The sequence below is a fragment of the Astyanax mexicanus genome, chromosome 9, assembly GCF_023375975.1.
Source record: "Astyanax mexicanus isolate ESR-SI-001 chromosome 9, AstMex3_surface, whole genome shotgun sequence".
Classification (NCBI taxonomy): Eukaryota; Metazoa; Chordata; class Actinopteri; order Characiformes; family Acestrorhamphidae; genus Astyanax; species Astyanax mexicanus.
In genome coordinates this window covers 45,083,769-45,155,857 of record NC_064416.1, presented here as the reverse complement: position 1 = coordinate 45,155,857, position 72,089 = coordinate 45,083,769, and the positions used below count along the sequence as shown (strand labels likewise).

General features: G+C 39.1%; 3 protein-coding genes across 6 annotated transcripts in view; 2 read left to right on the top strand and 1 right to left on the bottom strand.

The window, feature by feature from the left end:
• The window catches only part of homer2 (homer scaffold protein 2), a 60,069-nt gene extending 44,349 nt beyond the window's left edge, over positions 1 to 15,720 (top strand). For both annotated transcript variants that reach the window (XM_022687029.2, XM_022687028.2), the window contains exons 3-9: positions 1,130 to 1,261; positions 3,007 to 3,099; positions 4,369 to 4,511; positions 5,914 to 6,070; positions 8,052 to 8,162; positions 8,713 to 8,793; positions 14,407 to 15,720. In XM_022687029.2, the coding sequence (XP_022542750.2) occupies positions 1,130 to 1,261; positions 3,007 to 3,099; positions 4,369 to 4,511; positions 5,914 to 6,070; positions 8,052 to 8,162; positions 8,713 to 8,793; positions 14,407 to 14,595 (906 nt within the window). In that variant the 3' untranslated portion in view covers positions 14,596 to 15,720. The remainder of the gene's footprint in view (positions 1 to 1,129; positions 1,262 to 3,006; positions 3,100 to 4,368; positions 4,512 to 5,913; positions 6,071 to 8,051; positions 8,163 to 8,712; positions 8,794 to 14,406) is intronic.
• Positions 15,721 to 25,444: 9,724 nt separating this feature from the next.
• LOC111197563 (WASP homolog associated with actin, golgi membranes and microtubules) lies at positions 25,445 to 47,988 on the bottom strand. 2 transcript variants are annotated; one of them, XM_022687027.2, is made up of 12 exons: positions 47,821 to 47,988; positions 46,346 to 46,694; positions 43,475 to 43,678; positions 42,331 to 42,504; positions 40,727 to 40,877; positions 40,422 to 40,591; positions 37,629 to 37,785; positions 36,791 to 36,975; positions 33,535 to 33,621; positions 33,333 to 33,428; positions 30,026 to 30,422; positions 25,445 to 28,875 (listed from the first exon to the last, which is right to left on the bottom strand). In XM_022687027.2, exons 2-12 carry the CDS (start codon positions 46,691 to 46,693, stop codon positions 28,568 to 28,570), a joined length of 2,277 nt encoding a protein of 758 aa, XP_022542748.2. In that variant the 5' UTR covers position 46,694; positions 47,821 to 47,988; the 3' UTR covers positions 25,445 to 28,567. The 2 variants fall into 2 exon arrangements, with proteins under 2 accessions (XP_022542748.2, XP_049339449.1); XM_049483492.1 differs by having other exon boundaries at positions 43,475 to 43,675.
• A 1,788-nt stretch (positions 47,989 to 49,776) lies between these two features.
• LOC103035923 (fibronectin type III and SPRY domain-containing protein 2) lies at positions 49,777 to 71,674 on the top strand. 2 transcript variants are annotated; one of them, XM_049483381.1, is made up of 13 exons: positions 49,777 to 49,879; positions 51,333 to 51,537; positions 53,165 to 53,260; positions 54,312 to 54,545; positions 55,742 to 55,764; positions 55,898 to 56,019; positions 60,921 to 61,079; positions 65,301 to 65,435; positions 66,442 to 66,586; positions 66,961 to 67,094; positions 68,196 to 68,328; positions 68,441 to 68,617; positions 71,187 to 71,674. In XM_049483381.1, exons 2-13 carry the CDS (start codon positions 51,334 to 51,336, stop codon positions 71,437 to 71,439), a joined length of 1,815 nt encoding a protein of 604 aa, XP_049339338.1. In that variant the 5' UTR covers positions 49,777 to 49,879; position 51,333; the 3' UTR covers positions 71,440 to 71,674. The 2 variants fall into 2 exon arrangements, with proteins under 2 accessions (XP_049339338.1, XP_022542757.2); XM_022687036.2 differs by having other exon boundaries at positions 51,333 to 51,573.
• The last annotated feature ends 415 nt before the right edge of the window (positions 71,675 to 72,089 follow it).

Below are 72,089 nucleotides of genomic sequence, written 5' to 3'. Positions count from 1 at the left end.
TGAAAAAAAGTGTTTAGGTGATCTGGTATAACCTTGCTTTAGTCACGTGGAGAAGCGGTGGGGGGTTAACGATAGGATTTCCGATCTTGCTCATAAATATTCATACATGCAAACATATTGCCTTTGATTAGCTAACAGGACTGTGACACCAGGAGATATTTTTACACTAATAACACTCTTTGCAATGTCATATATCATTATTTTACAACATATTTAATGTCCTCTCAAGTGCAGTTCAGCCACTGACCTAATCTTAGAGTCTCTGTAATACGCCAAATCCACCGGAGATCCTATTTAAACCTATAGTTACACACAGAGTCTGGTAGTCCAGGTCCAGAAAGTAAAAATCCAACCCGGGTTTTTGTTGGCTGAGCCGCAGCAGAGTCACTTAGGGAGTTTGAACAAAACCCCCAGGTGGAGTTTTTTTTCTTTGAACTAGTTTTAACTGAACTATTCTGAACATACACCTTTAGTATCTCAACTGTACTGTGCTGGTGGTGTTTCATAAACAAATTCTAACCATTTGTTTCTTAGCTCTGAATTACTGGGCAAATCATATAACACTGATGTGATATTTGCACAAATAACACAGGAATGAACTGCTATGCTGTTCCTAATGCTGTCAGCTCCTATCTGACAAGATGTGTCGCTGCCTGGCTTCAGCTCTGCCTGTGGGCGGTCCCGAGCCGAGGTGGGCGTGGCCATTAATACTATTTCACGAGTTGACGTAGACAGTGCTTTTTTTAACGATTGAATGGTTTTTCTAAACGTTTTATTTTACTAGCTACTGCAGACAATGAAGGCTGAGAACAGTTTCATGTGCAGCATCATATACAACTCCGAGAGACCTGTAGTATTTCACAAAGAACTAGAAAAAAATGGATTTTAGCGTACCTTTATAGTTTCACAGGTGGTCTCTTTCAGCCATGGCTGGCAGTCATTTTATCCCTTTTGTAACCCCACCTTTTGGGAATAGGCAGATCTACAAATCATGCGGCAACCAGCTGGCAAAGCTGCTACACCTGTGGTGTCTTCACTTGATGTTACACTGTGTGTGTACACTGTGTCTGACTGTGCTTTCTCTACAGTCCCTGGTTTTTAAAGTGTGGATGTATTTTTGTGTCTGTAGGTCATCATTAACAGCACAATCACCCCCAACATGACGTTTACTAAAACTTCACAGAAGTTCGGGCAGTGGGCCGACAGCCGAGCCAACACGGTGTTCGGACTGGGCTTTGCTTCAGAGCAACAGTTATCAAAGGTAACTTACCCTCCTCTGCAGGCTATCTTACACTCCTACACACACACTTACATGCTCCCATACACACACACACACGCACATTTTAACACTGTTTTTACACACACTCACGCTTCCATGCTTCTATACTTACATCCCCAGTTCCAGTGAAGTTGGGATAATATGTCAAACATAACTAAGAGCAGAATGCCGTGATTTGCAATTACTTTTAAACCAATATTCTATTAAATATACTACAAAGACAAGATATTTAATGTTCAAACAGATAAACTTAGTTTTTTTTGCAAATATTCACTTATTTGAATTTGATGCCGCAACACTCAGTAAGTGTTCAGTTGCTCAGCAGTCCGGGGTCTTCATTGTTGATTTTTTCTCGTCATAAAGCTCCACAAATTTTAAATAAGAGACAGGTCTGGACTGCAGACAGGCCAGTCTAGTCCCTGCAGTCTTTTACTACAAAGCTACGCTGTTGTAACACATGCAGAATGTGTGTACCTTTCAGCTTTAATAAAGCTTCACAGATAGACAAGTTACTCGTACCATGGGCACTAACACTCATTTCGGCAGTCCTGTTTCTCGTTGGTCTGAAATGTGGGCTTTTCCATTTGTGTCAATCCATCTCACATGAGCTTGGGCTCAGAGAAGCTGGTGGTGTTTTTGATATCTGGATTTCGCTTTGCATTTCAGAGTTTTAACTTTCACTTGTAGATGGAACAACAAACTGTGTTCACTGGCAAAGGATTTTCTGAAGTGTTCCTGAGCCCATATGGTAATTAATATCAGTTACAGAATTATATGGGGAGACTTTTCCAGATTCTCTGACTCTATTGATGATGATATGAACTGTAGACAATAAAATCCCTAAATTCTATGTAATTGCACATTTGAAAAATATTGTTCCTAAAATGTTGGCTAAAGTCCTAAAGTGGTGAACCTCGCCCCATCCTTGCTAGTGAACGACTGATCCTTTCCGGGATGCTCCCTTTATAGCCTTTATCATGACACTCAATTAACCTGTTTCCAATTAACCTGTTCACCTGTGGAGTGTTGCTCAACTTTCCCAGTCTTTTGTTGCTGCGGTCAGAACTTCTTTGGAACGTGTTGCAGCATCAAATTCTAAAAGAGAGAATATTTGCCAAAACCAATACAGTTTATCTGTTTGAACATTAAATATCTTGTCTTTGGAGTGTATTCAGCTTAATGTAGTCCAGCGGGCAAAGCTCTGCCACTATGATCAGGACATCGCCGGTTTGAATCCTGTTCATATAGTTTGGCCTTGCTCTCTCTGGGTGGGTACAGTAGATGGCACTCTTTCCCCTCATCACACCAAAATGGTGATGTTGATCAGCACAAGGCTGCGTCTGTGAGCTGATGTATCAGAACCGAGTCGCTGCGCTTTCCTCTGAGTGCGCTGTGATGCTACTCTGCAGTGCTACATAAGCAGCAGTTCAAAAAGAGGCGGAGTCGGACTTTACATGTATCGGAGGAAGATTGTGCTAGTCTTCACCCTCCTGGTGTGTTGGGGCATCAATAGTGATAGGGGGAGTCCTAGTGAGTGGGTTGGGTAATTGGCTGTGTAAATTGGGGAGAAAATGGGATGAAAATTAGAAATACCTTTATATAAAAACTTAATATAGGTTGTAAAGGATTGGCAAATCATTGTATTCTGTTTTTATTTATGCACTATTGCAAGCTCTCACACCAATGCTTGCACACTTGGTGAGGATGTTGTGTTTTTTCTGAAACAGTTTGCTGAGAAGTTCCAAGAGGTTAAGGAAGCTGCCAAACTTGCCAGAGACAAATCTCAGGAGACAACTGAGACTTCCAGCAATCACTCACAGGTAAATTCACATTTCTTCACACACTCAGGATTAGAGCAGTTAATCTTTATTCATAATCACTCTGAACTTTGAAGCTACATGAAGTTTGGAGGTGTGTAGTGATGATCTAATCTGAAGCTACATGAAGTTTGGAGGTGTGTAGTGATGAACTAATCTGAAGCTACATGAAGTTTGGAGGTGTGTAGTGATGAACTAATCTGAAGCTACATGAAGTTTGGAGGTGTGTAGTGATGAACTAATCTGAAGCTACATGAAGTTTGGAGGTGTGTAGTGATGAACTAATCTGAAGCTACATGAAGTTTGGAGGTGTGTAGTGATGAACTAACCTGAAGCTACATGAAGTTTGGAGGTGTATAGTGATGAACTCTGAAGCTACATGAAGTTTGGAGGTGTGTAATGATGAACTCTGAAGCTACATGAAGTTTGGAGGTGTGTAATGATGAACTCTGAAGCTACATGAAGTTTGGAGGTGTGTAATGATGAACTCTGAAGCTACATGAAGTTTGGAGGTGTGTAGTGATGAACTAATCTGAAGCTACATGAAGTTTGGAGGTGTGTAGTGATGAACTCTGAAGCTACATGAAGTTTGGAGGTGTGTAGTGATGAACTAACCTGAAGCTACATGAAGTTTGGAGGTGTGTAGTGATGAACTAATCTGAAGCTACATGAAGTTTGGAGGTGTGTAGTGATTAACTAATCTGAAGCTACATGAAGTTTGGAGGTGTGTAGTGATGAACTCTGCTGAAGCTACATGAAGTTTGGAGGTGTGTAGTGATGAACTAACCTGAAGCTACATGAAGTTTAGAGGTGTGTAGTGATGAACTCTGAAGCTACATGAAGTTTGGAGGTGTGTAGTGATGAACTCTGAAGCTACATGAAGTTTGGAGGTGTGTAGTGATGAATTAATCTGAAGCTACATGAAGTTTGGAGGTGTGTAGTGATGAACTCTGAAGCTACATGAAGTTTGGAGGTGTGTAGTGATGAACTAATCTGAAGCTACATGAAGTTTGGAGGTGTGTAGTGATGAATTAATCTGAAGCTACATGAAGTTTGGAGGTGTGTAGTGATGAACTCTGAAGCTACATGAAGTTTGGAGGTGTGTAGTGATGAATTAATCTGAAGCTACATGAAGTTTGGAGGTGTGTAGTGATGAACTCTGCTGAAGCTACATGAAGTTTGGAGGTGTGTAGTGATGAACTCAAAGGTAATTTAGTCATTTTGTGTGGGTGTTGTGATTTTGTGTTAACTGCACTCTTCTGTGTCCAATAGGGGTCAGGAAGGGAGACTCCTGTCCAATCATCCAATCAGGTGTCCAGTATGAATGGGACAGATGATGAGAAAATCTCACACACACCAGAAACCACAGCGCTGCAGACTGAAAACGATCGTCTTAAAACTGCTATAGAGCAAAGGTAACATATACACATCTCACATTTCTGTAATATATTGTAATATGTAATATATTTATTATATCTTTTTTATGGGACAACATTTGGATATACATTAGTAGTCAATGTGTGGCTTGTAAAGCAGTATAGATGAACTGTCCTCTTGAGGATGCCCCACAGGTGCTCAGTTGGGTTCAGGTCTGAAGACATATTTGGCCAGTCCATCACCTTTACCTGCAGCTTCTTCTTTAGCAATGCAGTTGTCGTTATTATGTTGGAAAACTGCTATGCAGCCCAGTTTCTGAAGGGAGCGTATCATGCTCTGCTTTAGAAAGGCACTGTACATGTTGGAACTCAACTTCCCAGTGCTGGCAGCACCTATTCAGCCCTAGACCATGATGCTACCACCACCATGCTTGACTGTAGGCAAGAGACTGTTGTCTTGGTACTCTTCAATAGGAAGCTGCTACACCATCTTAGCCAAACAAGTTTATCTTTGTCGCTTCAGACCACATGACATGACATCCAACAATTAATGCTCTTGGGCTGCTTGTCTTGAGTAGGCTTTTTTGTGTTCCAGCTTCAGAAGAGGCCTCCCTTTTGGGATGGTAGCCATGTGGACGAAGTTGATGTAAAGTGTAAAGTATAAGCTGAGAAGTGCAGGCTGACTTCCTACTTCTTTATCCTCTGCAGAAATGCTGGCAGCACTCTTTTTTTTTTAAAGCCAACCTCTGAATATTATGCTGATTCAACTGGATTCAACTTCTTTGCTGGACCCTGGGGAAAGCCAACTTGGAAAAACGCAGAATGACTTTGGCCATCGTGCTGTATCTCAGTTTCAGGGTGTTCGCAATCGTCCGATAGCCTAGGTCATCTTTGTTGAGAGCAATTCTGTTTCTCACATCCTCAGAGAGTTATTTGCCATGAAGTGCCATGTTAAATATACAGTGGCCAGTATGAGAGAATCGAACCCAAAACACCCAATTTAACAGGCCAATCCGTATTCACACCTGAAACACAATAGGGCAAAATTTGGATATGTTCACTGTGAGGTGTACTCACTTTTGTTGCTAGCTATTAATACGTTAATGGCTGTGTTGAGGAGTTAATTTTAGAAGACAGTAAATCTATACTTTTTTAAAAGTTGTACACTGACTGCTCGAAGTTATATCCACGTTTCATTTTTATAGTGTTGTCCCAGGAAAATATATCATATTTTTTGCAGAAATGTGAGGGATGTTCTCACTTTTGTTGAATACTGTTTGGTAATGGTGGTATAAAATATAGACAGAAGTAAAAAGAAAAAGAGGCAAACTGAACTCAAATACTGATAAAAACACACAGTGACTGGACAAAACACTCACTATAAAAACACCATTAATGAGTTCTTTCTGATGTTCATTTCTGTTGTTGTTTTGTGTTTCAGTAACTCAAACGCTAAGAAGTTTGAGACGGAGCTGCAGACTCTGAGGGAGAGTAATGCTCGGCTGCTAGACGCTCTGCAGGAGGCCAACAGCAGCGTGGAGAACTGGAAGACGCAGGCAGCAGCCTGTCAGGAGGAGAACAACATACTGAAGAACAAGGTCTCTCTCACACACAAACACAGAGCCACACTGCTGTTGATATTCACCCTAATCAGAGTCTGCTGCTCCTCCTTAGTTTATATCACAATACCTATATTTTGGGCACTATTGTACACCCTGCACAAGGTGCATAGCTTTGCTCGTTGCTATCTTACACCCCCTTAAGAGTCTATTTTCATGTCTTGCACCTGTGCTGTTAAGTGTCGGAGTTTAAAAATGGGCATGGTGGTCTGGAAGTGAATTGTGTTATAGTGAGAAATTTCTGGCATGTTTCTATATTGGCAGCAGAAAACACTGTGCGCCACAGACCGATTTAAACCCTGGCAGCAGTCAAAATTCACCCATTCGTCCATACCGTCCATGTCTTAGATACGCAGGTGCGCCGGGTGCAATGCACATGCTCAGCACACATACACCCCTGCTCCTTACACTCATATGAACTGGCTGTAGTGCCCGAACCCAGCTCTTACATCAACAATAATCTGAATACACAATAAAATATCATTCTGTTCTGCTGTTCTCTTAAATGAATTGCTTCACAGCATGAATGTGCAGGTCAGTATCCTCTGCTGAGACTAACAAAGCACCTCACTGTTAAGATGAGAACGCGCCAAAGTCAGAGCTCACCTGGCTCTTAAAGAGAAAGGCAACTGATTGGTGTATTTTATGTTATGCTGAAAACACACCCATGATTAAATAAGATAATTAATACGTGCCTTTTTGTGTTATAACCAGCAAAAGGCATAGTTTTTGTGTCCTTGTAATACTAATGACACACTGACATGCCTAAATCCAGCTGCGCTATGCGAAATTACGACTTACCTATAAACAGTGATGGGAGTAACGGTGTTGAAATAACTTACTTTTTTCAGTAAGGAGTAATGTAACTAATTACTCTGACTGTAAATATAAGGCCATTACCGTTTCTGAAACCCCATTACTGCACGTTACTTTAGCAGCTCAATTAACTTTTTTTTTTAAACCTCAAGCACACAGACAAAGGTACAAGTGTGCATGTGATTCACAAGGGAAGGAAGGATGGATTGATGGTGGGATGGTCGCTCTAACCCTATAAAAAGGGGTAATTGAAGGGGTTTAGGAAGTTGTTTGCCCTGGTTAACCCCTCCTCTTTCTGGTGAACTTGAGCTTCTGGCCGCTGTGCCTGTGGTTTGGCGTGGTGAAGTGAGGCACAATTGTGACGATTTGCTGCTCTAATCAATTCAGTGATTGCCGTGGACAACCCAAGTTCCGTTTTAAGGAGGTTAAGCTCTTTTTAGCTACTGTGGTTTCTCTTTTCCTCTTTGGTAAAGCTGTTTGATCCAGCTGTTAAGCTGTTACATTAATACCATTTTAACAGTCATTCGATTGTTGTTTTTTGTCCATTCTTTTGTTTTGTTTATATATACATTTTTCCTTTGAGTGTGGTTTGGTTTGTTTAATTTCAAAATCATTTTTTCAGTTTTTTTCAGTTTTTTTTCTTCAGTATTACAAGTCTTAGTAATTTTCTTTGGTTGTGTGGACAATTTTTTTTTTTATTCGTTAGATTATATTTTTGTCAACATTTTGGGTTTATTTTCGTTTGTTATTTTTTTTAATAATAATAATAATAGTAAATACATAATTGATTTTCTTTTGTTTGTTTTTTTACGGGCGAATAAAAAAAGTAACGCAATAGTTACTTTTACTGGAAACTAGTTACTTTTATAGTGGAGTAACTCAGTTAGTAACTCAGTTACTTTTTTGGAGAAGTAACGAGTAACTATATCTAATTACTTTTTCAAAGTAACGTGCCCAACACTGTCTATAAAGATTAAAATAGAATTCTAAGAGTGCTGTTAGTATATATTCACCCTAATGAGAAGCTGAAGCTCTGCATCATTTTATATCACAATATCTACACTTACAGTGTGTTATTTATTAGGCATTTGTATTATGTATGTATTTTGTCCTCATATAGAGATTTTGTGTGTGTTTTGTGTAGATCGCTGAGCTGGAACTGCAGTGTAAGGAGTTGAATCAGGAGAAGGAGAGGAACGCTCAGCTCACTCAGAGAGTTCAGGAACTGGAGGCAGAACTACAGGATAAAGAACAGGTAAAAACACATACTTTAGATACCATACACACAGTATGCCCACATTATGTATCTATACTGTTTTATATTGCAATAAATAAAACACATATGCAAAGCTTTATATGTCCATGTGTAATTCTATCTATATAAATATATTAGACATATAATAATAATAATGCTCATCAGTAAAACACTAAAGCCAGGAGTGGGAACGCGTGCACACATTTGGCAGTACTGTGAGGCTGATTTTAAAATACAGTAGACATGATGGTGTGAGTTTGGGGTGGGGGTGGGGGTTGTGGGGGGGTGTGTTTTAAAGACACTGATACACTCTGAGTGCAGAATCACAGGACAGGCTCTAATCCTCATCCTACACACTCACATACACACACACACACACACACACACACACATTCAGTCACTCAGTCACTCAGAGATGTGAGTCATCCTCCCCCCGCTGAGCTGCCTCCAGAACGAGCCAATCAGAGAAGCAGCTTTAGCGGAGTGTGTGATCATGTGTGTGTAATTGTGTGTAACTGTATGTGTGTGTGTGTGTTTCGTGTGTGTTTAGGAGCTAGAGGATCTGAGGAAACAGGCTGAGATCATTCCAAAGCTCGTGGCCGAGTGTGAGACCATCAACGCCAAACTACAGGTAAAATACACAAAACAGTTAAATTATGCAAATGACCCGCCAAAAACACACAAACTACAGGTAAAATACACAAAACAGTTAAATTATGCAAATGACCTGCCAAAAACACACAAACTACAGGTAAAATACACAAAAAAACAGTTAAATTGTGCAAATGACCCGCCAAAAACACACAAACTACAGGTAAAATACACAAAACAGTTAAATAATGCTAATGACCCGCCAAAAACACACAAACTACAGGTAAAATACACAAAACAGTTAAATAATGCAAATGACCTGCCAAAAACACACAAACTACAGGTAAAATACACAAAACAGTTAAATAATGCAAATGACCCACGGAAAAAACACACAAACTACAGATAAATTACACAACAGTTAAATTACGTACACAAAAGGTAAATAATGCAATCAACAGGTTAATTACCCAAACCAAGTGAAAATATACTATAGGAAAATATTACAACCTGCATTCAAGTATCAGAAATGACAGCTAAAATATACAAATGACTGATACCTAATACTGGCACATTTAAAATCCTTAAATTCTCCCAAAAATCATCAGTATGCCTTTTAATCCAGTGTGTCTTATGTATGATTTTACCAGTCAGGTATTAAGGAGCTGTAAAGCAGTAAAGTTTCAATTTAGTTCTCCAGCACCGGGGCTAGAGTAGCAGTAGTATTAGCTGCTAAACGCTATTACCCTGTTCAAACGTGAGTATTATCGGCCTGTAGCCTGCTGCTAACCCTGTAGCACTGCTGGAGCAGCATTAGCATTGGCCGCTTACCGCAGTAATTCTTTCATCGTTCATAGTGGATTATATGGAACTGTAGTCTGCATGTTTACCGTATTAAAACAAGCTATGTGAGACGAACCGCTAGATAATATTGCCCTGGCTTATCGGAGCATTCAGTGTTTCTCAGTGTAGTGTAGCTCTGTCGGGGAGCATTAGCCACTAATCGTTCATGATTAGCCGTGAATGCTAATGCTCCAGCCCTACTGCTGGAGAAATTCGCGAATCTAAGCTTACTGTAAATAAACAATCATTTTACTCACCTAAAAAAAATATTTTCAGGAGAGAAATTTGTGTAGATTAACATCCATTGCTTGTTTGGCTTTAAAGAAAGTCTTCTTTTTTCCATTAAAGTTTTGTTTAGCTTAACTTTACCTAACTTAGTTAGCTACCCCTTTACCACCATCACCGCCTGCGGTGAGACCTGCTGACTAAGAAGTTCCGTATAGTGTCTCTTAAAATGCCTTGTGTATGAAAATAGACCAGAAAATAGACTTTTATTGACGGAGCACCTTATAATGTGAAGAATATGGTATATAACACAAATGACAGATAAATGTCTTGTTTGTCGGGTTTGTTGATCATCTCAAATCTCTGTGGTGTGTCTGGGGCGCTACACTTCCACATATAGTTTCGCCTATTGCGTCTCGCCATCATTGCGCTTTTAGTTACAGCTAACATCTAGAAAATAGATTTTTGTAATTCGTGAATCGATTGAGAATCGTCCCTATCTGAGTGGAAATGCCTCTAAGAACATTTCTCCCACCACATCTCCAGGAGAAATGAGGGAAAGAATGGGAATGCTGATACAAGCAGCCAAATTTAGCTTTCTCTGCCAGACTGCTGGAGGAGCCAGCTGAGTCAGTTCAGAAATCTGATCAGGAGACCCTCTCCTCACCTCCTGCTGGACACGTACCAGACAAGAGCAACTGGGTGGAGACTCTGGAGAAGAGACAGACGCTGGGTGAGAGATTATATCTCCCAGCTGGCCTGGGAGAGCCTGGGGATCCTCCGGGGGGAGCCGGCGAGCGTGGCTGGGGACAGGGTTGCCAGAACCTTTCTTTTTCTGCTTGTCATATTGCCATCATGACCATGAACTGGATCAAGGAAAAAGATAATGATGACACTCGTGATTTAAATAATTAAAATCATCTGCACTCTCACAGTCACCTGCACTCTAATAATCACCTGCACTCTAATTATCACCTGCATTCTAATTATCACCTGCACTCTAATTATCACCTGCACTCTAATTATCACCTGCACTCTAATTATCACCTGCACTCTAATTATCACCTGCACTCTAATTATCACCTGCACTCTAATTATCACCTGCACTCTAATTATCACCTGCACTCTAATTATCACCTGCACTCTAATTATCACCTGCATTCTAATTATCACCTGCACTCTAATAATCATCTGCACTCTCACAGACACCTGCACTCTCACAGACACCTGCACTCTCACAGACACCTGCACTCTCACAGACACCTGCACTCTCACAGACACCTGCACTCTCACAGTCACCTGCACTCTCACAGTCACCTGCACTCTCACAGTCACCTGCACTCTCACAGTCACCTGCACTCTCACAGTCACCTGCACTCTCACAGTCACCTGCACTCTCACAGTCACCTGCACTCTCACAGTCACCTGCACTCTCACACTCACCTGCACTCTCACACTCACCTGCACATGCATCCTCCACCTGCACTCTAATAATCACCTGCTCAGTCATAAACACCTGCACATGCGTTAGCCACCTGCACTCTCACAATAACCTGCACTATCACAATCACCTGCACTCTAATAAGCATCTGCACATGCGTTATCCACCTGCACACTCATAATCACCTGCACATTCAATCCCAACAATCAAGGATTTATGAAGGAAAATCATGAAAATGATCAGGGGTGCCCAAACTTTTTCATACCACTGTAAATTACAGAGGGTACGCAGCAGCTGCTAGTGCGCCGGTCGCCGTATTGGTATCGTCATCAGAGGTTCTAGCGTGTGAGGTGCAACCGCGTAGTGTTGTTACCATGGTTATCATGACAAAAAGGAAGGAAAATTGTCAGATACGAGTCCAAGTCGAGTCTACAGTCTCTGTGTGTTTGACCTGAGTGAGTCTGAGTTGCAAACTTGAGACCCTATCTCTGAATAATAGCCGTTCTGAAGTCCTTAAGACCCCCCCCCCCCCCCCCCCCCAATTAGAATATTACTGCTTTATTACTCCACATGGTGGCACAATAATCAAAATGACACCAATAAATCTATAATTCCTGGTATTTTCTTATTTAGGAGTATTTATCACAGCTGCCATGACGTATCGTAAAGTATTGTCTCGAAGTATCATAATATTACAGTATCATGATCGTATATTCAGTGTAACTTTGAATAAAACTTTGACTAAAAGGTAATTCTACTGTATATTCATCTATAATAACAGTAAAATCTGATACAAATCTGTTTTTAAATAAATCTGATTAAGGTTGTGTGTTTTATTGGTGGTGATATTAAACCCCAGCTGTGCAGGACAGTGTGAAGTCCAGCCAGAGCTTCTGTTTCCCTGGAGCCGTTTAACTTTAGAGGCACTATTTCTGATGCATCCATTCCTGCAGGGGCTCAGTGGGGGGCAGACAAACTTCAGACCTGCTTCATTTTTAACCCCTTCAGAGCCTAATGCTAATCCTGGCAGTCTCTTTTCCTGATATCTTTGAGTGGCGGAGCCATTCCTGACATGTACAAACACCAGAAACACCACTTTGGATGATACACTCCGGTAGAAGTGTAGATACTAGAGTTTAAAATACTTCTGTAGAATCTTTTTAGTCTTTAAGTGAAAGTGTAAAAGTACTGCTTTCAAAACTACTTAAAGTATAAAATGTAATGTAAAATGGGAAAAAATATTGTTAAGAACAAAAGCTTAGGTTAAACCACAGAGTCCTATTGTGCATTACCCACCTACCCAGGTGTGATGAATCACAGTATAAACCAATAGGGTATCGGAATGGTATATGTTTCTACTTCTCTACATCCAATCACAATCAGATTCACTCTATCTGGATGGAGAGATTTATCTGGATAGGGGTTTTATTGAAGGATGAGAAGCCGATATGAAAACAAGCTGAAATAAAATAGGAGTAACAAGGCTGTTTAAAATGTAAGGAGAAGAAAGTTCAGACAATAAAAGTGTGAAAATGTAACAAGTAGAAGTAAAAAGTCGTCTGAATAATAATTATTCCAGTAAATTATAGTTGATTTTTTTTTACTTAAGTAAGTTAATTGAGTGGAAGTGGAAGAACAAGGTTTGAGTTTCAAATAAAGTGGCCATTAAGTAAAAACACAATGTAGAAGGGATCCAGTAAAGTAGCCAGTGAGTGGAAGAACATGATGGGTATTTTCTAGTAATTAAATACCAATACACATTCTAATACAAGAACTTTTTTTCTTTTTTCCCTCCATAATAACACAATTATTTTTTTTACATCATTTCTATTATTGTCTGTGTTATGTTTAAGGTCACTTCTTGAGGCGAGGCTAAAACAGACCACTCAGCACGTCTAGGAGAGCCAAAATTTACTTAATCACATTTAATATAAATGCATTCCACAAATTCCACAGCAATTCATTCTTAACAGATTCTAAATGTTTTAACAGGCTGCAAAATCCAACATTTTCCACTAAAGACTATAAAGTAACTAATCATTGAGTGTAATATCAAGTTAGGTACTTCTCTGTAATTCCTTTAGCCTTTGGGTTTCTACTGAAGTTTTCTAGATAGACTGAACGAGTGGTTCTTTTAGGAGAAGTCTCTGCAGATGCTGATTAAACTGGTTAATTATATGACTGCTGAACCTTGACCCCTCACAGTAGCACACTTGTATTACTGTGTTGATTTTAAAAGAAAAGCGGCTTATTTCACTAGTTTATGTAAAATCCTGGGCAAATGCTTGATTAACCCTACTTTTATGTTACGGGTCAAATTGACCCGTCCGAAAGTTTCAGGATCTAGGAAAAATAGTTAAAAGTATTTTTTCAGTATGAAACTTCTACTACTTGCTTAATTATTGTAATGAACATATAATATATATTATTGAACATATAATATATACACCCCCTGCAAAAACAAAAACTACAACTAAATTGTAATGTTGTGTTTTAATGTTATGTAAAACTGTTGTTTTATATGTTGGTCTTTCAAAAGTAATAAAGTGAAACTTTTACATTAGAAAAAATTTAAACATATTTTTTTTTCATGAAAAGCGAGTGAATTATCCTCATTAAACCATTACCTGTTATAGGTGAGGAACACCACTGCACTAAATATTGACTATATTGATAATAATTAGCAATTATTATTTAGTAATAAAATATTCACAATGCTTGTTAGGCTTTTTTCACACATCTTTTGGAAAATTAAACATGCAGCAGGTCAAACAGACCTGGGAACACCACTGCTGTTCCTGAATAATGAACATAATAAGAGGGCTAAGCTGGCTAAACTACAATTAAGGGCACTCCACTTTAAATGATCAGGTTTTTAATCAGAGCAGCAGCTAGTTATTTGCTCTTTATGATTGCTAAGCTGCTGTGATACTGTGATATTTGTGATGTCTGATATATTAATTACATCCATCACAAGGGTTTCCAATAAAGTGTCCAGTAAGTAGAAGGACAAGAGAGGGTGTTTTTTATTTATATGATAAGTCAGTGCAAGATTAGGGTAGGGTCCAGTGAGTGAGTATTTCTCCTGTTTATTTTGTACATAAACTGTACTTTAATACATCCATGACTGAATGTGTGTTGCAGGCAGCAGAGCAGGCCAGCAAGGACGCTCGGGGGAGGGTGACGACGCTGCAGACCGAGGTGGAGGACAGTCAGCAGAAACACACACACATGAAGACAGAGCTGAAGAAGTTCATGGATGTTCTGGAGGGAAAAATCGACGAGCTGCACGAAGTCCGGCAGGGGCTCTCCAAACTCGGCATCGATAATTAAAACACACACACTCACAATATACACACACTGAATACACACACACACACATTAAATACACACATTTTAACCTGGGTTTCCAGTGAACGGTTCTGGAGCCGACCAAGTGGTATTACCCCACTGCAGTCCCCCTAAACACACACACAAAGCTGTACAGCTCAAATTAGGAAGTGACAGCCATAACTCTTTATTATATATAGATCCACACACACACACACACACTCTCCTGTGTGGTGAAGGGTCTGTTTTCTGTGTGTTTTTGTGTGTGAGAGAGAAAGCAAATAAGGGCTAAATGGTATTTAGTAAAGTGACACACAGTAACAGGGTTGACCTGAGAGTTGCACTGTCGACACACACACACACACTTTCTCTCTCTTTTTGTAATAATAGGGTGTAACGGCCGGTATCTCAGGGTGTGTTTGGGTTTGTTATGCATTAACACACACATACACACACACACACACACACACACACACACACACATACGAACTGCAGTGTCACTAAGTGCCTGAGGGTGGCGCTCTCTACAGGAGTCCCGCACTAACCTCCCTGTCTGCACCCTGTTGCTGCCCCTGGTGGTCAGGAGGCACGCACACATGCACAACACACATGCACACACAACACACACTACTACAAAGATTAAAGTGCAATACTGAACCTGGCCTGCAGGGGGCGGTGTGGGGGCAATGCTTTGACTTACAGTTGGTACGTCTTGGCCATAACCAATCAGTGGAGTTATGAAATGATTGGATAATATATTTCTGATTGCTGTTATCAGAATCGTGCATGTCTGAAACTCATCTGTCTGACCTTTTGTTCTTTTGTTTGTATGTTTTTTAAGGAAGTTTTGTTGTAACGTTGTGGCTGTGGTGGGCGCTGTGTTCCCTACTTTGGCTTTTGGGTGTGTGTGATTGTACAGAGTGTGTGTATGTGTGGGTGTGTGTAAGTCATTGCTGCTTGGTAATAAGGGAATGTGTGTGTTTGTGTGTGTGTATGTGTGTGTTGTACGACACCCTCAGTGACTCTTTTAGGACTTTTTTTCTTCCTGGTTTTCCACGTCTGTTTTTTCTGATCAATGCTGTACGAATATTGATTATTGATTGTCATAAATATAGTTTAAGTATGAAACCTTGTGTGTGTGTGTGTGTATCTGAGTGTGTTGCTTTCTCTAGCTGTAAAACACTGGTGTGAGGTGCAGAGTCAGCTCTCTGCTGAAAGTAAGTGTGATTTTTTTTAAGAGTCTTTTTAATGATTCACCAGGTCAAATTAATTTAAAAATCCAACTTTGCTTTTACAGTGGTATGAGAAAGTTTGGGCACCCCTGATCATTTTAATGATTTTCTTTTATAAATCATTGATTGTTCAGATTAGCAATTTCAGTAGATAAACAGTGATATTTAAAAAAAGTAAACTAAAGTTTATAGGATTTACAGAAAGTGTGCAATAATTCTTTAAACTAAATTAGGCAGGTGTGTAAATTTGGGCACCCTTGTCATTTTATCGATTTTAATAAGTTTAGCAATAATTATTGGAACAATAAAATCTGTTTGTTAAGCTCGTCGACCCTAAACCTACATACATAGGTGAATCCAATTATGAGAAAGGAAGGATTAAGGTGAACAACTCCTCTTTTCTTCTTTTTCTCATCTTCTCTGAAGAGCGGCAACAGGAGGAGCCTCAAAACACTTAAACTCTCAAATGACCCGAAAACAAAGATTGTTCAACATCACGGTTTAGAGGAAGGCTATAAAAAGCTGAATAATCTCAGAGATTATCAGCTGCAGTTTCCACTGTGAGGAACAGAGAGAGGAAATGGAAGAACCACAGACACAGTTCCAGTTAAGAGCTGAAGTGACAGAACAAGAAAAATCTCAGATAATCAGAGGAGAAGGATGGAGAGAACAGTTGTAGTGAACCTACAGACCTCCAGACCAGCTCCAAACATCTACATCATCATCTTACTGCAGATGGAGTCACTGTGCATTGTTCACTATTCACTATTCAGAGCACTTTACACAAGGAGAGGCTGTATGAGAGAGACATTAATGCAGAAGAAGCCTTTTCTGAGCTCACGCCACAAACAGAGTCGCTTCAGGTATGATAAAGATTTTATAATAAGGTTCTGTGGACTGATGAAGCTAACATTGAGTTATTTGGAGAACAGTATGCATGGAGGAAAAAAACTACACTACAGTCCAACCCTGCTGGATAGGGGTAAAATAATGACTGCATTATTATATATATATATATATATATATATATATATATATATATATATATATATATATATATATATATATATATATATATATATATATATATATTCTTTGTTCCTGGGCCTAAACAATGTACAGATGCATCTCAAAAAAATTGAATATCATTAAAAACTTATTTCAGTAATTTAGTTTAAAATGTTAAACTCATTATATAGATGTATTACACACAGAGTGATCTATTTTAAGAGTTTATCTCTTTTATTGTTGATTATTATGGCTTACGGCCTCAGAAAAATTGAATATTATATGAGACCAATTGGTACTTTTAACAGTGTGGGCAGTGTGCCAAATCCTGCTGGAAAATGAAATCTGCATCTCCATAAAAGTTGTCAGTAGCAGAGGGAAGCATGAAGTGCTTTGTTTGGAAAACAAAACTGCACCGACTTTAGACTTGATAATAAAACACAGTGGATCAACAGCAGCAGATGACATGTCTCTCCAAACCATCACTGATTGGTGGAAACTTCACACTAGACCTCAAGCAGTTTGGACCAGTGGCGATTGCTCTAAGACTGCAAGGGAAGCTCAGCTTCCCCTAAAATGTAAAAAAAATAAGTGATTAAATATATACTGTTGTGTATACATCTCACTGATTAAATATGCGCTACACCGCGCTGAACTTAGTTCAGAATCAGCTTCTTATCACTGGTAACGCCGCGGCTTTCCTCTCACTCATTCCCGCAGCTTCACAGCGCTGCTTTAAACAGTGCACAGACTTCAATAGCGGAGCAAAGCGCGCGGCCAAACGAGACGAGTCATTGGATAAACGCTGGGCTTTGTCCCGCCCATCGGACGCTCAGCGTCTCTGGGGGTCTATGGAGCATTGGACGCTCAGCTTCTGCGTGATGATTGGATGATCTGTCTGAGGAGGAGTCCCTTTTTGATTGACAGCTAAATGAGCGAATCAGCGTCCTTTTAGTGTAAAAATCCGTGGTGGAGCATTTTCATTCTGTTCTGAGTTGAACCTGAGACTTACCTAATCCTTATAGCGGCATTTTCTTTATTAAAAACGACTAGCGACAAATCCAGCTTCTATTTCTGGTGCTTTTCTGTAGCTGCTCGTGTTTGGAGACTGCCTTCTATCACTCTTTCTGACTTCTATCACTCTTTCTGACTTCTATCACTCTTTTCTATCGCAGTTTCTGTCCAGCGGGTGCTGCTGAGCCCGTCACACAGCACTCACAGACGGACACACTTCACACTAGCCTCGCTCCAGTGCAAGCTGCACATAATGTGAGACAGTTTTAATGTTGTGGACGGATTTTGGAGAAGCCATTTGATAGTCTTTCTTACGAAGAAAAACTTAAGAGTTAAACAGCAGGACAGATCATTAAAAATAATTTAAATAATTTAAATTAATAAAAGGATTATTTAAGGAAATTAAAACTGTCCAAAAATGAAATAAATTTACATAGATGTAGGCCGAAATTGAGCTTCCCCTCCTTGAAGGACCAGCATCCGCCACTGGTTTGGACTGAGTGTCTCTCCACTCTTCCTCCAGACTCTGCTCCCTTGATTTACAAATGAAATGTAAAATTTACTGATGATCAGTGATGGTTTGGAGAGATATGTCATCTGCTGGTGGTGGTGACTCTATCATACACATGAACACAATTATGGGGAACAGCCCATTCAGCCTACAGCAGTTTAGCTTAGTGTTTCATCACAGATGCCCCTTTATGAATAAGGCACAATATGGGGACAGGCATTCAGAATCAAAGAGCTCATGTTCACACATCAGTCTTAAAGGCACAAATACAGAAATATTATCTTTCATTTTAAAGGATAAAGGCAGGTTGGGAAATGGTTGTGTAAAGAAATGACCCACACAAACACTAAGTGTAGCCTGAGGGGGATGAAGTGGAGAAATGGAGGGAATGGACTCTTTAATGCTGAGATCAAACTCCTCCAGAGTGCAGCGTGTTAGTGCAGGATTTTTCAGACTGCAGTGAGATTTCTCACAAAGACACCGCCTACTAAAGCGGCTTTTGTGTGTGTGTGCATGCTGAAAGCTTGAATACAGCAAGCTGCTTTTAATTCCTCAGGGCCATTTAGAGAAATAACTCGCACTTAAAATGACAAACAATCGGACATTTCTATTCAGTCCTGCTGGAAAACAAGTTTATTATTTAAGACTACTGATAACTAACTTTCAATTGAAATACTGAGTATGTAATATGATTTATTCCCTATCCACTGTGAATTATTCTAAATCTATAAAAGAGGCACTAAACCATAAACTGTATCTTTTTTTCATTGATAGACACTGAAACATACCAGTCCTGCTTAAAATAAATGTGTAAAAAACGCCCTCTCAGGTTCAACTGTGCTATAGGTGTGCTGTGCTAGTGGCACACTGCTCAGCCCAATCAGCTCTCCCTTCTCCCTTTTGCCCCGCCCCTAAACCCATACATCACCCAGTGCCCCTCCCAAACTACTCCTCCCATTTTTTTGCCTTTTTCAAATTTGAGCTGTGAGTGAAATTAGCTAAAATCAATATATGAAACATTCAATATAAATTATTCAGCATTTACTGCGTGTTCATAATCTACAATGAATTATTATTAATAATTACTACTTATTATCTAATGTAAATTATTCACCAACCACTATGAATTATCAAATAGAGCTTATTTATGCTCTAATACGAATTAGTCATTATCCACTTTAAATGCTGAATGCTCAAAATCTACTCTACATTACTGACCATCCAGTATGAATTATTCAGTGTACACTATAAATTACTGTAATTGTAAGAATTAAGTATGCACTATGGGTAATTTAACATCCACTATGAATTATTCACTATCACTAAGACGATTTGAGTTTCTAATATAAATGACTTATGCAAATGACTAGCATAAATGATGCAGTATGTACTATGAAGGGTTGAGTATCCATAATGAATTATTTTATTCTTTATTACTTGTGATCTCAGTCACTGTGAGCATCTTTGTGATATTGAAAATGACTGAATTGATATTAATGTTGTGTGCATTGTTAAAGTGATGTTCTGGGATGCTGCATATTATTACACAGGCCTGTGTGTGTGCGCGTGTGTGTGTGTGTGGGCAGTGTAGACTCTGGCTAAGCTATGAGCTGGTGAAAAGGTGAGATCACACACACACACACACACACACACACACTCTGTGTGAACAGTGTGTGGGTGTTTAAGCCCCCTGTGCTCGTGGCTGTGCTGCTGCTGTGGATTGGTAAGAGGACACGTTGCCTTAGCAACTTCATCCCACACACACACACACACACACACACGTTATTGACTGAGATGTTATGTGGCTTTTGACTGAGTTTATCAACATTGCTATTAGTATTATTGATATTATTAGTTTGATATTGCAAAATCGGGAATTGTGTGTTTTTCACATAAAAAAAACTGCAATAAGATTCTTAATAAAAAAAAAAGTGCTGAGACACAATCACACACACACACTGTTACAGCAGGGGGATGAATTTAAATAGCATTTCATGGAGCAGCAGTGATTACACATCACACAGACTGGCAGTGTGTGTGTGGGCAGGTTGGTATAACATCATTAGGCGGATTGTGGAGATTTCACTGAAGACTGCCGGCCTGTTTCCATAGTAACACACTTGTCAGGATCCCGTGAAGCACAAAGAGTTTCCACAGAACACGAGGTGTGTATCTGAAGAGTGTCTCTCTCTCTCTCACACACACACACACACACACACACAGATAACTCCACTCAGCTGTACCAGTTCAGCCCTCGCATCTCTGCAGCACAGTGTCTGTGTGTGTGTTTCTGACTTTTCCTTTTATCTACACACACACCTGCAGAGTGCACACACACACACACACACCAGGAGTGCTTTCAGAGCAGAGTGCTCTCATACTGAAGTGTGTGTGTGTGTGTGTGTGTGGTGATTTAGTACAGGTATTCAGGAAACGAGTCAGTGATTCAGAACCATAAGTGATTTAATGCCAGTGCCACTGTTTCTGAATCACTGAATCGATTCCTGAAGATCTGAACCGAATCATGTGGCTCTTTCTAAGCTTGAACCACTAAGGTCACTGAGGTCACTGAGGTCAATTTTGAGTTTAGTGAGACAGCAGACTAAAATCTACAGTTTCTCCCCAGGACATGACCAGTACTGCATGGAGGACTAATGATGGATTAAAGCAAAAGTCTGAATAAAAATAAAACTCTCACACTGCACACTTATTTGGTGATGTCAGGGCTGTATAAAAGCATTTGCAGACATCCCAAGTTGCAAAAATTTATTTCAGAGAGGTACCCCATATCTGGAAAATATGTATGGAAAATATACATAAAGTATAGTCCCCCTATACAGCTCCTTCCAAAAGTATTCGGCCCCCTTAAATTTTTCAAGCCACATTTCAGACTTCAAACATAAAGATATGAAATTGTAATTTTTTGTGAAGAATCAACAACAAGTGGGACACAATCGTGAAGTGGAACGAAATTTATTGGCTATTTTAAACTTTTTTTAGAAATAAAAAACTGAAAAGTGGGGCATGCAATATTATTCGGGCCCCATGCGTTAATACTTTTGCTGCAATTACAGCTGCAGGTAGCTTGGGGTATGTCTCTATATTTGCACATCGATAGACTGAAATCTTTACTCATTCTTCTTTATAAAACAGCTTAAGCTCAGGTCAGTGCCGTTAGAAAGCATGTATCGATGGGTAGCACTGGCTAACCTTACAGGATTGTCCTGTATTTATCTCCATCCATCTTCCCATCAACTCTGACCAGCTTCTCTGTTCCTGCAAAATAAAAAAAGCATCTCTACAGCATGATGCTGCCACCACCATGTTTCACAGTACAGTGGGGATGGTGTGTTCAGGGTGATGAGCAGTGTTACTTTTCCTTCCTATATAGTGCTTTGCATTTAGAAAGGTCAACATTGGTCTCATCTGACCACAGAACCTTCTTCCACATATTTGCTGCAACTGCAAACAGCAATCCATGTATTTCATTTGAAAATATATTTCTTCTTGAAACGCTTCTATAAAGGCCATATTTGTGTAGTGTATGACTTATGATAGATGTCCTGTATACAGATTCTTCCACCTGAGTTGTGGATTTCTGCAGCTCCTCCAGAGTGACCATGGATCTCTTGGCTGCTTCTCTGATCAGTGCTCTCCTGGCTTGATCTGTCAGTTTGGATGCACAGGCATGACTTTCATTTTTGGATGATGGATTAAACAGTGCTCCTTTGGATGCTTAAAGCTTTGGATATGTTGTTTTTATAACTTAACCCTGCTTTAAACTTCTTCTCAACTTTATCTCTGATCTGTCTGGGACGTTTCTTGGTCTTAATGATGCTGTTTGTTCACTAGTGTTCTCTAAAAACCACTGAGGCCTTCCCAGAACAGGTGTTTATATTTATACTGAGACTAAATTACACACAGCTCCATTCTATTAATTAAGTGACTTCTAAGTAAAGGGGGGTAAATACTTTTAACACGTCGCACTTTTCAGATTTTTATTTGCTTGAATTGATACATGATTTTTTTTTATTATTTTTGTTCCACTTCACAGTTATGTGCTACTTTGTTTTGATCTATCACTTAGAGTCTCAATAAAATACATTGAAGTTTGAAGTTGATGTAAAAAAGCTCAAAGGATATTAATACTTTTGCAAGCCACTGTACAAGTGTTTTTTTATGTTGGCAAATACAATAATCCCAGTCATCATGCTAATAGGGAGCTCAACAGGTAGAACATGGGCTGTTATTGGTTTTTAGACGGGCTTTTGTCAATGGGACCCAGTTGGGCCTCCCAAGTGGACTCCATAATTACAGCCCATTATAATCTAGCATTGTTTTCCGTCTAGGCCTTGTATACAATGTACAACCCAGATGGGGCCCCTCCAAAAGCAATAATAGGCTCCATCACTGACATTCATATCGACACTTTTTTGGTGAAAGTTAAATAAATGTAAAAGATACTGCAGAATAAAAAGTCTTCCTTTTATTGCAGCCACCAGATTCAGCAATGTGCTATATAACATTCACTCTAAACAACCTTCTGATTTTTCCTTACTAAATATAAGTGGTATAATTGGTAATTGCAGCATGATAATATAAAAAACATGCCACAGGATCTAAAAGCTTGAGATGAAGTGGAGTAAAGGTGTATATTTCTCAGAAAAAAAGCCATAATTGCAGCAGAAAGCAACAGGGTTGCGGCTGCCAAGGCACATGTGGATGCTTTGCAAAAATAGCAGAGGGTGTAAATATATATATATATATATACAGGGGTTGGACAATGGAACTGAAACACCTGTCATTTTAGTGTGGGAGGTTTCATGGTTAAATTGGAGCAGCCTGGTGTTCAATCTTCATTAATTGCACATTGCACCAGTAAGAGCAGAGTGTGAAGGTTCAATTAGCAGGGTAAGAGCAAAGTTATACTCTAAATATTGCAATGCACACAACATTATGGGAGACATACCAGAGTTCAAAAGAGAACAAATTGTTGGTACACGTCTTGCTGGCGCATCTGTGACCAAGACAGCAAGTCTTTGTGATGCAAAAAGAGCCACGGTATCCAGGGTAATGTCAGCATACCACCAAGAAGGACCAACCACATCCAACAGGATTAACTGTGGACGCTGTAAGAGGAAGCTGTCTGAAAGGGATGTTCGGGTGCTAACCCGGATTGTATCCAAAAAACATAAAACCACAGCTGATCAAATCACAGCAGAATTCAATTTGCACCCCCAAAACACCAGGAGGGTAAAGACTTACACATGCCTCCTTCGATACATGTAAATTCAGACTCCACCTCTTTTTGAACTGTTGCTAAAGCAGCATTGCCGAGTAGCATCACAGTGCACTCGGAAAAGAGCGCAATGACTCGGTTCTGATACATCAGGTCACAGATGCAGCCTTGTGCTGATCCACATCACCCTAGGAGTGATGACGGGAAAGAGCTCCATCTACTGTACCCACCCAGAGAGAGCAAGGCCAATTGTGCTTTCTCAGAGCTCCGGTAGCCATTGGCAAGCTACATGAACAGTTTCCACCAGATCTGCCCGTCGAGACAATTATTGTGGCCTAAAACCAGGTGTTTCAGTTTAATTGTCCAACCGCTGTAGATTACTCCAGGCTATAATGTGCATTATAGCACATTTAAAAAACATAAAAGATCTAACCATTTAAGGACCATTAATATCATCAGATATTAGGTTCACTGTCAGCTTCAGCTAGTGTGTTCTTATTTGAACTGTGGGGGGTGTCACAGTAATCTGGGTGAATTGTGGCCTCTGAATCTGCCCACTGTCATTCCCTCAGTCCCATTTCCACACTCAGGGTGGCCAGGCATAGGACACAACATCACACCAACAAATCCCATAGAAATAGATGAGCTGGATATTTTTCTGCTGAACAGGTAATCACTGAGCTTCAGTAAGGCTGCTTTAACCATAGCAAGGTAATTTGCCACAACCACTAGAGTACTAGAGATGGGCATATTGGACTCTCCATTGCATAGTTTATTTGATTGTCATTCATTTTACAAGCAGTCCCAATAGCCAATAGAGTAGTCTTTGACAGCATATACAAATATCTGACTGAAAATTTGCTGTGATATGTCTGTAGCTTTACTAAGCGACATTGACTTTTAAGTAGGTAGTGCTGGGCAGTATACCGGTTCATTCAATATACAGTGGGGTGAACTAGAACCGGTGTGTGTTTCTCTCATACCGCCACACCACTAGAGGCCCTGTGGAGCGCCGTGCGGAACAGAACCATCAAAGAAAAGATTCAAACGCTGGACTAACTACATTCTGCAGAGAAATCAGAACACCTCCTGCTGTTGTTTTTACTGTATGAGTGTTTTTATCCCTGTAAAATAGAGCAGTAACTACAGCCCTTTAAAATATATTAATACTGTACCCTAAATGATGATTTGAACGTGTTTGATAACTGGAGAAAGAAGGGAATTGTAGCTGATTTAAATTCTTTAATGCCTCTAATGGCTTCAGGAATAACATATAGTAAATTTATATCAAACTTGCATCTAACTTGTGCAATTGAACTTTTGAGAAATATCTCTTTGAATACTTAAACACTAAGTATTTTACATTTGTTTATAGTGTTAATGGAACTATTTATTAAAATCGTTAAAGATTTGTTAACGTATCTATTTTTAAGGTCTATTGTTTACATTCTTTAACATTTTTCAGATAATGAAGTCCGATTTCTCCATATATTGTGTAATTTTGTGGGACAAAGTAAATCCAATACTAGTCAATACCTAAATTTAAAGGCTTAGTAGTGTTTTTTGTATATGTACTCCTAACAATACAGTTACTCGCAAACCTATATTAAAGCCCAGTCATGCAAAAATAATAAATTACCCAACCCACTCATTAGGACTCCCCCTATTACTAGTGAGGCCCAGGAGTGGTTGATAATTGAGGTACCGTCCATGTATTGCACAATAAATCAATAATGTAATTATCATGACAGGCCTACCTAGTTGTATCTCATATTCATTCTAGCTCATCTCCCCTAAAATCATAAACACAAACCAATGAGCAAAATAAGAAAAGCACATGTGAAGGTGTGGCACTTCAGCGCATTTAATCAAATTAGATCTTCTAAACAAAGTAAAATAAAGCAAAGAGCAGCCAGAACCCGCAGAACTCAGATCACAGTCCAGTAACCGCAAGCGCACTGGAAATGCTCTGTAGTATCATCATAAGGCAGAAGTGTGTGTGTGTGTGTGTGTGTGTGTCTAGTTTGAGGTAAACTGCTGCAAAACATCTTATTATTAATAAATTGCATTAACAAACTCCAGTAGTTCTAATATATAATCCCATACAGTCGCTGTCTACACACACACACACACACACACACACACACACACATATATTTATACACAAACACACTTTCTTTCTCTCAGTGCACATGTACATTATTAAGTGCTACACAGAAAACAAAACCCCAGTAAAACAGGCTGTGATTTAATATGAAGCTCAATGTAGAGAATTTCCTTACTGTCTGATAGATTGATTAGGAACAGCATTACCCAGAGTTCCAGAGTTCCCACAGATTTTCATCTCATTCAAACTTCTTTTAACTTCATTTACAACAACACTACTGTACAAACGTGTGCAATGTCTCGTCAGATAATACATTCTTCAATGTGCAATCAGTTTCATTTAATATTTTGATCACATGCCATAAGGGAAATGCCCACACCTGTATAAGTTGTGAGGTGTAATTTTGTGAGTGTGGCTAAACACTGGCCAGCGTGACTGTGGCAAGCCAGCGTGAATTATCACGCGAGTAGGTACAATGCCTGAGAGTTGGTGGAGACGGATAAGACGTTTCTTTTTTTCCGGAAGTTGTGTACAGTGTCTACTGTGCACCAGGAAAATGTTATAATAGGCATTATTGCCCACAGTGGACAGGGCAGTCGTAGTGGTAATGATTGTGACCAGCAGTGTCTGGCTAGAATTGTCCATGCACACAGACAAGCCACTCTGGCAGAAATCACCACATCCACTTGCATATTGTACTAGTTCCTGTTCATTGACCCATGGCATAGCAGTGTATAATGTATAATGATAATGTGCACCAGACACATATCTCCATCTATTTTAATTTATTTATTTATTTTTTCTAATTTTTTCCATGTTCTCCCCAATTTAGCACGGACAATTACCTAACCCACTCATTAGGACTCCCCCTATCACTAGCGATGCCCCAACACACCAGGAGGCTGAAGACTAACACATGCCTCCTCCGATACATGTGAAGTCAGACTCCGCCTCTTTTTGAACTGCTGCTAATGCAGCATTGCCGAGTAGCGTCACAGCACTAACGCTCGGAGGAAAGCGCAGCGACTCGGTTTTGATACATCAGCTCACAGACGCAGCCTTGTGCTGATCCACATCACCCTAGGAGTGATGAGGGGAAAGAGCTCCATCTACTGTACCCACCCAGAGAGAGCAAGACCGATTGTGCTCTCTCGGGGCTCTGGTAGCCGACGGCAAGCTACATGAACAGGACTCGAACCGGCGATCATATCTCTATATATAACTGTAACTCTGAGTTTTACCATATATTGTAGAATTCGAAAACCTACTATTTAAATTGTGTTCAATTCATAATAGACAGAATGATAAAAATGCTTCAAATCATTTTCTCAACTTTGCAGACAAATTATGACACAATAAAGCAATCTTCTACTCCGATTGGCTGAACAAATTTTTCAGACCAATCACAGACAGGAGACTGAGATCCCCACCTTCTGCTCTGTCAACTTCTGATTCCTACCATATAGTACTTTGTTCATATCCCCAGCGGGAGCAAGAAAATAAATATAGTGAGAAGATGCTGTGTTACAGCGTTTATATCTGTGCAGTGTGAAGCTAAAAAAATTGGAAGCTGCACTTTCAAACTTTTTCAGGGTTTTCAATGAGTGCAGAACAGATGTCCGCATAGTAAACAGAGTAGCATTGCTGCGAGTAGTGCACACTAGTGTGTGTTATCAGCATGGAGCAGCAGCAGAGACAGCGTTCATATGTACACAGCTGTGATAAACAGCATTATCGGGCTAATAAATCAGGTTAAACTGCACCTGAACAGCTGCTTAGCTCAAATAAAAGGAGTATATTTGATTGTTGGGTCAAATCAAGGCCGGATTATTGATCTCATCAGAGTTAGTTTGGAACTGGACTGAGACCACCTCCTCTAGCGGGTTTTAGTGCGATTGTTCTTATCTGTACCCGAGTGCGATTGCTGTTTCCACACCTGCTAAGGGTACAAACGAAACAGTCACAAGTCAGTTTTAACCAGGCAAAATAGTGCTGGTGTGAAAACACCTTTATAACTGTTGTTTCTGCTCTTTCCATTTTATATGATAGATTTTTTTACAAATGCGCAGGATTTGGAGAACAATTAAATTTGGAAGAAAGTAGTGGATGGACAGATATGTAGCTTACTAGCATGCTAACCGGCCATGCCGAGCGAACAGCCTCGAACACACCCACAGGAAGCAAATGTAGGGCGACACAAGTGATTTGTCATCCGCCAGTGAGAACGCAAGGACGGAACCCAAAGATCCTACATGTTGGTCCATTTTGGAAAAGCACTTTCCCCTTTTCTGGATAACATGTCCATCCATGCCTGTTGTTCCACCTATCGTGGATTTAAAAACGCAACTTTCTTTCACTCCTGGCCCTGTACCAGTCTAAACAGGGTTAGTTTACATTTCTAAAAGTCCAGAAGTGATTTCTCTTCTTCTGTGCTTTTATTCATATTTGGACAAAAAAAAAGAAGAGCATATTGTTCTGTAATGCCAGATTTTAGCTTAGTTTTTCAAACCTTCCTGGAGGTAAATCAGGGACCTCCTGATGCTCGCTGAGTCATTGGCAAGTGATTGCTGATCAGCTGCAGACACCCAGCAAATATTTGGCATGAATCTAAATAATTTGACAGTTTTATCTGCAATAAAACAACTGGTTTAACGTTATTCAAAACATTGATTCCACATGTTTGAACAGTAGTGTATTTGTGCCACTATGGAAGAACAGTATTGGTTAAAACTACATAGAAATCACAGTTTAAGGCTTTATCCCACATTCAGATCTTTAGAACTGCAATTAATATAGTTAACATCCAGACATAACCTGCTGATTCACTCAAAGACCCACATATATATGTGTGTGTGTTTACACTCTTAGCTATCCCAGTCTCCTGATTGGGCCTCAGGAAATGTATCGTTGTCATCGTCATCTTCATCATCGCTATCCTTCGAGACCCTCTTCATCCTTAGCATCGCCGCTTTGATGCTCTGTTCCAGTTCGGAGTCTCTGGAAGGGGTGGGGCCAGCAGGGGTCGGGGTTTTCTTTAAGGTCACGCCCAGGCGGATGGCTGACAGCAGGTTGTCTCTGATGCTGGGGGTCTCTGTGGCGGTGGCGTTGGGGGTGACCTTACGCAGGCGGACCTTCCCCCTCTGCAGAGATGCTAGAACAGAGTCCATCGAGCCTGAAATCAATAATTAAGAGTAATCATGATCACAACAAACTGTATTTTGATATTTCCCAATATACAGTGCCGTGAAAAAGTATTTGCACCCTTACAGGTTTCAAGAATTCACTTCAATAGAACCTGTCTGACAAAATGAAGCAAGAATAAAAGGATCTCAAAAAGCAGCACATTATGCTCTAATCTGAAGAAATTCAAAAACAGATGAGTAAACAAAAAGTCACTGATCATCTATGAGTCTGCAAAAGGTTACAAAATCATTTCTAAAGCTTTGGGACTCCAGAAAACCACAGTGATTCACTATTATTCATAGAGAAAACACGGAACACTGGTGAACCTTCCCAGGAGTGACCGGCCGACCACAATTACTCCAAAAGGGCATGATGAACTCATCCAGGAGGTCCCAAAAGAACCCAGAACAACATCTAAAGAGCTGCTGTTAAGGTCAGTGTTGTTAATGATTCAATTATAAGTAAATCACTGCTGACCAAAAAGAAGACAACGGCATGTCTCACATTTGCCAATAAACATCTTGAAGATCCCCAGGATTTTGGGTAAATATTTTGTGGACTGACAAAACAAAATTGGAATGGTTTGAAAGGTGTGTGTGTCCTGTTACATCTGGTGTAAAACTAACATATAATTTCAGAAAAGAACATACTTAACGTAAAAACATGGTGGTGGTAGAGTGATACTTGGGTTTGCAGCCAATTCACCTCTAAATGACTTATAAAAAAAAACTAAATGGAGATTTAGAGGGTCTAGTTAAAGTCTGACTGATTGAGATGATGTGGATGATCTTAAACAGGATGTTTATGATGGAAAATCCTCCAATGTGTCTGAATTAAAATATTTCTGTAAAGAAGAGTGGAACTAAATTCCTCCACAGAGATGTAAAAGATGCATTACCAGTTATCAGTAAAGCTTGATTGGGTGGCGCATCCGAGTTTTATTAGGTTTAGAAGGCAAATACCTTTTCACACAGGGCCAGGTTGGTTTGGACATTTTTTTTTTCTTTTAATAAATAAAACCGAATTTAAAAAGATACCTTTCTCTGATATTAAAATACGATAAAAAAGCAAAAACAAAAAAAACTTCAGAGGCAAATACTTATTTTCCCTAATGTATTAATAGTAATTAATACTAATACCTGCACAGTCCTGCAGAGTGTTCTTTGGAGATGGAGCAGGTTGTTTGTCACTGAGTGGAAGTGGTGGAGCGTCCAGGAGAGGTACAGAGAAAGGAGGGGGTGGAGGAGGTGGTGGTGGAGGGGGAGGTGGAGGTGGAGGTGGCGGGGGCAGAACTGGAGGGGTGAATGTCTGCTCTGGCATGGCTGGTCCCGCTCCTGGAGGTAAGAGTATTTGTACAGGGATATCTTTCTGCTTCTGCCCTGGCCCCATTCCTCTCGCCCTGGGGGCGGGGCTTGTAGAGACTCCATCAGTGGGAGGGGTCAGAGAGATGATTGACATCGGCTGGGATGAATCGTCTGCATCAGGAGGCTTCGGCTTGGAGCGAGGGGCCTTCACCACGTACTGACCAACCTTTTTCTAAACACACACACACACACACACACACGTATGTGTGTAAATCTACAATGTAAAAAATTAATAAAAAAGAAAGAAATAAAAACAACCACTGAATGAGAAGGTGTGTCCAAATTTTTATGACACATACTCTGTATCTTTACATGCTCAGACACTGCTTGGCTGAGTTGCTGTGGTTCCTAACCACTTTCACTTTTTAACTGTATGATCAATCAATAAAAAAATGGCTTAATTACAAAGTTAAAATATTAACTTTTTAATCCCTCTTCTTATTAAGACTTAATATTTTAATAGTGGGCATTTAAATGTAAATAAAAAAAATCAATGTTAGATTAGGCGAAATTAAATAACATTTATATAAGTGGTGTCAATTATTTAAAAATTTACAACTAGTCTGTGAATAATCTTGAATAAAATCATAACTTAAAAATGATAATGCTGGTATTTCCCTATATTTTGATAGGAGGACAGTAATAAACCTTTTTTCACAATAAAGTGCACTTAAAAATCCTTATATTTTCCCCAAAAAACCTATAATGTGTGCCTTATTATCCAGTGCACCTTATGTATGAATTTAGTAAGTAGAAGTAGTAAAGCAACTACCGTTCTAAGGCGAATATATTGGACTGTAGTCTGCTGCTAACCTCGGCTACCACTGCTGGAGCAGTATTAGCATTAGTCACTAACCGTGCTAAGCGCTAGCTTTTTTTGCCATTCAGAGGTGAGTATATCAGACTGTAGTCTGTGCGCTTACTGTGTTAAAACAAGCTACGTAGGATAAACCACTAACTAATGACGCCCTGGCTTACTCGTGTAGGGATGTCGTACAGCATTAGCCGCTAACTGTGGCTAGTGCTAGCGGTTAGCCACTAATGCTAATGCTGCTGCACCTAGCCTTAGTAGAAATCTGGAAATCTAAGCTTATTGTAAATAAACTGAAGTGCTTTACTCACCCAAATAAACAGTTTTCAGGAGAGAAATCTGTGTAGATTAACATCCAGCAGTGAAAAATAAAGTAATCAGAATCACTCATGCTTTACTGTTGCTTTTATAAAACACTACACAAACTCCAGCAGCTGTAAACTATTAACACTATCCACACACCCCTCTTTCTTTGATGTGATGAACAGTTTTCTAATGTGGTGGGAGTGTCCTTAGCCATTTTCCTGAGTGTCCATTGGTCAGTTTCACTATAAACATATGAAGGATTCATTAATTACTGATGAGGCAAATGACAGACACATGACCCTACCATTCAGACGAGTGTCTGAGAGGTGGAGCGAGTGTTTTGGCAGGTGAAAACTTTTAAATTTGCAATTGTTAATTATTATTATTGATTATTACCACAGTATTTATTTATTTATTTTAAATAATTATGTGTGTTATCATGTTAAAGCTGACAGAAGTACTTTTCAATACCACCTAATAGTGGCTAATGTCATGGTAGGGGTGTGGGAGGAGCCAAGTGCGGAGATATAACGAAAAGGGTTTTACTATAATTATGTGTGCATCAAAGAAAAAGGGGAAAATAAACAAGAGAATGCCCTTTCGGCGCAACAAAGCTAACTAAATAATGCCTCTGTTTGAAATAAAATAAAGACAGAAATAGTAACAGAAATTCAAGAAAATTTAATTATTTTCTTTTCTCCTCAGCCTTGCAGGCTTTCCCTTATCTTTTCTTTCTTGCCTGGCAAGCTTTCTTTTATTTTCTGTTCTCTTATTTTGTTTTCTTTTCTTCCTTTTCTTTTTCCCTTTTCAGCCTTGCAAGCTTTCTTTTATTTCTTTTCAGCCTTGCAGGCTTTCTTCTTTTATGTGTTTATTTATTTTTTCTTTTCAGCTTTGCAAGCTTTATTTCTTTTATTTATTTTTTTTTCTTTTTAGCCTCGCAGGCTTTCTTCTTTTATATATTTTTTTTCTTTTCAGCTTTGCAAGCTTTCTTTTTCTTTTTCTTTTTTCTCAGCTTTGCAAGCTCTCTTTTATTTCTTTTCTTTTCATCCTTGCAGGCTTTCTTTTATTTTTTCTTTTCAGCTTTGCTCCGTGGAGCTACCGTTTACCGGTCACAGGGCATGAAGTCTGCGACATCAGTCTGCTGGAAGCTCGCCTTTTTAAAGACGGTACCACAGCTGAGGCTGATGACACGTTATTGGCTTCAGGTGGCCTTAATGATCCCTGTTCTAATGAACTCTCAGCCGGTTCCCTTCTTACCACCTTGGTGGGTTTATGGCGGCCTCTGGTGGCCGCTGCGGGAACTGGCTGAGCCCTAACAGGCTAATAGTGGAATATCTGGGAAAGAATAAATTGTACCTACTCACTTGTTGCAGCAATGGTATCTGATTACAGCGCCACACTCGACTACAGTGAGCTCTTTGGAATCACCCACACTTCTCTAATGTTTGTAAAGAACGACTGCATGGATGGGTCACTGATTTTATACATCTATTGTAATGGAAGTGAATAAAACTCCTAAATTCAGTAATTAAATGGGGTGTGCCAATACTTTCATCTACACAGTGTGTGTTTGTGTGCACAGTGTTTATATTGCATGTATTTCAGCAGTATGGTTGACTGTAAAACCTCTATAAAAATATAAAATATCTCCAAATAAACAAGTCAATATGTTTAGTTATAGTTAAAAATTCAGGGGATGCTGACTTTCTTCTATGTGAACCTCAGACACTGTATGGATGTGTTCAGTTCCAACTACAGCTCACCTGAATCACTGTAGTGAACACACAGTACTGAACACACACACACACACACACACACACACAAGCAGCAAGTCCTCACGTCTGAGCCCTAAAATCTGATGCTGATTTGAATAAAAATAACACACTAACACACACACACACACACACACACACACACAGTGGGTGGTTAAGTGTATCTGGGGAAGCGAGCATTGTGGGTAATTACCTCTCTGAAGGAGCGCAGTCTGCTGAGTGTTTTTTCTCTCTCCAGCTCCACCCACTCCTTCTTCCTCTCCTCCTCCTCCCTCCTCTTTTCCCGTTTCTACACACACACACACACACACACACACACACACACACACACTCAAAGTTAGAAGTGCTGACTGCAGTGGGTGTGTATGTAGGTGAAGGTTGCCATAGTGACTCACCAGGTGTACTGAATGGTGCTGATGATGCTGATTGGTTTTCTGTTGCATTGCCCCCTGCTGGAGCTCCCACGCCTTTATACAGCTCTCCTACAGTCAGCGCAATCAGATACAATCAGAATCACAGTCACAATCACAATCACAATCATAACCACTGTCACAACCATAAGCGCAATAATTCATAGGTCTTTATTTATACCCTGTGGAAAGGCAGGTTGCGATGCTCATTGCTATCTTACACCCTGCAAACAGTCTATTTTCACACCTTCCGTCTGCGTCTTTTAAATAGCAACAGTGCTTGTGAATATATCTACACTGATCTTGGCAATGAAAAACTCTGCTGAGAAGTGCAGAAGCCCTGCCCCGTTAAAATGGCAATCCACCACAGTCAGAGGGCACCTGGCTCTTAAAGGGAATGACAATTGACACGCTGATTGGTTTATTTCATGTTACACCAAAACACAGCCATGATTAATTAAGAGAATTAGCACATGCCTTTTGCACGTTTCAAGAAACACAAAGCATACTTTTCCCGCTGTTACAATAGAAAAGACATGCCATAAACCATGCTGTGCAATGCACTCTCACATTCACAATTTGTGACTGTGTGAATGTGACTATGTCACAAACACATTTGGTCACAATCTCATTCACAGTCACAATCAAGCACTGTGCTTTTGCCTTGCAATAAAGAACATAATGGAGAGCGACATAGTGGACAACATATTTTTATTAAAGATGTTAAAGCAAAACAAGCTGAAAATATTTAATTTAGTCTAGATTATACATTATCCATTATGTGTGTTGCTCAGCCTCTCCTTATATATTATTATTGATTTGTGTGTTACCAATTTGGTTTTGTTTTAATGTACAAATAAAAAAATACCGAATGTTGTATTGTGGCATTCTGAAAAATTTAACAGCACTCCACAGTTGACTAACATGGCGATCCTTCAACCACAATTGTTTCCTTTTGGAAACAATTGTTTCCCCACTACTGCCACGTGTTCCCAGAAAGCTGATTTGCTTTATTTTGAAAAGAGGGACATTTTATCCTTAAATAAACTCTGTGTTAAGCATGATTACAAATTCCAGTTACATTTAATCCAGTAGGTGTTCTCCTGTGATGTCATTAACCTGTTACTCTAGTCTGGCATTTTGTTCAGTAACTAATCACCTAATGAATTACTATTTAAATTCATTAATCAGATTAAAGTTAATAATCCAAGTCTCTGTAAAGTGAATTTGGCAAAACTGGCTGTAACAGGGGTGTGTGTGTGTGTGTGTGTAATGTAACTGTGTGTGTAAGTTACTTTTTAAAGGGGTCATCAGTATTTTTTCAAAGTAACTATGCCATCACTGGTGATCTCCTCATACACTGCCTTTAACCGGTTTTACTGCATGTAAATTCTCTGCCCCAAAAGTGTCCCAAAAGAGTTTTAGTCTTGTCCCGTGTGCTATTTTATCGTCCCGGGATGGAATTTTTTTTGTCTGGATCCCTCACAATGGTTCTGTTTTTTTAATGTGCTGTGTGGCCCTTCCGGTTTTTGATCAGCCTTCACAATCAAAGTCACAGGTCAATTACAATCTTTATGACTAAATGACTAAAAAAAAAAATCACATGTATGTCTTTAAATTTTTGATGCCTTACAACACCATATTAAACACGGACACTGAACTCCTGGAAGTTTTAATCCTCCACACACTGAGTGGAGGAGCGCTGGTGCCTCCCTGTGGACACAGTGTGAATAACAGTGTGCTGCTGTCTGTGTATCCTAACACATCATTTTAACTCGTAAGGTTCCTGAGTGACATACAACTACTGAGCATCACTACAGTGTTCATTAGTGCTGGGAATACATTAGTGCTGTGTTAGGGCTGGAGATAAAAGTAGGTCCTTTTAAAAGTGAGTTTTCTGCTTTTACAGCTCTGTTTTAACCATTTTAACACTTTAAATGCTTTAATTAAATGTTTTACAATTCATAGAACTAGTTCTAAACTGATTTCTAGAAAAAAAAATACAAGTTATGAAATTGTTGTTGTGTTATTTATCACATATTTGTTACATCATGATTTTTACAGATATTTACAATCATATGCCAATGTCCAAAATTGCAGCTTCTGTTCTCAGCTTAATTACTCAGAAATTCCTTCACACATAAACATAATCCATATATGGTTAAAAAGGGTGGAACTTACTCTTTCAAAAAATGGCAGTTAAGCATCTGCAAGAAATTCATTGAGGGGAAAAAACACCTAAAAAATAAGATCTCCTTCATAGATCCTTGTTTTATTCTTTCATTATTTCCACTGACTTGCTCAAAACACGTAATCAGCTGTATATTAACTTTAAGGTCTCTGAGTAAATCACATGATGTCACAATTGCCACTGATTCCTCAAAGTTTTAAAAATAGAACTTTCTCCACAACCAAAAAATCCCTGCAATTTGCTTTTCCCCAACCAATATTATTTATAACATATTTATATGATGTTTCAAACCAAATAATAATATCAGTAAATGACCCGATCAGTAAACTAAAGCAAGGTATGGTGTGCGCACTACTTTACATAGTTTTTACTTTACTTGCACATTTTTATCAAGTATTTATTTTGCACTAGACATTTTTATATATTTAGACTAAAATAAATAAATAAATAAAAGTGTTTTTCTCATCATTTTGTGAAAGACCTCTTTATTATTATATGTGTTGTTATTATAAGCAGCAGAAAATAAATATCTATTATAGTAAATCAGTTCTTTTTTTAAATAATTTTATTTCAAAATTTTACCATTAACATGGCCAAAATACCCAGACTTCCCCTATCACTAGTATTGCCCAACACACCAGGAGGATAAAGACTAGCACATGCTTCCTCTGATACATGTGAAGTGAGCCACCGCTTCTTTTCGAGCTGCTGCTGACGCAGCATTACCGAGCAGCATCACAGCGCTAGCGCTCGGAGGAAAGCGCAGCGACTCGGTTCTGATACATCAGCTCACAGACGTCCTGTGCTGCGGACATCACTCTAGGAGTGATGTGGGGAGAGAGCGCCATCTACCCACCCGGAGGGAGCAGGACCAATTGTGCTCCCTCTGAGCGCCGGCAGCTTGATGGTAAAGCTGCAAGAGTGGGGGTTCAAACCTGCGACCTCCTGCTCATAGTGGCAGCACTTTAGACCACTGGATCAGTAAATCAGTTCTAAGGGTCAACTCCACATAATAAAGAGTGTGTGTATACAGTGTGTGTGTGTGTGTACCTTTCTGGTCCTGACTTTAGCTTTGAGGGTTGATGTTGCTGCTCTTTTTCTTTCCAGCTGCAGGAGCTGCTGGGTTAGTTGAGAGTGGGAGGAGTTACTGTCAGCGTGGGTGGAGTCAGTCTGAACACACTGCAGCTCCGCAGGGTCTTCACACGTGTCATAATACACCACCTCCTCCTTCATCTCTGTCTCACACACACACACACACACACACACACAAACACACACACACACAATCAATGAGAAACTCAGCAGATCTGTTTTGCAAAACTAAAACACATTTTCTCTTAAGATCAGAATCATTTAAAGCTCCACTAGGTAGGATTGAGATTTTGTGCTCGTGGGCTCCCCCTACAGTTGTAGAATGTAATAAATGTTTCAGGCGGATTAGATTCTCTTTCTCGTTTTCTGGCTTTCACAGACATATTCTGTCTCTTTCCAGCTTCTGCCAGAGTGTCTGTATGTTAGTTTGTAAAGAATGAACCAGTAGTCCTTGTAGAACTGTTAGAACTAAAGGTCGGAAAGCAGGTCGCAGTTCTCGCGAGCGTTGGTCGCGGCCGCCTCTGAAAACTTACAGAGTCTGGTTTGAGCTCAGAGGAGCTCCGGCACAGACGCGAGAGCACCGCTATTCCTCCTATTACACCTCAATGCAGCGCTGCAGTGAGTTTCAAGCTGTAATTTTACTTCTTTAAAAAGATCAAAAATCAAGAAAATCCTCCCTAGTGCTGCTTTAAGAGAGAGAGGGTGAAAGAGAGAGAGAGAGAGAGTGTTTATTAGTGTGTGTTTGTTAGCAAGTGTGTGTGTGTGTGTGTGTGTGTTTTGTGTGTGTGTGCGTTACCTTTAATCTGTCTCTGGAGTTTGTGTATCTGTGCCAGCAGCAGCAGCTCCTCGTTCTTCAGGATCTCTAACTTGCAGTCGTGCAGCTCCAGCTGAGCCTCATAATACTGCAGCTCCAACACCTGAACCTCACTCACACCTTCACACACTCTACCCATCTACACACACACACACACACACACACACACACACACACACAGTGGTGATTAATGAAACTGAACAGCTCTAAGTAATTTAACTGATTGGTCAGTGATGAAAGCTAATTTATAAAACAACTAGACACCAATCTACTTAAAGAACAAGATCCATGACAAATAATCAGAAAGCTACAACTATGACCTGTGAGATCAAATAAAAGTTGTACAAACCCTGCTAAATGATTTAAAGATTTATAATCATTTATAAAAGGTTCTCTAAGGGATGTTCAATGAAATAAATTACATATTCAATAAATAAATAAATAAATAAAGTATCTACTTAAATAAACAGACTGTTTAAAAAGGGGACCAAATGTTCAACACATTAAATAAGCCTACAAAAAACTAATAACAAAGGTGCAAAAAGTAGTGTAAAACATGTATAAGACCAGATTAAGATCCTAAAAAACAAACGAAATTATCTAAAGCTATATAGATATATGTAGAATAAACTATACTGCAGTGCTTTAAAATTAACTACCGGTATATGTTTTTAGAAATAGGCTACTTCCATAAAACAAAATAAAAGTTTGATAAAATAAGGTCAATCATTAATAAAAAAAATAAAAAAACAATTCTTTACAACTTCTAAAGGTCTAATAAATAAACCAATGGTTCTTTAAAATATAAAAAGCCTTATAAAATACATGAGATGAGATCTAGACTCAAAAAATAGTTAATAGAATATGTATGTTGTTATGAAAGGTGTAAATAAAGAAATGCAGTGCTTCTTAAATCTATTTTGACTTATTGTTTTTATTGCAGACAGTATGAACCCAAGATATTTTATGTTTTGTCTGCTTATTAATTTACACTTATTCCTGTAGTTCAACAAATTCTAAAGAGAAAACATGACAGAGCTAGTAATGAAGAAAAATGTAACTAAGCTAAATAATCATGTGATTATAAACAGGTCCCTGATCCACACATTTTAGTAGATTTCCTGCTTTAACACAACACCTGCAAAATAAACATGCAGGACAGTGTGCCTCCTAGTCTTCGAGCAACATACAGAACCAGTCAGGTTTTTGGACAAACCTTCTCATTCTCCATGTTTTTCTTCATTTAATTTATTTTCTACACTGTGGATTAATATAAAAGACATGAAAACTATTAAGGGACACATATAGAATTACGTAGTAAAGAGTCCTCCACATGAATCTCCTGATCTTAAGCTGATGATCTGAGATGGTGATTTGAGGTGGTTTAATTGGGATAATCTGGAACTTCAACTATTGTTCAGCACCTCCAGGAACTCCTTACTTCAAGACGCTGAGAAAACTATTCCAGGTGACTCTCCCTCATGACGACACTGAGATTAAAACCAAGAGTGTGTAGATCTGTCCTCAAAGATAAATGTGCTGCTTAGGAGAATCTAAAGTATAAAACTGATTCTGGATTGTTTAACACTTTTTGTTGACAAAATAATTCTGCATGTGTTCCTGTATAGTTTTAATACAGTATTTAATATTAAATTTACAGTGTAAAATAACAGAAGAGGTGTGTCCAAAGGTTTGACTGGTACTATACATTACATAAAGGAGTGGCTGCAGAAGAAGAGGCTTTATAATAAAAAAAGAATGAAAAAAACAACAGTTATTATGTAGAGAGTAATGTCTTTTTTAATGTTTAATCTCTAAACAAATATAAATAAATCACATTAAAGATCTTTTTTTTTTTTTTTTTTTCAGTGGTCTCTAGTATGAATTAAAGCCCTGTGAGACGGTTTTTGTTTCAGGCTGTTTTAGTTGAGTGGAGGAGGGGGTGGGGGAAGAACGACAGGATTTTGGCTCTTATTCATGAATATTCATGACATGCAAACGTGCAAATGTCTCCCATCTGATTGGCTAACAGCACTGTGATGCTCCCTACATGGCTCTGAGGTATCCAATTACTCCAAAATGATACAGTAACATCACTTTAAACAGATATCTGGGATACATGAGAATAAAATCTTGAAACAGATCTATTTGAAGCTGAGATTTTTTTTCTGTTGTCATATGGTCTTCTTTCACTGCAACGCTTTTAGAAACTCTCCATCCTCAACTCCATCCAAAACCTGCGAGCTCCAGTTGCAGTAACTTCCGGGGCACACAAATGGGTCAAGTTTATAAATCAAAATCAAGTTTGGCTCTGAAATAATTTTCCCATTTTTGTTTGGATCATCAAATGAAAAACAGAAAATACAAGCCGTTTTTAGTTTTTTGGTTTTATATTCAAAAACGAAAAACGAAATAATTAATTGTTTTTTAATTTTCCAACTTTGCTTCTCAGTTGAATATCAATTGAACTAATGATACACAGATTTTTTCCTGATTCACTCGTCTATTTAATCTTTTGGCTAATGCAGGCAAGGGATGTTAAAGAGCAGTTTTACGAGCAGCTCGTGACTTCATGTATTTTCAAACAAAGAAAGTACTAAACGCTTTCTAGCTAAATACAGAAAAACAGAATAAGAAAAAGAGTTTATGGGTACTGGACTGGCCTCCCTGCAGTCCTGACCTGTTCCCCAGCAGAGACTGTGTGGAGAAATAAAACAAAAACAAATAAAAACAAACCCCTCCATCCTGTCGCACCATCCATCCCGCCGCACTGACCTTGTCTCGGATGTGGAGTTTCTTGCGGTTCAGGCAGAGCTCTCTGGCCCTCATGTGCTGCAGGGTCTCTTTAGCCGACAGCAGCTTGAGTTTGTCCAGTCGTGGCACTGCTACAGCCCACGCAGCCGAACCGAACCGCTTACGGTCACTCTCCATCTGCTTCAGCATCGCTACACACACACACACACACATACAGCATGACCATGGCGGTTTCATCGTGAATTTTATAGCTCATAACTGATACGGATGTGTGTGTGTGTGTGTGTGTGAGTGTGTGTGTGTGAGTGTGTGTGAGAGAGAGAGACCTGTTAGAGCAGATGATGTGTGGCTAAAGTAGCAGACTGTGATGTCCTGGATCGACCCCACGGCATCCTGACCGCGTTTACTCCACTCCTCAGCCTCGCTCTCCAACTGACTGACACGCTTAGGACCCAGCTCCTCAGTCTGCAGAGACTTCTGCACTCACACCACACACACACACACACACACACACATATAGTACAGGCCAAAAGTTTGGACACACCTTCTCATTCAGTGTGTTTTCTTTATTTTCATGACTATTTACATTGTAGATTCTCACTGAAGCATCAAAACTATGAATGAACACATGTGGAGTTTTATGTACTTAACAAAAAATGAGCTGTCCTCCACAGTCACCGGACCTGAACCCAATCCAGATGGTTTGGGGTGAGCTGGAGCACAGAGTGAAGAAGGCAAAGGAGCAACAAGTGCTAATAAACACCTCTGGGAACTCCTTCCTTCAAGACTGTTGGAAAACCATTTCATTTCAGGTGGCCACCTCTTGAAGCTCATTGAGAGAATGATGCCAAGAGTGTGCAAAGCAGTAATCAGAGCAAAGGGGGGCTACTTTGAAGAAACTAGAATATTAAAAAAAAAAAAAAAGTTATTTCACCTTTTTTTGTTAAGTATATAAAACTCCACATGTGTTCATTCACAGTTTTGATGCTTCAGTGAGAATCTACAATGTAAATAGTCATGAAAATAAAGAAAACCCATTGAAAAAGAGAAGGTGTGTCCAAACGTTTGGCCTGTACTGTACTTATCAGCAGAGTAGATTGTGAGCAGTGCTTCTGCCAGTATTTTCTTACTAGAGCTTTAAGCTTAAAGCTTACTAGAGATGGGTATTTTAAATTAATAAAGAAATTGTGTGCTTGCATTAATATCAGTGGTCTGTGTGCAGCTGGAATAATAATAAGGCGGAGGGTACTTGACTGGAGATAGTCGGCTGGGTTTGCTAAAGTGATGTGGACTATGGGTCTGTGGAGAGTGAGTGGGTGAGACAACAATTTTCCGGTGTTTTGAAATCGGACTGCTGTAGGCATTTTACACACTCTGTCTCATTTCCTACTGATTGCTCTTTAAGACAAAAACCTACTACAAGCTCACTGTCCAGGACCTCTAGAGGTGCTCTGTGGTATCTATCACCATGACGTGAGCATCAGATCCTTTAACCCTTTCGGACCTGAACTATCTTTCAGTGATGGAAAAATATAAGAATGCTTTATTTTGTTTGTAGTGCACAAAAGAAGACTCTAATATTCCTACATGAAATGTATATAGGAATTAATAAAACATGTAATTTCCTTTTAATGTCAGTTGCATTGGACGCCTGTGTGTAACAGTTTTATTTTATATTTGAAATTGGTTTGTATCACAAACTGTTCCTAACAGCAAAATAAACACAATAAAAGCATCTAAATCACATGAAATATGCTAATTAGCTAATACCGCTTTGCCTTGTTTGAGTTGAGTTTTTTTCCAGTGCAGTGGGCAGGGCTAAGCTACTGTTTCATTGGCTTGTAAAAAAAAATGTCACCTGTAATGGAGGCAGGTCTGAAAGGGTGATTTAGCCTGATTAACTGTGTGTGGTCTGGTGTTCTGACTGTACCTGTATCTCCATTTTGTACAGCATGCTGAGTTCCCTCATCTGTCTGAACGGCTGCAGCTGGTGCTGGTAGAACTGAGTTGCCACAGAAACTAAATCATCATAAGCCTCGTCCTCTTCCTCATAGACCTTCATCAGCTGCTGAAGACCAGCAGCAGAGCGGTGACTCTGCACAATCTAACACACACACACACACACACACACACACACACACACACAGTCAACAAGCGCAATGATTTTGACTCTACAGGACCTGTTTGAGGCCAGCTTTATCTCTTTTACTTTCAGTTTCAGTTTGAGTCAGCTGAGTATAAATAATCACAGCTCCCATCTTCGCCATATTGAATTCTGAAGTCATCCAGACTATGAAGGAACACAAAGAATCATGTAGAAACTTAAAAGTGTTAAACAAACCAGAATACTCTGTGAAGAAGCATTTAGATGATTATCTGATGAGCTGTTAACTTGTGGTTTCTGAGGCTGGTAACTCTGATGAACTTATCCTGTACAACAGAGGAAACTCTTGTTCTTCCTTTCCTACAGCAGTCCTGATGAGTGCCAGTTTCATCTTAATTCTTTATGCTCTTTGTGACTGCACTTGAGGATACCTATAAAGTTCGGGAAATGTTTCGGATTGACTGATCTTCATTTTTTAAAGTATTTTTTTTACTTAGTTGAGACGTTCTTGTCATAATATGGATTATATTTAGAGAATTACTCAAATAGAGCTATTCACTGTAAACCAACAACTTTTTACAACTTTACAACTGATGCGCTCAAACACATTAATAAAGAGGCAAGGAATCCAAGTAATTAACTCTTGATGAGTTCAGCACAGCTGTTAACTGAAAGTCTGAATTTCAGGTGACTCTACCTCATAAATCTGACTGAAAAAAATCCAGCCAATATGTGTAAAGCTGTCTCTATCTAAGCAGGAGCTGCTACTTTAAAGAATCTAAAGTATAAAACATATTCTGGTTTGTTTAACACTGTTTTTGTCTGTTTTTTATCTAAACAAAAATATATAAACCAATTACCATATTACCATATTACACTAAAAAAAAACCCGTACACATACCTTAAAACCCAATATATCACCTGACTCTTCTACTACACTCCCTTTACTCCAAACCTAACACACACTCACCATGTTCACTCTGTCCTTGGCTCTCTCCACCTGCTCCTCCATGGCCTTCCTCTTAAACTCCTGCAGATCTTCATAGTACTGCTCTTCCTCCTCCTCAGCCTCCTGCAGATTGTATATGGTGTCCAGAACGATCCTGCTGCCACACAGATCCACTGCCACGCTAAAATACTTCTCCAGCTGCCTGCAGACCCCATCCACATCCTGCTGTGTTCAGAGACATCCCAGTGAAGGAGTGAATACGGATCATTATAACCGTACATCACCGTATAGTAAATCACAGTAATCTATAATACTGCTTTAGTAAAACATAGCATTCTACACTACCTGACTTCTAGCACATTATAGTTAACCATAATACAGGTATAATAAAAGTATAGTTATGGTCTATTATAGTAATTTATAGCAATCTATAGGGGTGTCTATAGGGGTGTCATGCGTGCTCTATGCAAATGGCGCAGCACGCTGTAGCCAACGCTCAAAGAGCAGCCCTTTCTCCAGAGAATGTGGACATTCTCAACTTCTTAAAGAAAAACTCTAAAATATAAAAAATAGTTGTTTTGTCTAGCCTCAAATATATTAATAGTTTGGGTACCTTAAGCACCTTTCTCTCAGATAAAGTTAATAATATATCTTTATTAAAGAAAAGGTCTTAAAGTCTTATTTTTCATGTTTATCTGTTATAATAGGATAGGGTTCAGTTTATTAAGGCTCTAATTGTTCTATTATTTTGTACATGACTGTTTCTGTATTTTTTAATTATTTATTTTGTTATGTTGCACATTGCTGTTTTAATAATGCACACTGCTGCTACCAAAAAAAACACTAGATGGTATTACATATATATCTTAATTAAATTATTTAAATTTGACCATTAGTACGGTGGCCGAGAAAGCCCAGCGCAGTGCAAATTGAAAAGCGCTGCAAAAGCACAAAACACATCCATCAAAATTACAACACAGGCGCAGCAAATAGAAAAACGCGCTGCAAATAGAAAAACGCGCTGCAAATAGAACCACAACACAACGGAAGTGAGTCACAACACAACGGAATTTTCCCGGGGGACCTTAAAAGATGCTGTACCAGCTGTATACAAAGGACAATAAGTGGCAAACAAGCTTCTGAAAAGTAAGTATGTGTGCATATTATTAAAAGTTCTGCTTCACAAAACGCCTTGTTTGACACTTATTGTCCTTTGTACACATAGTGAAGTCCGAGACGTTACTGAAGACGCAGCTTAGCTGGTACAGTATCTTTTAAGGTCCCCCGGGAAAATTCCATTGTGTTGTGACTCACTTCCGTTGTGTTGTGGTTGTATTTGCAGCGCGTTTCTTCTATTTGCAGCGCGTTTTTCTATTTGCTGCGCGTTTTTCTATTTGCTGCGCCTGTGTTGTAATTTTGATGGATGTGTTTTGTGCTTTTGCAGCGCTTTTCAATTTGCACTGCGTTGGGCTTTCTCGGCCACCGTACATTAGTGCCTAATGTGGTGTATTACAGATCACTTGTATCACTTTGCATCACTTATATCAAGCCCACCTTTTGAAATAAGATATTGTAAATTTGATGAATCAAACCAATGACTGACCATAGACTAATCTAAAAATCGAGAATCGAATCGAATCGTGACTTTAAAATCGGAAATAAAATCGAATCGTGGATTTAGAGAATCGTGACAATCCCTAGTAATCTATAATGTTGGTTTAATATCAAGTAGTACAGTGGTGTGAAAAAGTGTTTGCCCCTTTATGGTTACTCATTTTTTCTCATGTTAAACTGCATTTTGTGTTTACTTGTGCTGTCTTTGACTAATATTTACATTTGTTTGATGATCTAAATGTCCTATTTAAGTGGTTTCTTGATTGAGAACCGGTGTGGCCGGATTCACGCCTGGGTGTGGCTAGAGAAATGATCACACCTGGGTTCAATTTCTCAAGCCACATCCAGATCTAATTCTGGCCACACCGGTTCTCAATCAAGAAAACATTAAATAGAACCTGCCTGACAAAGCTAATATCCAAAGAAATCCATGAACAAATCAGAAATCAGTCTGGAAAAGGTTATAAAGCCATTTCTAAAGTTTTGGGACTGCAGTGAACCACAGTGAGAGCCATTATCCAAAAATGAAAAAAAGGTGGAACCTTCCCAGGAGTGACCGGCCGACCAAAATGACCCCAAAAGCACAGTGACAACTCATCCAAGAGGTCACAAATGACAACATCCAATGAACTGCATGGTCTAGGCTGTTTTGCTGCTTCAGGACCTGGAAGACATGCTGTAATAAATGAAACCATGAATTATCCTGTCTACCAAAAAGTCCGGAAGTAGAATGTGCAACCATCTGTTCGTGACCTCAAGCTGAAAGGAACTTGGGTTCTGCAGCAGGACAATGATCCAAAACACACCAGCAAGTGCACCTCTGAATGGCTGAAGAAAAACAAAATGAAGACTTTGAAGAGGTCTAGTGACCTTAAAAAGGCTGTTCATACTTGAAAAGCCTCCAATGGCGAAATTATTTTAAGTTTTTGCAAACACTTAATTGATTAATTAATTAACTGATTGATTGATTGAGTTGTTGCTGCTAAGCTTGGCACAACCAGTTATTGGGTTTAGGTAGCAAACACTTTTTCACACAGGGCCATGTAGGTTTGAAATTTTTCTTCCTTAGTATTAAAAACCTTTATTAATAAAAACTTCATTTTATGTTTACATGCATTGTCTTTGAATAATATTTAAATTAGTTTGACGATCTAAAACATTTAAGAGAGACAAACATGCAGAAAATAATAAATCACAAAGGGGCAAACACGTTTTCACACCACTTTACACTATGGTAATCTGTAATCTTGGCAGTGTACTGTAGAGGTCCTGCTGTACCTCCTGCAGCTGCAGGGCGTCCGGCCGGGTGAACAGCATGTCCCACAGGTTCCTGACCGTGTTGAACGTGCTGATGTCAGGTAGGCAGTGTTGGAGCTCCTGGGCGGTGCTGGTCAGGGTTTGGTGGGTCAGTATAATGTCATTAGCGGACAAGAGGGTGGCCCAACCCTGCTGACCGGCTCTGGACTTTGTCCCACGGCTCCTACAGGTCACCGCAAACTGACCCTCCACATCACTCCACTGCACCAAAAACTCCAGCCTCACAAACTCCCTGCTGGAGAAAATATCACTCCTCACCGCCACCCAGCCGTCCAGACTGTCCTGCCGCTCAGCCTCCACACTGCTCATCCTAAGAGACAGAGAGAGAGAGAGAGAGAGAGAGAGAAAGAGAGAGAGAGAGAGACAGACAGAGAGAGAGAGAGAGCGAGAGAGGGGGGGGGGGTAAACGTGTGAGACTTTTTTACTTTTAAAACACTTAGAGGGAGAGAAACAGAGACAGAGAGACAGACAGAGAAAAAGAGATAGGCAGAGAGAAACAGAAAGAAAGAGATGCATACAGACAGACAGAAGCAGAGAGAGAGACAGACATAGAAAGAGAGAAGCAGAGAGAGAGAGAGAGAGAGAGACAGACAGACAAAGACAGACAGAGACAGACAGAAAGTCAACAGTAGACAGTCAGAGAAAGAGAGACAGGCAGAGAGAAACAGAAAGAAAGAGATGCATACAGACAGACAGACAGAAGCAGAGAGAGAGAGACAGAGAGAGAGAGAGGCAGACAAGCAGAGACAGACAGAAAGTCAAAGAGAGACAGTTTGGCAGAGAGACAGACAGACACACATAGGGACAGACAGACATAGAGAGAAGCAGAACAACACAAACATAGAGAGAGAGAGAGAGAGAGAGAGAGAGAGAGACAGACAGACAGAAAGCGTCACAGACAGAAAGAGAAATGATGACAGATTAATAAAAGAGAGACAGACAGAAAGTGAAATTATGATAGATGAAAGAGACAGAGAGAGAGAGACTCACAGACAGACAGCGAGAGACAGACAGAAAGAGTCAGACAACAGCGAGAAAGAGAATTTATGACAGATAAGAGACAGAAACAGAGAGAGACAGATACTGACAGAGAAAAACCGACAGACAGACAGAAAAAGTCACACAGCAGTAAGAAAGAGAGATGAAAGATAGAGAGGGAGAGGGAAAGGGGGAGGGAAAGAGGGAGAGAAAGAGAAAAAGAGAGAGAGAGAGGCAGACAGACAGCTAGAGACAGAGGGTTAATGAAAGATGAAAGAAACAGAGACAGAGACACAGGCAGACAGACAGATAGACGGAGAAAGCTGACAGATGAAAACACGCTCAGAAACAGCTCTCTCTCTCTCTCTCTCTGTCTCTCTCTGTCTCTCCCTCTCTCTCTCCCTCTCTCTCTCTCTCTCTCTCTCTCTCGGACACGCTGGCGCGGGGTATGAACTCACCTGGGGGAGAGTGAGGAGCAGGTAGAGCCGGGGTTTACAGGGTTTACAGGGTTATAGGAGGGTTATGATCGGTATAAAGCGGATGTAGCGCTCGCGCTGCTATCTGTTGTTGTCACTTTGCACTCCGCACGCGGCCATGTTGAAGAAGAGTGACGTCACGGTGTCGAAATCGAAGGAAATGTGAGACTTAAAGAAAAAGTACTTTTTATTAACAACTAAAGCATTAATAATAATAATAATAATAATAATAATAATAATAATAATAAATGAATAATGATTCATAATAATTATGATAACAACGAGAGTTTTAAAAGTTTACGTCACAGTCAGCTGCCTCCTCTCTTGTTTATGGAGCCCTTCCACTCCCTTCCTCTCTCTCCCCCCTGCTATATCAGATATATCAGACAACCGCTAGAGGGAGCCCGCTAGAGAGCCCTCAATAAATGGGGGTGAATGGAGCTAAACAGCTAAAAACTCAAAGTAAAAATAGAAAATATAATGTAACCAGGATATTCCTGTAATAATGGAAAGTAGAATTAAGTATTTTCCTAATAAAACAAATAAAACCCATCTGTATATTTCCATTTTTCTACAGCAAATGAATTTCAGAGAGTAGTTATGCTAGCATTACTGCTACTAAGGGGCTGCATGTACCTGTCTGACAACATAAAGCAGCTAAAAGATCTCAAAAAAGAGGAACATTATTATACCCCGATATGAAGAAATTCAAAAACAGATGAGAAAACAGAGTCATTAACATCTGTCAGTTTTGAAAAGGTTTCAAAATCACTTGGGTACTTTGGGATTCCAACGAACCACAGTGATTCACTATTATTCACTAATGGAGAAAACATGGAACACTGGTGAACCTTCCCAAGAGTGGCCGGCCGACCGAAATTACTCCAAAAGGGCATGAAGAACTCATCCAGGAGATCCCAAAAGAACCCAGAACAACATTTAAAGAACTGCAGACCTCACTCACCTCAGTTAAGGTCAGTTAATGATTCAATAAAAAGAAAGAGACTGGACAAAAATTATCTCCATTGGAGAGTTCCAAGACAGAAAACACTGCTGACCAAATATAACACAACGGCTCATCTCACATTTACCAACAACATCTTAATGATCCCCAGAAAATAAATATTTGGTGGCCAGGGTATGAGCAACTCTGAAAATTGGACTCATCAGAGAAGATGACCTTGCACCAGTCCTCATCTTTTGCAAATGTCAGCCTGACTCTTCTTTGCTTATGATTGAAGAGTTCTGCCTCTAAGAGATTTCCATGCACTTCACCCCAACTGCCATTTGCCATTCTTTTTATAGGTCAATCTTCACACCTGAAACCCATTGAAAAACCTCTGAATGTTATCATGCAAGATGTAAGTTGGTCACGAGCCATCAAACAAAGCTGAACTACTCGATTTTGTACCAGGAGTGCAATACGGTCACCCAAAAGCAGTGTGAAAGACTTGTGGAGAGCATGCCAAGATGCATGAAAGTTGTGATTAAAAACATTAAGGGTAATTCCACCAAACATTAAATTCTGAACTCTTAAAACATTAACATTGTTGTTTATAAATTAACTTGTCCATGGTTCATCTTCATTTTACTCAAATATATACCTATAAATAGTACAGTCAGAGAAACTAACTGTGTGTGTATAAGTTAATTTAAAGTAATTTTTTTATTAAAGAAAAAAACTATCCAAACCAATCTAGAAAAACAATGTTCATTAATTAATATACTATATTTTTAGGTGTTTGTGGTTTAAGCCAGGCAGCTGTTTTAATTTTTGTTGTAATCATGTTTCAAGTGCGTATGTGTCAATGTGTGTTTAAGTATGTGTGTGTCAGTGTGTGTGTGTGAGTAAACAGGATGGGTGAGGAGGGGGTGATATCTGAGAGAGCTGCATGCCTTCACGCTCTATATTTGGTAAGAGCTGCTGTCAGGGTGTGTTGGTCTGCAGGAACACTGTAGAGAGAGAGAGAGAGAGAGAGAGAGAGAGACACGGATCTGCAGAAGCTCTGAAGGAAACAGAAGCCTCTGATAATCAGAGCAGGTGAGGAGAAGTTTATGTACATTAGCCTTTATTAATCTATTTATGTAGGTTAGTTTAAAGTTAATCAGAACTGTACTAAATTAAATATGTAATTGAATATAACCAAATAGATTATAACAGGGCTTAAAAGGGAATACATTTAAAATAAACTGCATTGAATATATGACACAACGACTTGTTTTGAATTAAACTTTGTTAAGTTTGAGGCATTTAACTAAATACTGAATATTAAAATATGTTTAAAGGTAAAAGGACATGGTGTCAAATCTTATTGCAGGAGGCTGCCTTGTGTCCACATGTACTGTTTTGTGAAATGCATGAGTTATTGTTATTATGGCTACTTCAAACTAGATTTTTCTTTTGTATTAGTTATTGCCCTTTTCTTTGCTTTGTTTGTTTTTTACTAATTTGTAGCATTCATACAAATGTCAGTTGATCTTTGTGATCTTGCATGTATATATTAGTATTTCACAACACCATTCAGTCCAAATAATATTGTTTTTAACGCCTTTAACTGTTTTTTATGTCTTACATTAAACATACTATTTAATAGGGGATGGTCAACAACAACAGCCTTTGAGCTCATTCATTATTTACTTTGGATTAAGGAGACAAACTTTTTCTTTTCTTATGTCCTTCATTGATTTCTTCATTATAAGCTACACAAATGATTATTATTTTATTACAGATACTCATTTTATCTGATCTGAGGTGAACTGGTCTGATCTGAGATTATCTAATCTCATCTGAACTGAGCTGACCCTATTTGATCGGGTTTAGAATGAGCAGAACTGAGCTAATCTGAGATGAATTGATCTTATTTGAGATGAACTAATTAAATCACATCTGATCGGAGACGATCTAATCTCATCTGAACTGAGCTGACAATATTTGATCTGAATTTATCTGCGCAGAACTGAGGTAATCTGAGATGAATTGAGCTAATCTGTGATTAATTGATTTTATCTGAGAATAACTGATTCGAACACATCTGATCTGAGATTATCTAATCTCATCTAATCTGAGCTGACCGTATTTGATTTAAATTTATCTGAGCAGAATTGAGATAATCTGTGATGAACTGATTTTATCTGAGATTAACCGATTTGAAAACACATCTGATCTGAGATTATCTAATCTCATCTGAACTGAGCTGACCGTATTTCATTTGAATTGATCTGAGCAGAACTGAGCTAATCTGAGATTAACTGAGCTAATCTGTGATGAATTTATTTTATCTGAAATTAAACAATGTGAAAACACATCTGATCTGAGATTATCTAATCTCATCGGAACTGAGTTGACTCTATTTAATTTGAATTTATCTGAGCAGAACTGAGATTAATCTGAGATTAATTGAGCTAATCGGTGATTAACTGATCCGAACACATCTGATCTGCAGTGACAGAGAGTGACAGTGTGTGTCTGTGTGTGTGTGTGTGTGCGCGCGCAGTATGGATGTGTATGGGCTGAGGGGTCCCCTGCAGGCGATCGCGGAGGAGATGGCGGTCAGTGAGGAAGAAGAGGCTGAGGGTGATGAAGAAGCGTTTGTGGTGGTCAGGAAGCGCCCTGTGACCTCTGACCCTGCTGCTTCCTCGGACATGTACTGCAGTGACTGTGGGACCCCGGCACACTCCGGACAGCACACACACCACAGGGTAGTCCCTCTGCCGGACGCTGTGCAGGACATGAAGGTCAGAGTGACGGGTACAACAATAGAGACAGAAAAACACAAAACATCATTCAGTTTATTTATGTTTAAGTTTTGGCATCCTCAATTACTTATATTCTTATTACACTGCCTGGCCAAAAAAAGTTTTCACCTTGATTTAAAGGTCATCTTAAAATGTCTAGTTGTGGTCTCTAGTTTGAATAAATGCCACGTGAGCCATTTTTTGTGAAAAATAGTGCTCAGGTGTTTCTATTTAGCCTGCTTTAGATCACTGAATTATAGGTCTTTGAAGAAAGACCAGATTTGGCTCTTGCTCATGAATATTCATACATGCAAATATATTGCCTCTAATTTGCTTACCCCCCCCCCCCCCCCCAGTCTATTTTACAGCTCTAAAACTCAAAGGACTAAATATTTTCAGTGATACATCCTTAGTTATAAAGATGTAGCACTGAGTGCTAATTAAAGTTAACGCTTAATCTTCGCTTAACGTCCGACTCGAGCGGCCCCATGGCTGATAAATGTTATCTATGCCACCGCGCGAGTACAAGTAGAGGCTGCCCTCCATGATTCCAGTCTCTTCATGGCAGCGCGAATAAGCCTCACGGCCGCGACGCTACTATGCCTGCGATTGCGTGAATAAACCCCCTACCTGCGGCCCTGTAAACAGAGCTGTTCACTCCACCTTAGCTATAGCTCCTAATGCTGTAGCCCTGTCAGAGCTAGCTGGGCAAACAGCGTGTTGTTTGGATGTTAGCATAGCTAGCTCTATCTCTCCTGCTGTCCATCTTTCTCCGCCCTCCTCCGGCTCTTGGAGGTAGGCGGTCCGTCATAAACCCTGGAGATATCAGCCAATAGCATTCTCCTGACCCTGCCCCCAAACTATCAAAACCACCCCTTTCAATATGTGCGCGAATAGTTCACTCGAGCATAAACAGCAGCCGCAGGTAATTCGCATGGTGCACGAGGACAACTGAATTTAAGAGGAAAAAACACGCAACTGGAGAAAAATGAAGCTTAAGATTTCCTTTTTTTTGCGTTTTACATTTGTGCTTGTGAGAAGTAAATTTACACACACAAAATGTTAAAACACGCAGGGTAACTTTTTTTTACCTGGCAACTTTTGACATTGATGTGAGGCCTAAATTGTACATGGTATTAACCACAGAACTGTGTGTGTTTTTGTGGGACTGTGTTGTGGCATGTGATACATCATTATTATACATCTGGTTTATTGGATTTATCATTTACGTATTCCAGACTTTACAGTAAAGAAGCACTGGATTGGTTTCCCCTCACAACCTGAAAAACAACTTATCCTCCCCCGTTATCACTGTATAATTTGCATCCTGGTTACTCCTATATATGTTTTTCATTTAATTTTCGCAAACTCCCAAACCGAAGCATCAAACTAATTCAGGACAGGTAGCTGAGCTCTGATCCACAGCCATACTGACCGCACTCATCTATTCGTTGTTTTTACATCCCTCATTCCTCTCCTGCAATCATTCCTCATTTTTCTAGTTTTTTCTAGTTATTATTATTAATGTTTAATCCTACCCATTCTGTGTGTGTTTGTGTGTATGTGTGTGTGTGTGTGTGTGTGTGTGTAGGCAGAGCTGGGTAAAAGCCATAGCCGGCTGACGGAGAAGATCAGCCAAATGGAGAACTTTGCAAGTAACTTGGAGGAGATCTTCATCACTGTCGAGGTGGAACACACACACACACACACACACACACACACTATAAAAGCAGTAGGTTAGTTTAGAGTTAGACTGTGTTCTGATCATTTTGGACATGTAATGTATGATGACAGACACAGAATAGCATAGGATAGCAAAGACACACTGACACGGCCTAATAAATCAAGCTGCAAATTATGCGGTTGATGGCTCACCTATAGATAACTAAAATAGGGCCCTACGAGTTTAACTGGAACTGAATAGTAACATTACATTAAAAAGATAAAACTCTAGTGTTCCAATTTATTTAGAAAGGGTGTGTATCAACATATGAAATAAAGATAACCAGGCGCTGAGTGGTCCAGCGGTCTAAAGCGCTGACACTATGAGCGGGAGGTCGCATGTTTGAACCCCCGCTCATGCAGCTTTACCATCAAGCTGCCGGCGCTCAGAGGGAGCACAATTGGCCCTGCTCCCTCCGGGTGGGTAGATGGCGCTCTCTCCCCACATCACTCCTAGAGTGATGTCCGCAGCACAGGGCGTCTGTGAGCTGATGTATCGAAACTGAGCCACTGTGCTTTCCTCCGAGCGCGCTGTGATGCTGCTCGGCAATACTGCATCAGCAGCAGCTCCTAGGGTGATGTCCACAGCACAGGGCGTCTGTGAGCTGATGTATCAGAACTGAGTCGCTGTGCTTTCCTCCGAGCGCACTGACTGCTTGGCAATACTGCATCAGCAGCAGCTCAAAAAGAGGAGGAGTCTGACTTCACATGTATCAGAGAAACATGTGTTAGTCTTTATCCTCCTGGTGTGTTGGGGCATTACTAGTGATAGGGGGAGTCCTAATGAGTGGATTGGGTAATTGGCAGGGTAAATTGGGGAGAAAAAGGGAACAATTAGAAATAAAATTATTTAAATAAAGATAACCAGACAAAACATTAAATATTTTGAGCTTATATTGGAGCAATGAAACAAAGTGGGGTTATAGTTCTCAGTGTCTCTGAAGAATTCTGAACATCTGTGTGTGTGTATGTATGTACTGTATGTGTGTGCATCTGTGTGTGTGTGTGTTCTCCAGGAAAACTTTGGGCGTCAGGAGCAGAACCTGGAGCAGCACTACAGTGACGTTCTGCAGACTCTGGCTCAGAGGAACAGTGAGAACAGCACTTCCCTGCAGGATCAGAAGAAGCAGAAGCTGGAGGCGCTGTACGGGCAGCTGCTGGCATGCGGGAGCCTGCTGGACACCGGCAAGGAGCTGATCGAGAATGCACAGGAGCTGCACCGCTGCACCAACAGAAACGCCTTCCTGCAGGTCAAAATTAACTAGAAACCGCCCACAAACAAACCACTCGCTGAGTTTGGATCATTACAGTCAAAAAACAAACTACCTTACTTATTTACCCCAAGTGTAAGGGATCACCTCAGGCAGGATCAGGGCTTTTTAAGTTTTAAACCAGAGCATCAAAACATACAGGTGCATCTAAAAAAAAAATTATATTATCGAAAAGTTTATTTCAATAATTAAATTCAAAAAGTGAAACTCATTATGGGTGAGTTGAGTGTTAAATGTGTCTCGCGAGACTTATACACAGGTAACCAAAACAACTGTTTGTTTATTTTGGGGGAGTAACACACACACATGGCTCTCAGTATCTGCTAACTGTAACTCGTTGTTCTTTGTTCTGTTAATCGCATGGTCCGCCAAGCCTTGTGTTCCCGCCCACTCATTCCCACCTTTACGGTTTAACCCTTTCAGTGTTTCAGAACACTAACTGAGACCTATTGTCCATCAAAATAAGATCACAAAACAGCCAATGAAACAGTAGCTTAGCCCCGCCCACTACATAAAAATTGAGGCAGGTCAGCACTACAGAACAAACAAGGCAAAATAATACAACCTCATTATTAATAATTCTTTCTGATTTATAACAATTTGATCATGTTTGAGAATAAAAAAAAACGTTAATTGGATTTATTTTAATATAGAATTTACATTAGAATAGTAGTGTCCTATTTTGTGTGCATTACAGACGGAAAACAGTATTCTTTTATTTCATCACTGGAACATAATCTGATCGTGTGTCTGAAAGGGTTAAAGAGATACGCAAAATACAGGTTTTTATTGGCTGTAAGCCACAATTATCAACATTAAAATAACTAAACGTTTAAAATAGATCACTCTGTGTGTAATACATCTATATAATATATGAGTTTCACATTTTGAACTGAATTGCTGAAATAAATTGACACTTTTTATGATATTGTAATTTACTGGGATGCACCTGTATATTTTGTATTGTACATTTATTTTCAATTTGGGTCTGAAAAATGAGCTGATACACTGTGTGGAGGCTGTACCTTAAAACAATACTCCCTTACAGCCACCAACAGGAAAATTAAAATAAAACAGGACTGAATTTACACTAAGTTAAACCACACTTTCATCTTTCAGTGTCAAGTGTTTGTTTGACTCTCTCTCTCTCTCTCTTTTTGCTCTTTAATTGACAGGCTGTTATGCCGGTCATTAAGAGGTAATTGGCAAAGATGCATGCATTGGTGTGAAATATTTATACAATGCCTGTGTGTGTGTGTGTGTGTGTGTGTGTGTGTGTGTGTGTGTTTAGCTCTTTCATGAGCAGTGATTAAAATATTGTGTCCAATCAGGATTGAGAATTTTGCAAAGGAGGAGGTGGAGCTGAAGGTAGGCGTGTCTATGGAGTTCACTACGCCCCCTGTAGACCTGACAGGCGTTAAACAGATGATGGAATCTATCAATGTGGTTCCAGGTAACTGCCATACACACACACACACACACACACACACACACACACACACATATTAGGAGTGTGTGTAGAATTAAACGCATGCTTAGACAAATTATATATATTTTTTTTAGTATTTAATGAATAATTTATAGTAGATACTCAGTTATGTAAAACTGTACCCATGACAGAGAGAAGTTTCAGTGGAGCTCACTGTTCTGTTTCTCTCCTGTGCGTCGCTGTGTATTTCTGGCTCTCCTGTATGTTGTTTCCCCATGTGCTACCCTACACGTGGCCCTGTGTCTTTCTTCCCTGTCTCCACCACAGTCTTTAACGTTTTCACCTGTGTTCATTTTGTAACTCCGCCCCCTCGTTACCTATCCCCAGGTGTTTCCTGTTCCTGTTTCCCGCGTGTATTTACTAGGGATGCAACGGTACAGTGTGGACATGGTTCGGTTCGTATCGCGGTTCTCGAGCTTCGGTTCGGTTTCGATTTATTAATGTTACCTAGCTCTAACATGCAGCACGTTTTTAGCCCTTTCTATTTTAAATCAAGAAGGTGCTCCTACTCACATTTGCAGAGCCAATATTAAATAGAAAAAAGGCACAGATTAATTAAAATCACAGAATGTATTATAGAAAAAAGGAACACTTAATCCTACCATTAGTCAAAAACAGGCCAAATGAAATAAAGTGCAGTAATATGCAAAGAAATTCCCGCATACTTTGCTTTATTTGCTGACCGTCTTTTACCTTGTTTATCAAACTCAACGCTGAAGCCAGAATAGTCCCAAATTTCTCCTTTTCACTCTCATGATCACTAGGGCTGGACCCGAATATTCGGGTATTCGGATATTCGTTCGTTGAGTAGGTATTCGGTTTTTAATTTTGGTATTTGGATATTCGTTTTTTTTCTCCTTTCCAGAGTTCCACCTCACTCTAACCACTTCTGTTCTCGCGGGTCCCGTCAGAATAGCTTGCGCGCGGGACAGAACTGAACTGTTATTGGCTGGAGCGGGAGTTTAATCCAGACGATGCGGGAGCAAATTAATAAATAGTTAAGAAAACTGTAATAATTGTAAAAAAAAAAACCTAAAGAAAACTCTCAACGCGCAGGATGGACCGACACACACACGCACACACCAATGGTGTTTGGACTGGGGTAAGGAACGGGACCGCACTATTCAGCGCTGCTGTTTTAATAAATATATAAGTAAATTTGAAGCATTAAATGTAGTTTATTTAATTTATATTAGGAACGTGGGGCGGGAGCGGCAGAAATGTGTATGTGGCGGGCGGGCGCGGGATTAAAAGAAGCAATTTTTTTTGCGGAGCGGTAACGAGACAGAAACGCGGGAGCGTGGAAGAGTGGGTTTAAAAATCAGTCTCGCGCAGACCTCTATTATACATGATAAAAAAAAAATGCAGGCTCTTCGAAACTGATTTATATAATAAAACGTAAGGGGTAATGTGGCAACAGTAGGGGCTAAATCGGTTACAAAAGCCTGGCCTACAAAAATGATGTCTGAACGAATTTCCTCTTATCTAATATAATTTAAAATGGTTTAAAAATATAAAATAATTTCTAAGCAAACGAAATATTTAATATTGAGCTTATAGCCCAAGTGCAAAAATACAAAATCAGTAATACGGCTATGCCCTGCACAATGCTTAAACCGAAATAGACCAAGTACAATAACGTCATTAACAATGACTTTCCTCTACTCTAATATAATTTAACATGGTTTAAAAATATAAAATAATTTCTAAACAAACGAAATATTTAATATTGAGCTCATAGCCCAAGTGCAAAAATACAAAATCAGTAATATGCCCTGCACAATCCTTTAACCGAAATAGACCAAGTACAGTTTACAATGACTTGTCCTTGTAATTAACAATGTTTAAGAATATAAAATACTTCCTGAACAAACGTTTTTTTTGTTTGTTTTTTTAAGCAAATAGCCTAAGTGTGAAAACACAAACAGCAATTTACTGGGCTGGCTTGCGCAGCGGAGAAACCGTGCAGCAGCAGCCTCCTAGCCTGCTTACGCAGTGGATAAGCCGCGGTGTGGGGCAGCAGAAATTCCGGGATGAAAACACAAAGAAATCTGGGCTAAAAACACAGAAAAAATATGGGGTGAAAACACAAAAATATGGGGGATAAAAACACCAAAAATCCGGGGTGAATATGTCTCGTCGGTCAGAGCAAATTGAACATTTTTCAGTGGATTAAAGGGGCCGTGATTTGCTTTTTTTTATTTATTTTTTTTACCTCTTTTTTTAAAAACGAATATTCGAATATTCGCTTCGAATCAGTGCCGAATATCCGGAGCTCAAAAAACGCTATTCGGGCCAGCCCTAATGATCACACAGCTGAGAAAGTTTTGTTTAATTAGCCCTCAAATCATCAGCGTCTGCCTTCAGAGCTGTTTTGCTTATGGGAAATTCAGAAAAAAAAACTGATTGGTTTGCTGCATTGTTGTGGAGAGACACGCTGAATGAAGTACAGTCCTTATTATCGCCCACAGAATACAGTGTTCAATCAATAACCACAAATAAAACATTAAAGTTTTATCACCAGCGAGCCAGATATGAACCAGAACCAGACAGAGACAGCTGGACAAACTCAAACTTTTTTTTTTTTAACAGGGAATGAGCAAACTCAAATTAAAGTGTTCTTTTTTCTGTAGAGAGGAAATACAGCGATTGGGTGGGGGGTGGAGACGGAGGAGCAGAACAGAACAAAAAAAACTTGCACACACACCAAAGGATAACGAAACTTTACTTTTATTTTAATTAATTTTATTATTATTATTATCTTTTGTTTTTTAATTAAATTTTGAGTATTCAGAGGTGAAATGAGTTTTATATGTTTTCTTTTTGGAAGGCCCTGCCTCTGCTTTCCCTGCCTCCGCCATGATCTGCTTTCTCTCACTCACTGAACAATTCCCGTCCGGGAGGGGGGAAAAACACTGCCCGCCCACACTAAAAACTGATTGGCTGTCTCACAGACTCTTTGCAGAAAACAGGCCAATCAGAACCCTCTCTGTTTTCTCTCTCTCCTTCCCTCACGCGATTAGAGAAAAAAAGTCTGTCGCCTGTGTGCGCGTTTGGGGCACTCGTTCTGAATTCCGGGAGATTATATGTGACTCGCGGGCATCAGGGAGCCACTACCGAAATGCGGGAGACTCCCACAGCTTCAGGGAGACTTGGTTTGTCTGTGAACAGAGTAAATTTTTTGACAAATTTACAATTGTAATGTCCTGGCCCTGTTTCCTGTCTGTCCTCGTGCCTGTGTGTTATCCCCATGTGACCTGTGCTCCTCCTCTTGTCAGTAGTTTTCCACCACGTGTTTCTCATTTGTAGCTCCGCCCCTTCCCCAGGTGTTCCCAATTCTAGAGTGTTTCCTGTTTGGTTAAATAGATCCCCTGTGCCACTTGTCCCGGGTCGGTCTTTGCACCAACTCCTGTTGTTTTGTCTCTGCGTGTTTATTCTGTGTTTCATAGCCCTAGTTCTTGCTCCGTGTTTATTTCTTGTTTAGTTTTCTAGTTTCTTGTTTCTTCCTCGTTTATGTTCTTAGCTCTGTTTAGTTTCTCGTTTATTAGCCTTCCTGTTTGTTTGTTAGTTTTATCTCACCTCTGTTTCTTGGTTATTTCTTTATTTCTTGTTTACTTGTTTCTTTTGTTTTCCTTTGTTATTTATTTAATAAATTAGTTATTTCGCCCTACCTGCACTTGCGTCCGTCTCCTCGTCTCCCTGCCTGGGTCATTCGTGACAACAATTTTCTTTTATAAAGGATTATAAAATTACATTAATTCATTGTGGAGAAATATATCAGCATATTACTCTATAATAAGGATAGTAATTTACTGAAGGTTTTTAAGAGTAAGTTTTGGTATTAATGGACACATTATAGTGTTAGAAACATGTTTTTAAATAACAGCATTTAAATGGTTGAGCTTTTTAGTTGCCAGTAAAATACTGTTTTTTACTAGTAAATAGTGTAAAGTTGTTGCTAGCCATACACTGTAAATAATTCTGCTGTGAACTAACAATGAAATCCTGGCAGCAGAGATGTTGCAGAGTCACTGCTTTACAGTACTGCTTTAACCAGTATGAAGTCGTGCTTTGCAGTAAATGGTAATAAATGGTAGCTTGCTCTTATGGCCTACAACACTGTGACCAGGCAGTTAACATTTATATAAAGCATAACTGCATGCTAAAGTGAGGAAAGCCTTAGAAGGCAAAAATCCACACAATCCACAATAGGAAATATGTCAATTTTGTGTAACATACTAAGAAATGTGAGATTTTTTTTGTGGGCTTTAGCTGTTTAAAATGGAGTACAATCTACCCAAATAACGTGAGAGCACATTGTTGCTTCATATTTATTGAGTAGATTCTATTTATTGTATTTCTACACAACACAGCAGTAAATCCTTGGGAAACTTTTTTAGTTTTACATTCAAGTTTTCATCAAGTGTTATATATACAGGTAGCAGCGGTATTCATAGGGCATCCCAAAATGCATTGTGCTCTAAAGTTCTACAGCAGAACAACATTAAACAGTTATTTACTGTATGATTTTACTATAAAATACAGTAATTGGTGACAACTGGTATGGCAACTTTTCTGGAAAATACTGATTTTACTGATTTAAATTATATTGTTAATATTCAAAAGTTATTATTATAAAGTTCTATTTAAAATGAATAGGACAGTGAGTAATTAAGCTGTTATATTACCGTTATATTAGTAGCAAGGACTTGAAGTGATAATAGAATTGTTGATCATAATTATTTCTAGGACCACATGTTTTTATTATGAAAGGCCTAATTCTGGTAAAACTGTTTGGAAATGTTGAGTTATGGTGTGATTTGTGTTGTAAACTGAACATTAACAGCACATTGTTATTGTGTTAGCTCCCTCTGCTCCGGTGATGAACCCTCAGGTTGTGAACTCTGCTACTACCTCATCTCTGCGCGTGTGCTGGAGCTTATTCTCAGACGACACTGTGGATTTCTATCAGCTCTACTGCCGTCAGATCTCTGAGGACATCACTATAGAAATGGAACAGGATGGTAATCACTGTTACTGGCCTTATCTCACTTTACAACAGGATACATCAGTTATAGACACTAACCTGAGGATAAATCACAGTTATAGACAGTAATCTGAGGATAAATCACAGTTATAGACAGTAATCTGAGGATAAATCACAGTTATAGACAGTAATCTGAGGATAATTCGCAGTTATAGACACAAACCTGAGGATAAATCACAGTTATAGACACTAACCTGAGGATAAATCACAGTTATAGACAGTAACCTGAGGATAAATCACAGTTATAGACACTAACCTGAGGATAATTCACAGTTATAGACAGTAACCTGAGGATAAATCACAGTTATAGACCTGAGGATAACCTGAGGATAAATCACAGTTATAGACACTAACCTGAGGATAAACAGCAGTTATAGACAGTAACCTGAGGATAAATCACAGTTATAGACACTAACCTGAGGATAAACAGCAGTTATAGACACTAACCTGAGGATAAATCACAGTTATAGACAGTAATCTGAGGATAAACAGCAGTTATAGACAGTAACCTGAGGATAAATCACAGTTATAGACAGTAACCTGAGGATAAATCACAGTTATAGACACTAACCTGAAGATAAATCACAGTTATAAACACTAACCTGAAGATAAACAGCAGTTATAGACAGTAATCTGAGGATAAATCACAGTTATAGACACTAACCTGAGGATAAATCACAGTTATAGACACTAACCTGAGGATAAATCACAGTTATAGACACTAACCTGAGGATAAATCACAGTTATAGACAGTAATCTGAGGATAAACAGCAGTTATAGACAGTAACCTGAGGATAAATCACAGTTATAGACAGTAACCTGAGGATAAATCACAGTTATAGACACTAACCTGAAGATAAATCACAGTTATAAACACTAACCTGAAGATAAACAGCAGTTATAGACAGTAATCTGAGGATAAATCACAGTTATAGACACTAACCTGAGGATAAATCACAGTTATAGACACTAACCTGAGGATAAATCACAGTTATAAACACTAACCTGAAGATAAATCACAGTTATAGACACTAACCTGAGGATAAATCACAGTTATAAACACTAACCTGAAGATAATTCACAGTTATAGACACTAACCTGAGGATAAACAGCAGTTATAGACAGTAATCTGATGATAATTCACAGTTATAGACAGTAACCTGAGGATAAATCACAGTTATAGACACTAACCTGAGGATAATTCACAGTTATAGACACTAACCTGAGGATAAACAGCAGTTATAGACACTAACCTGAGGATAATTCACAGTTATAGACACTAACCTGAGGATAAACAGCAGTTATAGACAGTAACCTGAGGATAAATCACAGTTATAGACATTAACCTGAGGATAAATCACAGTTATAGACACTAACCTGAGGATAAACAGCAGTTATAGACAGTAATCTGAGGATAAATCACAGTTATAGACACTAACCTGAGGATAAACAGCAGTTATAGACACTAACCTGAAGATAAATCACAGTTATAAACACTAACCTGAAGATAAACAGCAGTTATAGACAGTAATCTGAGGATAAACAGCAGTTATAGACAGTAATCTGAGGATAATTCACAGTTATAGACACTAACCTGAGGATAATTCACAGTTATAGACACAAACCTGAGGATAATTCACAGTTATAGACACTAACCTGAGGATAAATCACAGTTATAGACACTAAACTGAGGATAAACAGCAGTTATAGACAGTAACCTGAGGATAATTCACAGTTATAGACACTAACCTGAGGATAATTCACAGTTATAGACAGTAACCTGAGGATAAACAGCAGTTATAGACAGTAACCTGAGGATAAATCACAGTTATAGACACTAACCTGAGGATAAATCACAGTTATAGACACTAACCTGAGGATAAATCACAGTTATAAACACTAACCTGAAGATAAATCACAGTTATAAACACTAACCTGAAGATAAACAGCAGTTATAGACAGTAATCTGAGGATAAATCACAGTTATAGACAGTAACCTGAGGATAATTCACAGTTATAGACACTAACCTGAGGATAATTCACAGTTATAGACACTAACCTGAGGATAATTCACAGTTATAGACAGTAACCTGAGGATAAACAGCAGTTATAGACAGTAACCTGAGGATAAATCACAGTTATAGACACTAACCTGAGGATAATTCACAGTTATAGACACTAACCTGAGGATAATTCACAGTTATAGACAGTAACCTGAGGATAATTCACAGTTATAGACACTAACCTGAGGATAATTCACAGTTATAGACAGTAACCTGAGGATAAACAGCAGTTATAGACACTAACCTGAGGATAAATCACAGTTATAAACACTAACCTGAAGATAAACAGCAGTTATAGACAGTAATCTGAGGATAAACAGCAGTTATAGACACTAACCTGAGGATAAATCACAGTTATAGACACTAACCTGAGGATAAATCACAGTTATAGACACAAACCTGAGGATAAATCACAGTTATAGACAGTAACCTGAGGATAAATCACAGTTATAGACACTAACCTGAGGATAAATCACAGTTATAGACACAAACCTGAGGATAAATCACAGTTATAGACACTAACCTGAAGATAAACAGCAGTTATAGACACTAACCTGAGGATAAATCACAGTTATAGACAGTAACCTGAGGATAAATCACAGTTATAGACACTAACCTGAGGATAAATCACAGTTATAGACACTAACCTGAGGATAAATCACAGTTATAGACACTAACCTGAGGATAAATCACAGTTATAGACAGTAACCTGAGGATAAATCACAGTTATAGACACTAACCTGAGGATAATTCACAGTTATAGACAGTAACCTGAGGATAAATCACAGTTATAGACACTAACCTGAGGATAATTCACAGTTATAGACAGTAACCTGAGGATAATTCACAGTTATAGACACTAACCTGAGGATAAATCACAGTTATAGACACTAACCTGAGGATAATTCACAGTTATAGACAGTAACCTGAGGATAAATCACAGTTATAGACACTAACCTGAGGATAATTCACAGTTATAGACAGTAACCTGAGGATAAACAGCAGTTATAGACAGTAACCTGAGGATAATTCACAGTTATAGACACTAACCTGAGGATAATTCACAGTTATAGACAGTAACCTGAGGATAAACAGCAGTTATAGACAGTAACCTGAGGATAAATCACAGTTATAGACATTAACCTGAGGATAAATCACAGTTATAAACACTAACCTGAAGATAAATCACAGTTATAGACACAAACCTGAGGATAAATCACAGTTATAGACAGTAACCTGAGGATAAATCACAGTTATAGACAGTAACCTGAGGATAAATCACAGTTATAGACAGTAACCTGAGGATAAATCACAGTTATAGACAGTAACCTGAGGATAAACAGCAGTTATAGACAGTAATCCGAGGATAATTCACAGTTATAGACAGTAACCTGAGGATAAATCACAGTTATAGACACTAACCTGAGGATAAACAGCAGTTATAGACATTAACCTGAAGATAAATCACAGTTATAAACACTAACCTGAAGATAAACAGCAGTTATAGACACTAACCTGAGGATAAATCACAGTTATAGACAGTAATCTGAGGATAAACAGCAGTTATAGACAGTAATCTGAGGATAATTCACAGTTATAGACACTAACCTGAGGATAATTCACAGTTATAGACAGTAATCTGAGGATAATTCACAGTTATAGACACTAACCTGAGGATAATTCACAGTTATAGACACTAACCTGAGGATAATTCACAGTTATAGACACTACCCTGAGGATAAATCACAGTTATAGACAGTAATCTGAGGATAAATCACAGTTATAGACAGTAATCTGAGGATAATTTGCAGTTATAGACACTAACCTGAGGATAAATCACAGTTATAGACACTAACCTGAGGATAAATCACAGTTATAGACACTAACCTGAGGATAAACAGCAGTTATAGACAGTAATCTGAGGATAATTCGCAGTTATAGACAGTAATCTGAGGATAAACAGCAGTTATAGACAGTAATCTGAGGATAAACAGCAGTTATAGACACAAACCTGAGGATAAACTACAGTTATAGACACAAACCTGAGGATGAACTACAGATACAGACACTAACCTGAGGATGTGTGTGGTGTGTGTGTGGGGTGTGTGTGTGTGTGTGTGGTGTGTGTTCCTCAGTGTCAGTGCGGAGAGTGAAGGAGACACACTGTGTGGTGAAGGATCTGCTGCCGAATGCACAGTACGAGTTCTGGGTCACAGCAACAAACACTACCGGCATCAGCCCCACCAGCGAGAGAGCAGTATACATGACTGGTACACACACACACACACACACACACCACACACACACATCATTAATCTAATGAAAGCACAGGAATGGAAATGCATATCATATCAGTTAGCATGATGCTCAACAAAGTTATCTTCTTATTTTAAATTTCTGTTCCACCTTAAACGGATTAAACTGAATAATATTAAATTAAAATATAATTAAATGAATTAGTGTGAATGCCTTACTATTATTATTATTATTATTATTTATTTATTTATTTTATTACCTTTTTTTAAACGTTTTTTTGAAAACTGGTATTGAAAAACCAGGAGGGCAGTGAGTTTTTTGGCTTTCTCAATCACATGACATCGCGTTCAGTAGCTCCTCCATTTCCACTCTCTGTGTTTATGTGGATCTTTGTGGAAACGCGCGCCCGCCGTGTATTTACTTAATTACGTAATTAGCTATTTTATTAAACTTGAGGTGACGAAACTCAGAGATGTGCGTACCGGAGGTGCACGGATTAAAAAAAAAAAAACAGTAGATAATTTAGCCTGTCATTTTTTCCAAGGACGTCTGAGAAAAACACGTACATGATCAATCCGGACGAAACTAATCCCATCTGGATAGGGCTAAAATCAGCATTCTTAGAGAACTCATTTAGTACTTTCTGAAAATATGCTGTACGAATCAATACCTTAGCGATCACCAAGCAACTGCTTAAGCAACACCTTGGCAATCATTACAGATACCATAGCAACACCTTAGTAACACCAAGTTAACCAGCATGGACACCTTAGCAGCACCATAGCGACCACCACATATAATATAGCAACACCATTGCAACCATCTAGCAACAACTTAGCAACCACCTAGCAACCACCATGGATAGCAACAAATTAGCTACCCCACAGCAAAGACCCACACGAATCAGCACTGCAGTCACACTCTCACTTTCTGTAGGAACTGCAGGAACTCTAGTTGCAATTACTGTTAAAATAACTCTAAATTCTGTGTGTGTGTGTGTGTGTGTGTGTGTGTGTGTAGTCCCCTCTCCCCCTATCATTAGGCCGCAGGAGTGTTTGAGCTGTTTGGAAGCAGCACTGGTTCGATGGGACTCAGGAAACACCAACCCTGTGGAGTCATACACACTGGAGCTGAGCGAGGCTGATACACACAGCAGTGTGACTGAGTGAGACACACACACCCACACACACACACACACACCTTTATAAAACTAGCGTATGCACACAGTTCATCCACACTAACAAACTAACTTTTTTGCATAGTAAATCCTAAACGTGCATTTCATCACTGTCACAAAAAACCTTACATCTTTATTTTTGTCACAGTGAATGAACCAATTGAAATGCTACAAATTGACATGAAATAAAATATTTGTATAGTGAATTCTGTTAAAAGGTGCTGACTGAACAGACATGACAAGACAAGACAAGTTGGTTTTTGACTGTAAATATGAACTGTAAAAGCTGCTAATATAAATCTTTACGCATTATGTTTGAATATATATATATATTTTTTGTGATTTGTGTGTGTGATTTGCAGGTCCATCGTAGCGATTCCCACCTGCGAGTGTTTGGTTCAGCTCCAGCCATGGAAACGCTACGTTATCCACATCCGAGCTGTTAATATAGGGGGCGCCAGTGAGAGGAGCCCACCGATTACCATCTCTACCACTGGTACACACAGACACATAAAAACAGCTGTTACACTCAACACTTCACATGTTTACATTTTTAAGTATTCCAGTTTCTCAAAATGACAATATTTATTATGAATGAAAACTAGATAGGTTTATAGTAAAGTCTTAAAATTTTAGGGCAGTTACATGCTTTAACAGTTGTGATTTAGGCATATTTAGCCATTTGGTTTATGCTTTAAAATCTTGTTGTATTTTAGGGCCAATTTTAATTTGCGTTAGGGCCATTTAGACATTTAAGCCCTATTTTAGTGATCTATAGGCGACCCGTCAGCTGAGCACCGTGCAGCTTGATTTAGGGCATGCTGGTGTGTCTTTGCTATCGTAACGACGTGAAAAGTACAGCTTGCACGGAGTGTGCTAAAAGCATGTACTTATTTTCTTAATTAATAATGGCCGTGTTTTGGGCGTAACGTGAAATAAACCAATCAGCGTGTCACATGCTCAACATTCCCTTTAAGAGGCCTGTGTGCTCTGACTTTGCCGGATTGCGATTTTAATGGTTCAGCTATCCGAAAGTGTAAAACACTTCTCAGCAGAGGAAATTGTCCTGCTCGTTTACGCTGTGAAAGTTGGGTTTGTGCACTCCTGCATGTCTGTGTGTGGTTAATTATTCACTGCCAAGATAGCAATAAACGTCTCACTGTTGATGTCTGTCTAGTTTGTATTCAGTCAGTGGTGCACCTGTGTTTTCTGCTGACAGGATAGCAATATTCCAGACATTTACCTGAATTCACTATGCCCAGTCAGTGTAGATATATATATATTTACAAGCAGATTCACCCAAGCCATAAAAATAGACTGCTGTCAGGGTGTAAGATAGCAAAGAGCATCGCACATCGCACCATGCACAGGGTGTAAGATTAAGAGATTTATCTTTACATTTTAGGAAAATTCTGGTCGTTTCTGGTCAATTTTGTCTGTTAACTTTGCAGTTAGGCTTTTTAGTCGTATTTAGCAGTGTGCTCTAAGCTCATTTATTCTAATATTTTCTAGTGGAATATTTTTCTAGTCTGAAAACAGAAAGGAGCTACAGGGTGTAAATGTGTGTGTGTGTGTGTGTGTGTGTGTGTGTGTGCAGGTACGTTTTTCCCTCTGCTGAAGGAGACAGCTCACCCCTCTCTCTCTGTATCACCTGATGGGTTCACCATGTTCTACCTAGACGAGGATCTACCAATCAGTGAGATGGTCTTCAGTGACAGCAACTTCTCTAGGTATAACACACACACACACACACACACACACACACACACACACACACACACTTTTTCCAGACTGAAGCTGCTAATCTGACCTGTGTGTGTGTGTGTGTGTGTGTGTGTGTAGCTGTGTGGCTGTGCTGGGTGACCTGATCCCGATCCGAGGGCAGCACTACTGGGAGGTGGAGGTGGATGAGTGGGCGGAGTATCGTGTGGGCGTGGCCTATGAGGACACACAGCGTACCTCCTACCTGGGCGCTAACGCCACCTCCTGGTGTATGAGACACATCCGCACCCCCTCCAGGTGAGACACAGATCACACACTAAAAACACCAACTTTACAGGAGAAAGAAAAAAAACTTCTAAACTTTTAATGGAAGTCAATGTAAAAAGAGTTTATTTCAGGTAATTCTGAAGTATTTCTATTGGTCCGTTCATCAAAATATTTTGAGGCAGTGTGAGGGACACTTTGTTCAAAATTATGTAGTAAACTAAAAATCGAGATACACTAAAAATGGAGATCCTTGTTTTTCTAAAGACCTGTTATATCTGTTAAACAGTTGCTATGGAAACACTTTATCTTACTTTATTACAGTGATCAGACAGACACACCTTGCATACAGCAGGTATCACTATCATCACTGTCATCACTCTGATATTTAGTATACTGTAGTAGAGCAGGGCCATTATTAATCACATTTCATTTAAATCTGTGATTACAATTAAACAAACGCAACCCAAATATAAAACAGTAATGTGTAATTTATGTCATTCTTTTACAAAACAAATTAATTAGAATTTTAACCACTTTTATCATAGTAACCCCATTGACAACATTACTTCTAGTATAGTTAATAAGTCATTCAATTAAATCTTTCTAATTCATTCTTATTAATTATTTTTTCACCTTCTTTCAGTCATATTTCACCAATACATTTATGTTTTTATAATAATTTTACTCATAAATAGAACAGAACAATTACAACATAAACAATTAATCTTATTAATTCTGATCAATAAATAACTGATCACTGCAACAGAACAGTCTGAGGTACAGTTAATACAGGAGGATCTAAAAAAAAAAAGGTTGAAAATTTATTTCAGTAATTCAAATCATAGGAGAGAAAATATATACATTACATTTAGACCTGTCACAATAATTATGTTATCAATATATTGTGATAAACGTATCTTTTGTGTTTATTTGAATGTTTTTTCCGCATACTCTATATAATACTGAACAGTATTTTATCCAGTCATGCAATAACAACCAATGCTTTAATAGCTGTGACTCCATACACACAGTGTGGACAGACTGCAGTAGGTAAAGAAAAAAAAAGTGTTTATTTCCCAAATTATGATCAATTCAAATGTTTAGTTGTTTATAAAAGGGTATAATTGATTTGTTATGCTATTATATTATCACTTTGTCAGTGGCATTTAATGGTCTTAAAATGCCTTAAATATTGTTTAATTGCAATAATATGTGGGACTGTATTTCATCCACAAAATATTCTTATTGTGACAGGCCTAACAACAATATAGTCTAAACTACAGTATATACAGATGCATCTCAAAAAATCACCAAAAAGTTACTTTATTTCAGTATTTTAATTCAGAAAGTGAAACTTATGTATTACATAGATTCATTACACACAGAGTGATTACAGCTAATAAACCCCCAGAAATCAGTCAGCTACTTAATACAAACCCCTGCAAAGGTTTTTAAGGCTCTTTTAACCATAATCCATATTTTTGTATTAATAGAAATATGTTCCTCTGAAGTAATGAAATACACCAGTCCTGCTTAAAAGTTTTATAACCATTTTCTAACCTTTAAAAAACACTTTTATTGTGGTCATTTCTGCCTCTACAGCACCCTCTCAGGCTTACCTGTGCTGTAGGTGAAGATAATGTTTCCATGTACTGTGGTATGCCTCTAAACCAGGGGTGTCCAAACTACGGCCCGCGGGCCATTTGCGGCCCGTTTCCTTTTTTTTGGAGCGGCCCGCGAGGTATTTTAGAAATAGATTGAAAGTTGGCCCGCTGTGAAGCAGGCTTTTATAATGTGAGATTCAAAGTTTAAACGCTAGGTGTCAGAAACGAGCCAAAGAGTCTAAAAAGGGCAAGAGTGCGCAGTTGTAGCGCAGAAAAACGGGCCAAAGAGTCTAAAGCGGAGAGGGTGCGCATTTCTAGCACAGAAAAACGGGCCAAAGAGTCTAAAAGCGGAGAGAGTGCTCAGTTGTAGAGCAATAAAATGGGCCAAAGAGTCTAAAAGGGGCGAGTGCGCTCAGTTGTAGCGCAGAAAAACGGGCCAAAGAGTCTAAAAGTTGGCGTAATTAAGGAGTTTAATATTAAGAGACATCATGAAATTAAACATCAATTTGAAAAATCTTAGTTTACACAACACTGTCAAAGATAGATAAAGATAGTAAGTCAAGTAAAATGGTGTGTAAATGAAAGTAATCAGGAAAATGAATTAATTAAAGTGGTATATTTCATTATTTGTTTTATTATAGAGTCTGTGGCCCGTGACCTCAAATATATTTCTCCTTCTGGCTTCCAACAAAAAAAGTTTGGACACCCGTGCTCTAAACCCATACATCACCAAGTGCCTCTCCCATTTTCAGCCTTTTTTAGATTTTAGCTGGGGGTGGAGTCAGCTCAAATCAGGGGGTTTAGTGTCTCTTTAAATGGTCCCTAAGTCTGAAGAGTGCTGACTTGTCCAGGGCAGCTAATCAGAACATAGCTTATTTACATATATCATCATGGGTGGTAGGCTGATGGTATTTCAGTAACACTTAAATGTGGTCTGTTGGGTTTGTGTTTACTAGCTGCTAATTAACACTGTACTAACACTGCACTCTACTCAGGCACAAGTACGAGTTCCTGCATAACGGCTGGAGTGCAGACGTGCGGATCACAGTGCAGCCGCTGCAGATCGGAGTGTTCCTGGATTACGAGCGCGGAATTCTGTCTTTCTATAACGCACACCTGCACCAGCACCTGCACACCTTCACCTGCTGCTTCCACCACTACGTTCTGCCCTGCTTCGCCCTGGATAAACCCGGAGCTCTGACACTACAGACAGGCCTGACCACTCCCAAATACATCACACACCCCTAAACACAACTCTGACCCCGGAGAGTGAAGGAGCTCTGCATGTCTGAAGCCTCCGGGAATGAGCAAGATATTCCTCCAACTCATCCAGTACAGCTGAAAGACTTTAAACCCAGGACTAAAGAGTTTCCTGCTTCACTGCTGGGGAGCTGTGTGCATTTATCATTTAATTTGTTTGCACCACTGGAACACCAAAGAATTCTAGAAATTAAATAATTAAATGTTCTGCTGAAGAAATTGTCATTTCTCTTAGGACTGCAAGTATTTCATTATTTTTGATAGTCTGTGGATTCTTCGATTATTGATCAGATAAAAGAAAATATTTGTGTATATATTTGACCATACATTGTTTAGATATTAAATATATTAGCTTAAAAAACATACAACCTACTATAATTAAACAATATGAATAATTTATGAGATTTACGTTAATTTGATCATTATTTAGTGTATGTAATGTCAATATACAAAGATGCAATGTCAAGAGTAAAAAAAACAGCTTGGAAATGGCTTTGAATTTATTAGTAAAATATATGTTTGGATTGATTTTCTTTTACTCTTACTTAAGGTGGAAAAGAAAACGTGTTAAACGCAGGGCCGGAGTGGGCCCCTTTTTCAGACCGGGAGTTTCACGCCCAAATCCCGCCCACTTTTTC

What these genes read in the sequence shown, in the direction of transcription:
- LOC111197563 (XM_022687027.2), bottom strand. Translation starts at nt 46,693, where the DNA reads ATGAGCAGTGTGGAGGCTGAGCGGCAGGACAGTCTGGACGGCTGGGTG. An exon ending in ACGCCCTGCAGCTGCAGGAG is followed by an intron (nt 43,679 to 46,345) that starts GTACAGCAGGAC and finishes CTCTGAACACAG; the next exon opens with CAGGATGTGGATGGGGTCTG. An exon ending in TGTACAAAATGGAGATACAG is followed by an intron (nt 40,878 to 42,330) that starts GTACAGTCAGAA and finishes GTGTGAGTGCAG; the next exon opens with AAGTCTCTGCAGACTGAGGA.
- LOC103035923 (XM_022687036.2), top strand. Translation starts at nt 51,334, where the DNA reads ATGGATGTGTATGGGCTGAGGGGTCCCCTGCAGGCGATCGCGGAGGAG. An exon ending in ACAGAAACGCCTTCCTGCAG is followed by an intron (nt 54,546 to 55,741) that starts GTCAAAATTAAC and finishes TTTAATTGACAG; the next exon opens with GCTGTTATGCCGGTCATTAA. An exon ending in CACATCCGCACCCCCTCCAG is followed by an intron (nt 68,618 to 71,186) that starts GTGAGACACAGA and finishes CACTCTACTCAG; the next exon opens with GCACAAGTACGAGTTCCTGC.